At 34.7% G+C, this 72,089-nt stretch overlaps 4 protein-coding genes and 1 long non-coding RNA gene across 6 annotated transcripts in view; all 5 read left to right on the top strand.

Moving 5' to 3' along the window:
- LOC128548788 (sulfotransferase 1C2-like) overlaps positions 1 to 3,352 on the top strand; it is a 14,113-nt gene extending 10,761 nt beyond the window's left edge. Inside the window, exons 4-7 of the mRNA XM_053524251.1 lie at positions 360 to 683; positions 1,008 to 1,111; positions 1,348 to 1,525; positions 2,691 to 3,352. Of these exons, the coding sequence (XP_053380226.1) occupies positions 360 to 683; positions 1,008 to 1,111; positions 1,348 to 1,525; positions 2,691 to 2,797 (713 nt within the window). The 3' untranslated portion in view covers positions 2,798 to 3,352. The remainder of the gene's footprint in view (positions 1 to 359; positions 684 to 1,007; positions 1,112 to 1,347; positions 1,526 to 2,690) is intronic.
- Positions 3,353 to 12,431: 9,079 nt separating this feature from the next.
- On the top strand, positions 12,432 to 18,581 carry LOC123555432 (sulfotransferase 2A8-like). Its single transcript, XM_045346059.2, has 6 exons — positions 12,432 to 12,554; positions 14,098 to 14,296; positions 15,141 to 15,467; positions 15,731 to 15,834; positions 16,937 to 17,114; positions 17,869 to 18,581. Exons 1-6 carry the CDS (start codon positions 12,534 to 12,536, stop codon positions 17,982 to 17,984), a joined length of 945 nt encoding a protein of 314 aa, XP_045201994.2. The 5' UTR covers positions 12,432 to 12,533; the 3' UTR covers positions 17,985 to 18,581.
- Positions 18,582 to 26,759: 8,178 nt separating this feature from the next.
- On the top strand, positions 26,760 to 37,356 carry LOC128549094 (sulfotransferase 2A8-like). Of its 2 annotated transcripts, none has more exons than XM_053525318.1 (6): positions 26,760 to 26,840; positions 33,495 to 33,693; positions 34,148 to 34,474; positions 34,876 to 34,979; positions 35,640 to 35,817; positions 36,655 to 37,356. In XM_053525318.1, exons 1-6 carry the CDS (start codon positions 26,820 to 26,822, stop codon positions 36,768 to 36,770), a joined length of 945 nt encoding a protein of 314 aa, XP_053381293.1. In that variant the 5' UTR covers positions 26,760 to 26,819; the 3' UTR covers positions 36,771 to 37,356. The 2 variants fall into 2 exon arrangements, with proteins under 2 accessions (XP_053381293.1, XP_053381292.1); XM_053525317.1 differs by lacking the exon at positions 26,760 to 26,840 and adding an exon at positions 31,799 to 31,955.
- A 7,952-nt stretch (positions 37,357 to 45,308) lies between these two features.
- On the top strand, positions 45,309 to 51,609 carry LOC123555397 (sulfotransferase 2A8-like). The gene is made up of 6 exons (XM_045346041.2): positions 45,309 to 45,451; positions 46,373 to 46,571; positions 47,711 to 48,037; positions 48,801 to 48,904; positions 49,438 to 49,615; positions 50,517 to 51,609. Exons 1-6 carry the CDS (start codon positions 45,428 to 45,430, stop codon positions 50,630 to 50,632), a joined length of 948 nt encoding a protein of 315 aa, XP_045201976.2. The 5' UTR covers positions 45,309 to 45,427; the 3' UTR covers positions 50,633 to 51,609.
- Positions 51,610 to 64,647: 13,038 nt separating this feature from the next.
- Positions 64,648 to 68,420, top strand: LOC123561945 (uncharacterized). The gene is made up of 2 exons (XR_006688552.2): positions 64,648 to 67,490; positions 67,929 to 68,420. It is a non-coding gene; the product is annotated as an uncharacterized LOC123561945 (long non-coding RNA).
- The last annotated feature ends 3,669 nt before the right edge of the window (positions 68,421 to 72,089 follow it).

The following is a 72,089-nucleotide window of genomic DNA, read 5'->3' as shown; positions in this document are numbered from 1 at the left end:
TTAATTTGAGTGTTCATTTCCAGATGCAAATGATGTTCAAAAACTGAATATTCGTCTCAGAAGGGTTTGTCAAGTTTTCTTACGAGAAACAAATAATCAAAATAATTATGCTGTCAAATATTCAACCTTGAGTGAAGAATATCAGTTAACAATCACTTATACAGTGCACTGAAAACATGAGAAAATCGTGAATTGCAAGCAGAAAACGCTGTTAAATAACTACCGGGAACTGGAGACAAAAATTGTCAAACTAATAGTGCATGTACATATATATTTGTATATTAAGACGAGTCTTGGCCCCTGTGTTTGTTCAAAAAGCTTTTATCTGTTTAATTTTATATTTCATTTCCATTTCAAAGGCACACACTGGACGGCAAATCTTATACATTACCTCATGTACGATGGTCCCCTTGATGCCTTGGTGTCCCATTCACCTTGCTTCATAGACTTGTTTGATATTGAGAGTGCTGGGCAAAGGGAAGGCAGAAGAATTATAACATCCCATTTACCACCAAAACGTCTACCAATTGAACATTTTGCAAAAGGTGGGAAAACTGTTCTAGTGTTCCGTAATCCAAAAGACACGGCTGTGTCACAGTTCCATCAATTTAGAAGACTCAAATTGTTTGGCGATTTTAGATTGTCATGGAACAGTTATATTAATTACTGGATTGACGGAAAGGGTAAGCATGGTATTGAATTTGTGATAACTGGTAACACCTGAATATGTTAATAATCTGAGTATGTTTTCCGAATAGAAAAACTGATATTTTAGGGGAAACAAATATGTTTTAAGGAAGAGTTGCAATGTGATTTTTATGTGTTCTTAATTCGACCTCCCCCTAAAAGTATAAAATTTAATGCTAAACCCTCAATACTTAAAATGTAAGATTTAAGAAATTTATTGCTTTATTCTATAGTGTAATTGTTATATTGTTCCTTCTATTTAAGACTTATAACGAAGCAAGACAGCAAGTGTCATAATATAAACGTTTGTGTAATTGCAGTCCCGATGGGTTCTTATTTTGACTACTACAAAAACTGGCAAAAGGATATACAAGACAATCCTGAGAGAGATGTTTTAGTTGTGCAGTATGAAAATCTGAAAATGGTATGTTCTCTAATCATACCCTATATAGATTTGTGTTTAATGAAATTATTTATTATACAAACAGTTAAAAGCACTTACTTAAATCGAGTAGCGTAATTTAAGTTCGGTTTCTTGTATTTATCGTTGACTAATGAATTCACACATTTTCTTTTAGAGCTACAAATTTTAGTACTGTTTACTGCTTCAATGATTTTTTTTTTATTCATCCTTGAAAATGTAACTCTGTCTTTTAATAGGATAGTTTGAATCAGATACGCCGAATTCAGACTTACCTTGAACTGAATCATTCTGACGAACGGCTTCGAGCTGTGTTAGAAAAATGTTCCCTTGGAAATCTAAAGGCTGATGTAGAAAGCGGGAAAATTAAAACAGCCCTGATTGATGAGGCTGGGAAATCCATTCTTTACAGAAAAGGTAAAAATTAAGACGTTTTAAAGTCAAATTGCTGTGTGATAAGCTAATGTAACGAACAGGTATTAGTTCTATTAAATACAAAAGTCAAACTAGACCAAAAACAATGCCGTTATTTGCACTCAAATTTTAACCTGATTTTTTTTTGAAGCAACATTTTATTTTTGTAAACCAGTAATTTTGTCAGCATGTATTTACATTTTGTGACCTTTCGGCAAAGGTTGTACATTCACAAGAAAAAGATCTATATAAGTCTTAGGCTTTCGATCGTATCCTAAGCGTTTTTGTGAACTTTGTTGATTGTATATATATTTTGTATTGTACATTCACAAGAAAAAGATCTATATCAGCCTTAGGCTTTCGATCCTATCCTAAGCGTTTTTGTGAATTTTGTTGATTGTATATATATTTTGTAATCTATCTCGCTAATAAAATATGTTTAAACCAAAGGTTGTACATTATACACATATTTATAAGGCATTGAACATGTAGACAGCATGTGATTACAGAATTATCGGTTATATTGATACACATAAAGAAACATCACGCACCCCTCAGTTTCATAAAATGTAACTTCATACTCACATGTAAATGACATTTGTGGGAAAGGTCATTTCTCGAGTCAACAAGAGGTTGAATAATTTGACATCATTATATTCGCAATTAAAATGATTTAATTCATCACACATACGCTCAGTGATCAGTATAATTATCGAGATAGTATAAAGTATTTGACCACATCGGAAACATTACGCTTTTCCAAGCCCTTTAAAGCGGCTTTAAAGTACCTTTTTAAGAAAGTTGACTGCAAGCAAGAAAATATTATTTCATGGTTTAGGCTCTATTCTAAATTGTTTTTTTTTTTTCTAATATGTTTACATATCATTTTCAAAAAAAAACTATTTTTGTCGTTTTAAATGGGAATTTATCAGTGTAAATATGTGCATATGACACTTTTATGAAATCGTGTACAGACTAAAGGATTTCTTTAATTGAAAACTGCAAGCAGGGCTCAATACTTAATTGTCTTTTTTTTTTTCGTCAATTTTTCAAAAATTTTCTTGTTGCCTGTGGTCTGTACTTGAGAAACTCGACTCTGATATAAATGTTTTGAAACGTTTAATATTCATATTTAAGAAAAACTTAGTTTTCAATATAAACATTTCAGGCATTATAGGAGACTGGAAGAACCATTTCACTGTCACACAGAATGAGAAAATAGAAGCAGTAATGAAAGAGAAATTCAAGGATAGCATGTTTAATTATAACACATGAAGCTGTTAACATATACTTAGTTGGACGAATTCTTATTATATTCAAGTGTTTAGAACAGCAACATACGTTTTTCCTTGCACACCGGACTGGCGTTTCCGCTGATTTTACCCATGCCGACAAAACCCATCTAGCACCCCTGTTAATGACAACTAGTGGTTCATGCACTGATAATATATTGTTTTTTGTAAAATACGAAAAAAGCAGGTACCTTGATAGTTTCTCTCCGTTCCTTATAGTATATTTTTCTATTCAAAATACGTTAGTTTACCGTAAGAACATAACGTTACGCTAGAAACGATAAAACTAAAGTGGAACTTTGTTATTGTGCGTAACGCAAAACATCATGACGTCACTTCTGCTTACAGACGTTAATTTCCCGCGTTTTGTGTTCATTCTCTACTTTAAGAAAGAGTGCTCCGTAGTTATTTCTACCTGTTATTTGTAAAATACGGTATGCAAGAAAAATAATCTGCCAGAATAAAATGCTAGCATGTATACGATATGCAAGATAAAAGGCAAGCCTCATTACCGCCCAATGCGCAGGTGCCCTCGGGACGGATATTTCTATCCGATTCGTAAACATATGACAGATATTATTAATCTTAAAGAATTTAAAACAATGCTTTTCATATAAGGGTAGTAAATTGATGTGAATAAGTTAAGCCAAAAAAAGAAAGAAAAAACACGGACAGGTATTCAATTATAAAAAGCCACATTCCGTCTCAGACCCCTAAAATTGTAACTCGCTGCAATATATAGATGTGGACAAAAAAACACGGACAAAATCTTGGAACGTTTAGTGGTAAAAGCACCGATGTATATATTTCATTTTAAGACATCCTCGTCCTTATGTCAGACGTGTCCCACTATCACAGGGAAGTGTAAATAAAAGTTATCCCTATCAGAGGAAAAATCGTTACACATCAATATTGCCAAGTGTAATGTTACTAAAAGATACGATGTAAACACACTTATGCTCGTGTAAATAATTATAAAAGCAATACACTCAATGCTACTGGAGAAGGCAGAATAATATGCATTGAACGAGAGGTCCACTGGAGGGGAAGGCAACGTGTTCGATTCCAGGCTATTTGCTCCCATTCCGGTGTGTCCTCGGGCAAGGCACTTTATCGCGATTGCCTCTGTCGGTTCAGCTGCACATGTGTACGTGTCCAGCACATTGCTTAGGGTAAGGTATGGTAGGTTTTAACCGACAAGTTTTCTTTAAAATAAAGTCGCTCGAAAGTTCCAAATAGCTCATGTTCATTGTTTCACAAAGCGACGGGAAGTAGAATTACCATTGCTTTTACATGCGAAACACCATTAGGGCCCAATGATATGTGCATACAGACAAATATCAAATTAGTACAGTACACAACAGAAATTGGGTTATGCCGTGCTGTCTTGCAGCCATGACTATAAACATGAATCGTTTTGTTCATTTTTAAAATATTGTATCAGTTTAAATGGCATTTTATAACTTTTCGATAAACGAGAGATATATTTTTTAAGAAATGTCCTGTTTCCAAAATTCTCCCCGAAACTCAAAGATTTTTTGCAAACGTCCAGACCTGGAGAGTTATGGCGATCCAGTTCCGTTTCGTTGTGTATTTTTCAAAATTAGGTCATGGCGTGATTATGTAGGAACATTCTAGCATAAATTGCTTGCAAAATCACCCCAACGAGAAATGACGATCTTTTGAAGGGTCCACTTCCGGGCAATTTCGGTTCGTATTTTCTAAAGTAGCTCAGTGCATGGTCACTTAGCACCATACTAGCTAGTAAAAGTAGGGTCAAAAAGGACATTTCCTATACATTATTATACACAAATGGGCATAGAAAGCAACGGTTTTTTTACCTTTTACCCGAATTCAGGTCACGTAAGTTTTCTTTGCAATAAACGTTGGGATGGTCCTAGATGACGAGTGAATTACTAGTACTTATAATACCATATAACAATATTTAGCCCAATCTTCGTGCTCTTGAATGTAGAAGCTATAAAAGAATAAATAAAGTGCCGAAAACCGACAATTCTTTTTCATAATTATATACGGAACTTGCGATTGGCAGAATTACAATAGAAAGGTATCATACTGTAGGTAGGTACACCCACTTTGGACAGATACTAAGACTTTTGAAATTACACATTACGACATGAAAATATTAAGCCACTCCCCTGGGTACCCCTTTTATTCTTTTTTAAATTCAATCCATGCCTGTATATTTTTATATACGCATACAATTCTCCTGGGTCTTGTGATTGGCAAATACGCAATAAAAAAGTACATATTGTACCTAGGTACGCACATTTGCACCAATACTAAGACTTTTGAAATTACGTATTGATTGGGGGAGCAGCGATACACTGAACATAGTGCCTAAACGGACATTTCTCATACATTATTATATAAATATGTACAAGGAAAGAAATGGTTACTACCCGAATTAGGGACACGGAATCTTTCTTTGCAATGAACACTAGAACTATCCTAGAAGACTTACTAACATTACGATATAACAATATTAAGCCTTATCCCCGGGGCCTTCTCTCTTTCATTTTTCATTCTGTTAAATTTCACCTGTACAAAAAAAGTTAAGCGTCTTGTAACTGAATCAAGCAAGGGCATAGGAAGTTAAGTAAATCCATGAATAGATTATTTTTGTATCGAAAGAAATATTCTTTGGCAGAATAACATGTTACTGACAAATTACATTGCCTGTATTTTAAACAAAATATTAGGTTACTGTCTTTCTGAACTTAAGTTTATCCGCCTCGCCTCCGAAAACTTTAGCCCCCTCGGCACAAACTCTGGGTGGATAAACCTTTCCCTATGCTCCTTTATCAGCGTTGAGAATCCAACTACCGTTACTTCACATGATATGAAGATGTATTGTAATATTCGACCGATGCTTGTGAGAGTAACTTTTCCCAAACTGGGCGGATAAACTTAATAAAAAAACAGTCGTAGTAACCTAATGTTCTCTGTATATTACGACTACTGCACACTCGTCTAAGTAGGAAAAAAGTAAAACTGTATGTCTGGCAAGTAATGATTGCTGCACTTGGATAGTATGCTGGTCAATGTCGCATTTTAGTCTAGCAGTAGCCCAGCTTCACAAAGAAAAATACCTTGTTCTGCCATACACTTGTATCAAAGAACTGACATAAGAACTGTATCAAACCTTTTCTGATTCTGCTCACTTAACAAAATAAACTATGTGATGTCTTTATGCAAACATTAACATTTACCTTCAAATGTACAGTTTGCTTTTTCATCCCCATTTGGTCTCTATGAAAATAAAATTTCTGGACTGAAGCCAGCGTTAAGGACATTAATCTGATACTGAAAATTCACACTGGGTATTCGGCTACCTACTCGTGTGAGCGATACCGTCCTCGAGAGATTTATATACATGAAGGTTGTTTAGGGTAAATGAAAACAATGCAAACGTATGTCACATATTTAAGGATGCTGAACATTTTATAGACAGATTCGTCCGAGGCAATGCATTAATTCGTACTGGTGAAAATATCAGTCATCAATAACATTGATATGACTATAAAATTTAAAGAAATGTATCGAAATTCATGCATTTTGACGTTTTGAGACGTATTTTTCTTTGTTCAAAGTTCAGATAACTGAATTTGCCAATCTCCTCGGTAAACCTATACATACTCATCTACAAAACGTATGAATCATATACCTGCAATTTATTTTTGTTGACAAAATTTCAATTACAGTGAAACACCGCTCGCTCGAGCATCGATGACTCGAGCACCCGGGCTCGCTCGAGCAATTCATGTGGTCCCGGCCGATTTCCTTCTATTTTCTATGTGAAATTACCATGGCTGGGTCGAGCATCGATAACTCAATCGCTCGAGCATGACACCTGGTCCCTGTGTATTAATTTACTCTTTGTTGCTTATGGCAAACTCGAGCAGAGGTGTCAAACATTTTCACACCTTCGGCGGTCAGAATGTATCGGTTAATTTAAAATTTTCGCACGTCGTGAGAATTGCATGGTCTATTCCCCGACTATCTTAAATGTTTTTTGTCGGTATTGATCTGATAATGAGATTCATTATTGATGTAAAGTGGAAGAAAAATTTTATTGATTAAAATTGTTATTAATTATTAATTTTTTCTACGGATCGATAAGATAATTATGAGATCTTAATATTTTAATCAACAGTTGTTTGCATGCAAATAAAGGAAATAATATAGCCGTTTCATAAAATTGAGACGATAATTATGAGATCTTAATTTGGAGAAGAAAACTGAGAATTCGGTTACAGTATTTCAAATAAAAGAAAAATGTCTTAGCTGTTTCTTTACATGTGCCATTTACGATCTATCATAAATAACGTTTGTAATACGTTTTTTGAAAATGTCACGAGTGTGTTATTATTACGCATCACCGTTTCCTCTGCAAATGGTCTCCATGACAATTGGTAAAACAAACTTCAATTTTTTTCATATGTTGGTCAATGTTTGGGTCGCTCGAAACCATGGATAACTCGAGCATTTTGCCCATCCCCTTGCGACCTCGAGCGAGCGGTGTTTCACTGTATATGCACCCTGTCGCTGTTTTTGATGATACCTCTGACGATGGGTGAAAATAAACAAAGATATCTATCCGTTTGCACATAGATACCCTCCTCGTTATGTAAATGAACATTTATAAGACTCCCCGCAGCGATTACTTTCCCTTACGGTACACTAAATGAACGCATTGGAAGGTAACCTCTGTGTGGAGCTTGGCAATATATAAGAACTAGATGATGGAGTACATCATGTGAAACATTTATATGATTAGAATGTAAACTGTTAACCTGTAAAGAAGTAAGAGTGGATCGTGTTGGTAGTATTTCACAAATATTAAGCCTTCCGTAGCACCTACATTCTACTCCTACACATTCTATCCTCTCGTCTTCTTGAAGTTCTTTTCCTTTTCTCTCCTCCAGTCTCTTTCTAAAAACGACAAAACTTATGAACGCACCGTGCACCTGTGCGTATGGTAAGACCTTTCTTTTCTTCCCGAAAGGGAATTCGGACCCCCTCTCCTGATCTGCGCGTGTATGCGTATAGGGAGAGGCTTCGGCTTCATCAATAGCCTTATATCGTATCGGGTAATATTCGCCTCTGTTTATAGGTGCATCATCCATTGAGGTAGTGCTCATTGCGCGGCTTATTAAGTCCATACAATATAAACAGATCTGTTTGTTCATACTTTTACTTACGCCCTTTAGATTCATAATCAGGCTGAATCCAGGATTTTTATCAAGTCAAGTCAAGTCAATACTTTTATTCAGAGTCACAGTTTACATGGTGTAAATACATGTGAACAAATAAATACACATAACTGATAAAGTTCATACGGGAGTGGTAATTTCTGAAGGGGAAGTGATCAAATCAAGAAGACACTTTAAATAGAAAAAAATGATACTATACGATGAAAAATATCAATAACATAATGTCAGATTTAAATAACAAGTAGGAATAAAAGACAAAAGCAAAAATAGAAGTTGAAAAATAAAACAACAAAAAACAAACATTGCTTTCAAATTATATGGCACGTTATTTTTGTTGTGTAATATAGAAGTAGCTAGGTTTGCATATACTCTGTTTTGATTGGACGAGTTCGCAGGGCGCGCGAAGATCACGGAATCCACGTGTACAGTTTATGAATGGAGGCTACTATCGAGAGTTTATCTTAAATAAGTCCGAAAGTACATTTTCCTTATGCTGATATCAAAATGGATTAAGATTTCGGAATGCGTGGACTTACACGAAGGTACTTTATTTTCTTTCTTGACTGAAATACAAACGAACAAGAATTCGTAATGCATGGACTTACACTGGTTTGTTAAATCTTATTAAATCATTTGGTACATAGTAAACACTGTTTAAGAAAGGTATGTATACAGATAGGAAATTACTTAAATTCTCGCAATACATGTTTAACAAATAAGCATAAATTATGAATAATTGTTTCATTTTTGCACGTCATCAGTTCTTTGTATTTCAGGATATTTGGTCTATGGGAAAATCTATGAGGAATATATTTATTCCTAAGAGCTGTAAAGAAAGGACAAATTAAGAGGTAATGCATTTCATCCCCAATATCGTTAAGTGGGCACCGTGGGCACTTTCTCTCCTCATGTGCAACGTGAGATTGTCGCCAGCGCCCGGTTTCAACCGGAAGTCGATGGTTTCCTGTTCTGAAATGCAGGAGACTTAGTCGGAGCGAGCAAGGCAACGACAACAAATAGCTTTCCATCAGAAGGTTATCTTTAAATAGGCTATAGCCTGTACCTTTTGATGATCCAGTTAGGGAAGTTGACCACTGCTGGTTAAATTGGTCTGTTAGAACCCTTTTAACCAAAATATCGATACCTTTACAATTTAATGTCGCCTGATTAAGCCAGTAACAGGAATAGCCAGTATTGTCTAGAATGCTCTTAATACAAGATGACCATTTAAAAGCGTGTACAGACTGTATCATGTTCTGATAACAAATATAAACAATTTTAGAATGCTTGGATAAGATTATTTTATTCCAAAACTTTATCATTCTAGCTTTAATGATAATTTCAATTGGGTATCGCCCAAATTCTGCATACAGCATATACCTAGGGGTACTGATCCTACATTTTCCTATTTTACGTAAAAAAGTACAATGGACATTTTCTATCATGTCTAGATTACTATAGCCCCACACTTCGCATCCGTAAGTTAGTATTGGTAAGATGGTGTGATCAAACAGCTTTAACTGAAGATCCACGGGAAGATCTAGATTATTTATTCTTGAAAAAAGTGCAAACATTTCCTTATTTGCTTGTGAAACAATATTCTTTTGGCATTTTAAGAAACTACCCGATGATGCGAACAGCACTCCTAGATATTTATATGTTTTTACGACATCAACCACTTGTTCACCTAACAAAAAATTATAAATATGTGGCTTATTAGTTCCGAAAACAATAATTTTGGACTTTGTAAAATTTATATTGAGCTTCCAAGCGCGGCAATACGAAGCAAAATCATTTAGGCTGTTTTGGAAATCTTTTTCGTTATCGCTAATAACAATAGTATCATCTGCGTAAAGTAAAACCAGTAGTTGTAGAAATACGACTGCGTTGTCAATTTCAGCATTTAAATTTATTCCTGCATTTTTCGTGGATAAAAAGTCTTCTAAATCATTTAAATACAATGAAAACATAACTGGAGACAAATTCTCGCCCTGTCGAACCCCGCAATGACTTTCAAATAGATCAGAGTTCTGTCCATTTGCCGAGACACAAGACTTAATATTTTGGTACATGTTGGTTATAACATTGAATATTTTACCACGTATCCCACTTTTAAAAATTTTACTCCATAAACCTGATCTCCAAACTAAATCAAAGGCGGAAGAAAAATCAATAAAACAACAAAATAACTTTTTCTTACTTGATCTTAACTTCTCTATTAAAAAATTTAGTGTAAATATATGGTCTATCGTAGAGTAATCAGCTCTAAAACCAGCCTGATTTTCATGTAACAAGGTGTTATCATTCAAAAATAGTTTAATTCTGTCATCTAGTATCGAAGTAAAAAGTTTACCTAAACAGCTTAAAATAGTTATGGGCCTATAGTTACAGGGTGATAGTGGGCTACCTTTGTTTTTGAATATAGGTTGAATAGAACCGATTAGCCATATATCGGGTAAGATACCTGTGTCAAGGATTTTGTTAAATAACAAACAGTAAATGGGAAGCATTAATTCGGTCGTACTTTTTAAGTATTCGTTCGATATTTTGTCAAAGGGCGACGTCGCTTTATTTCTCTTACATTTTGTAATCATTTTTCTGATTTCGTCCGCTGTAATTGGTCTATTTAGCGAATCTAAATTATGTACGTTTGGAACAAACGAGTCATCATAAGGTTCATTAAAATTTTCGTGCCGGGTTTCATTTACCGTTTTATAATAGTTATAAAAAGACTCGATGTTAGGCATTGTTTCTGTTTTCTTTTTATTAATACTGTTAAGAAGACGCCAGTAATCTCGCGGTCTATGTGAGCTCATGTCGCGTAACTTTTTCTCATGACTATGATTATGCTTACTCAGGTAGGTATTGATTGTTTGTTTATACGCTCGGCTGGTCGCATTTAGTCTGTGTTTATTTAACATCGACCTATTTAACTGATAATCTTTTCTCGCCCTGTTATATTTATTCCTTGCGCGTTTGCAGTGCGGCCCAAACCATAGTTTGTTAGATTTATTTTTAATGGGCCCGCCAAACTGCAAAAGTATAAATAGTTTCACCAAAATTTCTCGTTGTTGTCATTTCTTTTCATTTCCCAAGATTTTAGGTCCGAGTTTCAACATTTTGATACTAAGCACATTTCTTGAGGCTTGAATTTGTTCGATAAACCTGCAAACCTACTAGAGGGGGTAACAATGAAACATGCACGTGTACGCGTTAATTTATAATTTTGTAAAGTATACACGCACTGCGTGCACTTACATAATAAAGTGTGCGCGTATAAAAATATATACGTGGACGTATATATTTACGCGTGCATGCCTATCTTTATACGTGCACGTACATTTTGAAATGTAGGCGCACGTAAAGCAGACTTTCGACCCATATGGTACACCATATAAAACAGTCTTAACAGTTACTCCAGCTGCTACAAGGATTTGCATGTTTATCTTAAAGTTATTACAATGTGTCAGAGTTTGTAATTATTTGTAGCCAGGCATTTTTAAGTATTACTTTGACAATCGGTAAAGAAAATACCAAATGCACAGATAACGACTTAAATGCCTTTTTAATTACATATCGTCTTCTAGATAACAACGCCGAAATCTTTAATTCACCCAAATTAATCAGATTAAATTATAAAATCTTCCTACAGATGGAGTATTTTGGAGAATATCGTACTTGTTTGCTTAAACTGAGCCTCAAATTTGCATTTTGTTGAACTAACGTGCAAGGTTATAACATATTTCTTTTAGAATCGTTTAACGAGCCTAACGTAATTTATTTTCACGTACATGTATATACAATGAACACTCGACCATTACCATTTTTAACCTGGGAAAAGTTTGTTAACTTATTCTTTTACATGGTTTCTACATTCATAAGCTCGACTTTTTTCAAATAGTAGTCTAAGAGCGTTTGATGTCATCCGTTCGTCGGCACGGCGTACAAGTCACAGAAGGGCTGCCTCTGTAGTACATTTTCGGTTTTGATTAAAATTCTCTCAAAAGTATTATGTCAGTAAGTTATAGCACTGGTCAATTTCATAGTACTAGTATCCATATTTTATGGAATTTTAAAAGAAAGAATGTTTGCATGAAACCGAGTCGCTTGAAAGCAGGAACAAACGACCATTTTAAAATTCCCGCTACTAAGCATGCGACAAGGGATAAAGACTTAAAGATAAACATATTTGGTGCTGAATCCCTTTTAGCTGCAATGCCAAGGAGTTTGTTATAAAAATATGTATGTATAAATTTGGTTAGAAGTTATGTGTTCTGAAATTTTGACACCTAGGTTCTGAATTTTGACATTCCAATGAACTTAGACAAGGATGATAATAGGTTATCATTGGGTTAAAAGGTAGAACGGATTTTCCGTGATATATACCACAAGTCAGCGCGGTATACTACATAAATTATTAGATTAACCCGAAGCAAACAGCGTAGAAAATCTGTAAATAGAAGTTATTAAGGGGACACAACTATGGATAAAACAATGCCAGAGGTAATGCTTTATTTTTGTAGGGTTTAATTATCTCATACCGACATAATTCTAGATTTTCAAATGATATTCCAGCTTTGAAGTTGGATGGAGACCCGAGGTCCCCATGCGGCCCCATGAGCATATTTCATGGTATGCACGAAGACTGGGTAGAACACACGATATATCGAAAGCAAGCTTGTTAACTTCCTAACATACATTCTACCTCCCAGAGTAATGTTTCATACCTATAGCGGCGAATGGGGAATGCTTCGAACTACGCCACATACTAAGTGCTTTTATTCACAACAACTACACAAAGGAAATTTACAGTTTACCTATGTGAAAAGATAACATGTTTTTACAATCCATAAGTACAATTAGCTAATATTTATTTGCACAAAACGTCCTTGCAAATTTACAGAATACCAATAAATTAACAGGTTGTGATGAGGTCAGATTTTTATGCAATTTAAAAATTCATTTCCCTTTATATATGTCACGTATCATTGTCTCTACCAATATTCTACGCTTTAGATGCCTTAAAATATTTAATAGCTTTATAATGTAATAATTGAAAAAAAAATATTTGTTGAAGATAAACATGATGTCAACATTACTTTTTGAACCTAAATTGTTTTCAAACACTTACTAATTGCCGTATATAATTTGCACGCTTGATAAAAAATCTGTACGTTTTGGAAATAGTGGTATGTCTTATACAAGATGTCTTACAAAACAGGCACACTTTTATATACAGTTATTATTATTATTATTATCATTATTATCATTATTATTATTATTATTACAGTAACTGTGTTTATAACAGATATTTTAACACTGGATATATTTTACTGTATGAGTACAATTTACGTTCTCAGTTTAACCTTTATTCGTCGATGTGTTGATTCGCCGAAAAATAAAACTAACTCGCAATAAAGTATGAATATTTCATGATTGTTGGCAGTTTAAGAAACATTTTAAAGTAAATGTTTGCTGTTTAACAGAACCTATACATAAAAATGAATGCTAGACTGACCGACTTTCTTTTCTAATGTACATTTGTGTATAAACTGTCATCTGTGAATGTGTTGATCTTAAGCATTTGCGCAAAATGTGATAATTACAATAAACATTTTACAGTCCAGCTGTACGAAACATTTATCTGTAACATGGTTACTCTAGGTTATTTATTGAGACGAGCTACCTTTTACGCCAACAGTCACGCCGCTGTGAAAACACGGTTTAACTAATTATTATTTCTTATTTAAACACCAACTGGGCTCAAATTAAAGACATGTCTTTCCATTTAATGTCCAAATAACTCAAACTCATAAGATTAATCTAAATCTAATTTAAAGATACACATTTAAATGTACTTGTAAGAAAGGACTATAGAAATCATGAATTTCTTGTAAAGGTATTTAAAATAGCTCGTTCGGAACACATTGAAGCCAATCATGTAATAGTTAAATGCAAAAGAAGGAGGCATATTCTTTCCTCATATAAAAAGTATAGAGTGGTAGAAATGAAGGACTTGTAATACTTATGAACTCTCTACTTTCAGAAAAATCATAGCGAGGAAGCAGAAGGCAAGATATCCGTTCTTGAAGATGAAAACGGGGAACAGTATAAAGTTGTAACATTTGAAGAGATGGTAATGCCAGTTTCAATATTGAAAAAAGGGCTCAACACGCGGCTTACCTATGTAAAGAAATTTCCGTATCAAGACGGGGATGTGCTTGTCAGTAGCTATCCGAAAACAGGTATTTGGTTAAACATTAGTTACATTGTATGATCGTGGTTTAGCTTATCTGATGTTACCACGTAATAATTGTAATTTTCCGTTGCCGTAAATGATAGATTTGGTTTTGAAATTTAATTAGAAATTGGTTTGTAAGAACAAAATAAAAAAAATGAAAAATATAACTTGGCTGAATTTCAGCCCTATGTATTCGTGATGAAAGCGTCCACTGTACAAATAAGGGGAAGTGAGAATGTTGGAAATCGATATTTAATGATACCCCAGTGTAGTCAGTATTTAAAGTTATTTCGTCTTATAATTGTCATTCACTGGTTTTAGGAGAAAAACAACAACAACAAAAAATAGAAAAAACAGCAACAACACGAAACTAGTTTGTGTTTACAAACGATTTAATGGAAATGAGATAATGCTTAAAGAGTATATATATATTGTGTGTGTGTGTTCGGGTTTAACGTCTTTTTCAACAATTTTTCAATCATATAAACGACGGTGTCTACTTGTAGCAGTGAGCAAATGCCCAACCTTATAGTGCTGCCTCACTGAATATCACGACCGTAGACACGTGACATGAAACCCCACCAGTCACATTATACTGACACCGGGCTGACCATGTCTACCACTACCCTCTTAATGCTGAGCGCCAAGCGAGGAAGCTACTAGTACCATTTTTTACGTCTTTGATATGACGCGGCCGGGGATCGAACCCACGACCTCCTGCACTCGGAGCGGACGCTCTACCACTAGGCTACCGAGGCGGTAAAAGAGTATTGATACAAAGTATGAATGCAATACAATGTATATGATTTATAAATGTTTTACTTACAACTTCTTTCCAATTCAACCAGGAACACACTGGACAGCGAATCTTTTACACTTCCTCATGTATGATGGTCCACTGGACACACTGGTGTCACATCCACCTTGCCTTCTAGATGCTTTGAACTATGAGGATTGGCCACAAAAACGGGATGGTAACAGAATAATAGTGTCACATTATCCGGCAAAACGATTACCAGCCGAACATTTTGAAAAAGGCGGGAAAACGATTGTTGTGTTCAGAAACCCAAAAGATACAGCAGTGTCAATGTTTCATCAATTACGGAAGTTAAAGTTGTTCGGCGAGTTCAAATTATCTTGGAACAGTTACATTAATTACTGGATGGACGGCAAAAGTAAGAATTACAACATGGTATTGTAATATCTTGAGATGCAATTAATTTATAAGATATTTATTTAAGAAAATTAAAGATAGTTTGTACATAGCTAAGAACTTGCGTAAAAGAGATGAAAAATAATTACTAGAGAAAGATTATCTTTTAAAGAGGACAATTGTCATTTAACAAAAACAAAGGGAAGATCCATTGATGTTAACCGTAACGCATTTATTCGGTTATTAATAAAATTTATTATTCATAAAATGTTATCCTTACTACAGCGCCTCATGGATCATATTTTGATTACTACAACAACTGGCAACAGCAGATCAAACAGAAACCCGAACAAAATGTTTTAGTGGTACAGTATGAAGACTTGAAAAAGGTACGTAGTCCATAACAAAATGACGAGTTCAGTCGTTTTGGTAAAGATTGAATATTATGGTTAATACGAAGGATCGGATTATTGACTTATGTATTTAAAACAAACAGATTTCAGAAGCAAACTTTAAATTATAGAAACAGTGAGAGAATGCAAAAGTATTTATGGATCTGACTGGTCGCTACTGGAAGATTATTTAAACGTTTGAGCATCTCAGGAGATTCAATAATGTGATTAAATCTCGACAATGTCTTTACCTGGACAGTAAATAATTGTCCTTATACGAGAAGTGTTCAAATTCTTTGTTTTTAACAAAATACGAACAAACATTTTCAATGGCATGTATTGCGCCGTAGCAAATGTTCGATTAAAAACCTGATACAGCAGTGCTTCGATCCATGCATTACAGTTGTTGGTCAAGATTATTTTTTCTTTTAACGAGTTTATGACGTGCCTTTGCGTTCGATTCCTTTGGATTTCACATTGGCGATTTGGGTTTCGAAAAGAGATTTCTGAATCCGATCCTCCAGAAGTATATGTCTTAGTTTTCAGTCAATTGTTTGTTTGAATGTTTGGAAAGCCAAGCTGTCTTGACGGAATTTCAAATATTAAGCCAATTCTGTAGGCACATGTTTGTTTAAAAGAAAGACTTTAAACCTTTTCTTTACAAAATTTTCAGTTCACTTTAGTTTGTTGCGTCTAGACTCCAGCGAAAGAAAAGTAACGTAAACAATTTCTTATACAACCCTTCTATTGTTGATTTGTATAGTGTTCAGCTGATAAACCAGGCATTTTTATTTAAACTTGATCCTTGATTTTTAAAAATAACGTTAATAAATGTTCCCAGACAGGTTCATATGGCTTTACATATATGTATACTAGTAGATTAACCATACGAGCTCCATGCTCTCCAATTTGTCATTATTTTCACGCTTCAACTTAGAATTTTTCGAATCAAATAACATGTGTCCATAACATGTTGTAATAGCGGAAACAGCGCATTTCACAGAGATCCAGTTGGACACCTCTCGTATCTGCTTGTTTGATTTGTTTTGAGTGTATAACCCATAACACATACAACAAAAATTATGTCATGTCTTTGTAGGACAGCTTGAATCAACTTCGGAGGATTCAGAATTATCTTGGACTAAATCATTCAGACGAACGACTTCAAGCTGTGCTGGACAAATGTTCACTTGGAAACCTAAAGGCTGAGGTAGAAAATGGTAAAGTAAAGACACCTCTAATTGATGAAAAGGGGAAATCAATTCTCTACAGAAAAGGTAACTGCATAACTAAAATCATTGTTTATATATAAACTGGAAGAGCTGCATTTGAATATGCAAGAAATAGTAATGCGGCGGTCTTGTGGCTACGGTGTTGACCTCTAAACTCGGGGATCATAGGTTCGAGTTCCATTGGGATCAAGATAACACCTGCTCATATGATAACAGTACTTGCGTTCTTCTAGGAAGCGGACTCAAAATTAGTTCAAATAAGTTTTAAGATTTCAACCCAATAGAGATAAGATAAAATAGTATGAACTAACAGAAAATGGTAGTTCAGATATTATGTTGTTTCCGCAAATGTTAAAGAAAAAGTAAGCACAGGCTTACGAGAAAAGAAATTTTCATTCTACAAATATGAGACGTTAGCGTATAAAAATGTATACCTTTCTTAAATTCTTCTCTATGTCAGATCTGATAACTACATCATATTTACGCAAACTTCAGCCCATATTTTATCTTTGACTGCTATCTTCAACAATTGTATTCAACTAGTAATTTAAAAGCTCTCTGAGCCGACATGCGTTTAAGGGAAAATGAAGGTTTGTCATTTAATCATTACGAACGAATATCCGAATTCAGAAGGTAGCCGTACAAAAAACACAGGCGATCTAAGAGAAAATATCACACAAATTCAAGCGGTACGAAAGGGTAACATAAATCAGGAAAGACGAAAATTTCAAAACAGACTTGAAAGCTTTATACGGTAGAAATGCAGTGTACATGTATTAATTTCAAACTATTTTTTCAGGAGTAATCGGAGACTGGAAGAACAATTTCACTGTTGCCCAAAATGAAAAGATGGAAGAACTTGTTGAAGAGAAATTTAAGGACAGTATGTTCAATTATAATGTTTGGAATTGTTAACAAGGCAAAAGCCAGTGCTGATAAACAAAATATGTTCATTAATTAGTCAATGTACTGCTTGTACTAGAGTAAAACATTATGTTGAATTCCAAAGCATGCATATTGCTAGCATGTCGTGAACCTGCAAGTGATAAAGAAGACGGTTGTGATTACGCATTTTTGTCCTGGTACTGCCGGATGTCGTTTAAAACTATACATATAAATTAAAGGAATTAAAGATCTCTTATAAAACAGCATGGACAGAATGTGTGGTGTACATATATATTACATAAATGGATTTAGTGACTGATCGGTATAAATGTCGTCAATATATATTTCGACCTTTTTCGTAAGAAAGTTTGAATTTTGTAGTTCTGCACAGTGTGTTCGGCAAACCATGAATGCTTCTACCTTGGTACATTTGCCGTTAGAGATGTCTGCAAACTGAGATTTGATATATTCCCTTCCGCCAAATTATAGGCATATTCATATTGATTGAACGTTTGGTATCATATTTTAACAGTTACAAACCAGTAATCGAGAATTGATTTGTGTTATTGTACAAAATTTGTGTTATTGTTCAATGTTGTTTTACATTGAAATAAAATTGATGAGGAATTTGTGTGTGAATTATTTTACTTTTAAAAATGTTATCACAACAGTATGGAAGCGTCCAGGTCTTGTTTTAATAAAAGAGCTCTCAATAAGTTAACCTGTTTCGTAATGAGACTTTTAAAACCATTTACAAGAATAATATATTGTATCGTTCTAAGCATATTTAATGTGTACACTGTCAATCTTTGAACGAGGTATTTTTGTATGTGCTCGTATGTCTTGAAAAATGCCTCTATTAAATCTAAGAAATAAAAAGCGTTTGTTGTCGGTTCGACAGCTGCTAGAGAAGAGTTTTTTATCATTTCTCACATATTATTCTACTAGTAATACATCGCAGACTGAAACATGTATCATTTTCCACTACCGTCCATGAACAGGCTCAATCAAACCGAGCCTGCAATATTTTCGTTCTTGTCGTGTTGGGCGACCTGTGTTTTTCCACTTTTTTATTTTTACATATAACATTTAAGGCCAAGTACGTATGATACCAAAGTTTTAATTTTGAAATATTTATAATATCACATGTGACATTGTACACACGACTTTATATCTAAATATAAAAGCTTTGAAAGTGAAATTGAATTTATTTTATGTCTTAATCATTTTCTGATGCCATATAATATGTATGTATTTGATCACAGTCATATCAGTTCTTCCCGCAATAATCTTTTAATAAGATAACATATTTGCATTGGCATAATAGGTTTAGCTAGTTGTACAGGGAACTACATGGGTTTAGTATAAGAAGTTTCAGAAAAGCTTTAACAGCTTGCTTAAAATGATCAAAATTAAGGCTCGGTTTGATTGAGCTTGTTTATGGACGGTAGTGGAAATGCAAGCTACTAGCCCCGTGTTAAGCAGAACTGAACATTTATATGTTGTAAGTACCAGAATACAATTTAGAGACATCCGATGATCTCACAGTTATTCAATTAAAAGGTATATTAGATCCAAATTTCATATTCCAAAACATGAACAGGTGCTTCATATAGTTTATGAAAACATAACACATTAACGAGGTTATTTGATTTAAACATATTTTATTTCAAACATATGTGCATATTACATTTTACAATTTACAATATCAATATTATACATGTTGAAAAAGGATAAGATCCGAAAGCTAAGCTTATAAAGGTCTTCTCCTATATGGGATAACTTACAGTAAATTTGGCGGTATTACATAATTTGTTTGAAATGTATCATCGAACAAACATTTAGCTAATATGCATTGAATAGAAAAAATGACATGAAACAAAATATTAGTATCAAGTTAGGAATTAGCAAATTTTGAAAAGAATCGAGATTAGAAATCGAAGTTTATAGTATATATAACAATAAAAAAATAGAGAAATTTTATGTATAAGAAGATTCCGTCCGTTAATATGAACTCCATAGACAGATAATATTAGTCAAATATAAAGTGTCCTATAGAAATGAGAGGAAAAAGAAATAAATGTATGAGATTTGATTTGATTTGGATTGATGAAGGTTTGGAGCAAACTGGAATGTTAGTTAATGTAGTTTTAAGCTCATGGAAAACGTTTACTTTCCCTGATGTAATTTTGAACTGCTAGGAATATGCTGTTATTGATGTCGTCGCTAAGATTCTGGTCACCATACAGGAGTGTGTACAGAGTGACAGTGCAGAAGCTGGAGGTTGTTTGGAGGAGCCTTCTACGGATATCATTGTAATCTGGACATTCAAAAAAGAAATGATGATTGTTCTCAGTGCTTCCGCACTGACAAAGGGGTGAAGGAGAAATGTTTTTCATGTAAAGATGTTGGTTCAGAGAGCTACACTCGGTACGCAGCCGGGCATGATAAATTTGCCATTTCCGTGCACCAATGTAGAAGTGTTTTGGACATGTGGAGGTGTTTCGCTTTAGCTGTGATTTAAAGGAAGTCAGGGTTGGTGAATTCTGTATTTCTGACGGTAAACTATTCCATTCTCTTAGAGCAGATGGTAGAAAAGAGTTGTAGTAAAGAGAAGTTCGAGTGCGTATACCCTGTATATCATCAACATTGCGTAGGTTGTATCGGGTTGCTTCACCAACAGACGGAGGAACTAGAGCTGAAAGGTAGCCTGGAGAAAGGCCATTTTTCATTTTGTACAGTAGTATGAGTTTATGGTTTCGTCTCCGGGTTTCAAGAGATTCCCAAGGAACTTCTTTATGAAGTTCACGAAAAGAAACTAGCTGTGTAGTTCCAGATACAATTCGAGATGCTTCATTCTGTATTTTGTCGAGTTCTTGTTTCTCATACTGAGTGCAGTTTGAAAAGATAACATCAGCGTATTCAAGAAGTGGTCTGATAAAAGAAAGGTATATTATTTCCAGAGATTTCCTATCAAGTTGAAATTTTAATTTGCGCATAATATGGATGCGTTTCCATGCCTTTTCTGTAATATAGGTGATATGCGTGTGCCAAGAACCATCTTCAGACAAGTGAACGCCAAGGTGTTTATGGGAAGTAACAGAGGCTATTGGTTGATTGTGCATAAGAAGGGGTGGATGGAAAGGTTTTGATGTTTTTCGTGAAATTATCATTGTTTCTGATTTAGATGGGTTAAATGTGACTAGCCATTTGTCAGCCCAATCTGAGATTTTGTTGATATCGGACTGAAGAATACCTGCAGCAGATACCGGGTGATCAACAATTATGTGAAGACTAGTATCATCGGCAAAGAGGTGAATATGAGAACCCATGTCTTCCACTATGTCGTTGATATACACTAAAAACAGGAGAGGACCAAGGATAGAGCCTTGGGGAACTCCTGCCTTTATTGAAGACCAACCAGACATGGTACCTGGTAGAACAACAGCCTGACGTCTATCAGAAAGGTAATCATGAAACCAATTAAGAAGAGGTCCCTGCACACCAGCTTTTTGGAGCTTGAGAATTAAGCCTTGGTGCCAAACTTTATCGAAAGCTTTGCTTATATCAAAAAAGACTGTGCGAACTTCAAGGCCATCATCTAATGCCTTACAAAAGCTATTATATAGATATGTGAGTTGGTTAACTGTTGAGTCTCCAGGTTTGAATCCAGACTGAACAGAAGAGATTAAATTGTATTCATGGAGAAAGTTAAAAAGATATTTGAATATGATACGCTCAAAAACCTTTTCAATACAGCAAAGAAGAGAAATCGGTGTGTAGTTATTAGGCAGAGATGGGTCGCCTTTTTTGAAGATGGCACAGACATGAGCATCTTTCCAGATCTGAGGCACCTTAGCATATTGTAAGGAATAGTTGAACAAGGAACAGAGTGGAAATTTTATTTCTGAAGCTGTTTCTCGCAGGATACGGTTGCTTATTTCATCAGGCCCTGAGGCTTTGTTAATTTTTAATGATTTGAGAGCGTCCTCAACATCTTGGGGTGTAATGGAAATAGATAGAAGCTTATGTAAGGTTCCTGGTAGTAGTTATTTGGCAAGTCTTTATCTGAGTTGTTAAGTGACGACTGACTACTAAAACAATCATTTAAGAGTTCAGATTTTATTTTCTTATCAAAAACGAGTTCTTGGGTGTTAGGTTGTTTTAGTGCAGGTATTGTTTGTTTATCATTAGAGGATAAAAAACTGTTTAATTAGTTTCCACCAGTCCTTTTGTGAAGTAGACTCTGATTTGAGCGACTCTGCCATTTTGTGGAAGTGATCATGTTTTGCAGTGCGAATAAGTGTTATAACTTCATTTCGGATTTGTCGAAATTTTTGCCAGTGAGATGGATTTTGTGTTCGCTTTGCTCTGTGATATAATTTCTTACGTTTACGAATTAGTTTCTTTATATGTGTTGTTATCCATGGATTGTCATTTGGTTTCACAGTGATGGTTCTTGTGGGAATACATTCTTTTGAGAGTTGAAGAAGTTTGTTAGTGAATGACATTGTGTAGATATTAATGTTATCATCCTTTAGAAGATCCCAATTAGTGTTCCTGATTTCACGTCTTAAAGAGTTGTAATCACCTCGATCGTATAACCATACATGCCGTCTGAAGGTATTGGCTGGAGGTTTGGAGAAAGCAAAAAGGGCATAGATAGGGCAATGAAATCGTTGATTCTGGTCAAGTATTGGCTCTCCGACCCCAGAAGTTACAACACGGTGACTACACGTAATGAGAAAAAGATCAAGTAGAGAGGAAGAGAACTCTGTGAAGTGGGTTGGCTCAGTAATGAGTTGATCAAGGTTGAACTGTTGGCAGATAGAAAGAAGTTTGCGATACAAGTTCGGATTGGAGGGATTGAAATTAAAATCGCCAGTTACAATGATGTCTGGTATATTTGTGTCGAGTGCCAATCTAAGAGATTCTTCAATCATGGTAGTGTAATGTATATCTGCATTTGGAGGACGATAGAAGACTCCGAAGAGAATTCGTTTGGAGTGGGAAGGCATTACTTCTACCCAAATGCACTCTAGACCTCTGAGCTCGAGGTCAGGCCGACGCTTGTGATACAGAGTATTTTTTAGATATACGATTACTCCCCCGTGACTGTCTCCGGTTCTGTCTTTTCTTTCTGGAAAGTGAAAGTTTGGAATCTTTATGTCGTCATTAGAGGTGTTTGAGTTTAGCCATGTTTCAGAGAATGCTAAGATGTCAAAAGAGTTAAATTCAGTCCCCAAGATATCGATTTTGTTTAATAAACTTTGTACATTGTAATGTAACACAGACAGACTGTTACCTCTTGTCATGAGCTCGGATAATGTATGAGACATGGACGATGTAGAAGAGCATGTAGAGCTGGTAGAATGTGATGAAGACGGACCGGGATTTGGATGGATATCTCCAGCCGTAGCAAGTAGGAAAATAAGCCATGTACTGCACACTATTACTGCCAAACATATAAGAATCGATTTGGTTAGAAGAATGTTTTGAGTACATTTGATCCCTGGAATGGCACGTTTGTGTGGGTAGCTGATTCTATGTCGAACTTGAATCTGTACTTCAGTGTATAAGGAGTAAGTAAAGAAACTGTTTGAAACCGTAAAGATTAGTATTGAGACATGTAAGAGTAATGTGAATTTCCACGGGCATATATGAGACTGCATGATCGATGTGGAAGAAGTGATTTTCATTATGTTACTGATGTTAAGAACATCAAGAACCATGTAACCAAGATCATGCAATCACGCACATTGTACATTGTCCAGTTCCTACCGTTCATACAAATCCAAACCAAAAAATCGAAACAAATGGTAGAGGGAAATCGAGAAACTAGAGAATTCAGGAAGTACAAAACAAAAAGAGATTGGAAATGCATAGTGCAAGTTGAGTGCAATAATAGAAAATGAAGAAGCGAAATATGAAGTTAACTAACGTGTGAAGCATTATTTAGCTAAAAACTATAAAGAGCATTCAAACCAAGTATATGTATATGATTCCGTATTGTTTTGAAGAATTTTCCAAGAATATATACAAATTATTAATTTTCGTAAAGGTTTTGCTACAGTAAACATCGTTACTAAAAAGACCTGAATCGTGATAATAGTACCTCTTATTCAGATAAACAAAGTATATGATTCCATATTGTTTTGAAGAATATTTCCAAGAAGATGTACAAATTATTAATTTTCGTAAAGTCGTTGCTAAAAACCCTGAAACATGATAATAGTACCTTAGTTAAAGTCTGTTAAACAAATCATAAACCACATAATCAATGGTAATACAAATAGTTTTGAAAGGAATTGTATACATGTAGGGTTTAACAACGAATAGTTTAAACAAGTAATGTTAAACATTGCATAGAGCATGTTTAAATAAATCGATTGTTGTATTGTATGTTAGAGATCTGAATTTTTTTAACAAAGTGCAAATCTACTTTTCAGTTACTACCTGGACCATAATTACACGCACGCACGCACGCACACACATGCACGCACACACACAAACACACACACGCACGTTCACACATACGTACGCACGCACGCACGCACGCATATACGTACGTACACACTCACACACATACATAAATATATACATACTTACACACACATATATATATATACGTACGTAAATAAACGTTTTTTTATACTTACAACTGTAGGTTGAAAGACATGATAACTTATCAAAATCCTAAGTCACAGTTCAAAATGTTACAAAATTTAAACTGTATGCATGATATGCGACAATATATTTACCAATGTCAAAGATAAAACATGGACTCATATTTACACAGTCTTAACATACATATGTACATGTGCGTCTTTAAGCTAACAACTAAAGACAAACAACTACTAGTAACTGTTTAAAAACTTGAGAGTACATAAAGAACTCTGAGAAAGGTTTCAGGTTAGAATTATGCAGGTGCGCAAGGGACTGCACATGACAAATTAATGCGAATCGTGGTTGTTTCCCTTGCGACTTCACAATCTGACAATACTGTGCTCATTCTAAAGTAACAACACGGTCATTTTATACCGATCAAACGTGTGTGGTTATGTAATAGCATGAAAAATAATTCACGCTAATCAAGTTATAACCGTTCCACTGATAATTGATAAAAACTTGATCATTATATAGTTTCCAATATCAGCCTGGGCCAAGTACACATATTTATGTTAAAATAATACATCAGTAAATAAATTTCGCTCTAACGAGGTTATTTGTATTAACAGTACTATACACTAGGTTTAAGATAGCGCACACTGTAAACATATATAGATAAACACAGCTACCACGAAACAAACTGGTTGTTTTTAAATAATCAACTGATACTGGATGACATTGAAATATGAATGTAGTTCTATATATAGACTAGCCACTAGACTGGTAATAAATATATTTCTTCAATTTTCCCTTTTTTGACGAATTCAATTTCATAGAGACAAAAGCCTGTCTATTTTAGAGATTTTCATAGAGGAGTGATGTTGAAATTATCATGATATTGGACATAGGATATTAGACTGGCTCAGTTCACTACATTCAATCATGTAAAAATGTAATCATAGTCTAGGAGTTAGTCTATTCTATATACTAACTTTATTTATATATTTAGTAATGTTAAATACATTTAATGAGTATTTTATACATTTGATGTAAATATCTAAAGATAGAATATTTTATTGAAATATGGCTATTGGATATCTTTAAGTGAATTAATTTATTACCAAGATGTTAACTATAGTTTGTACTGGTATCGCACAAGTGCATGCATAGATGCATAGATAAATACCAGATAAGATTATTAGTTGTGTCATTGAATGATTTATGTAAAGGAAAACAAATCTACAAGACAATTGATGCTATTAAGAAAGTACAGCTAGATCTAGCTTACATTTAACTTATATGAAGTACTATTTGCGCCAGGAAGCCAACTATGGAAGAAAGCTTCATATATAATTATATTCCTTTAAACGAACATGCCACTGATTATTTATTTGCATATTGCAAAAAAATAAAAACACCATAATACTGTGCGGTACCTATATTTGAAAAAAGGAGCTGCGTTCAATAAACGCTTGATGCCCCCAGTGGCATCCTTGTCGATAGACGAGGTAAACGAGGTCAAGGTCAAGGTCAAACTGAGGTCAGGTGATGTTTGAAGATGAGGAATGGTCACAGTTTACATCTGTATTAGTATCAATTCATTCTTGTAAGGAGTATTGATACTAGACGAAACGGTCCCATTTGGTTAACCAAGAGATGACCCATATAAATCAACCTAAGTCCAAAATGAGGTCAAGGTCAAGGTCAAACTGAGGTCAGGTGATGTCTGAAGATGAGGAATGGTCACAGGTTACATCTTCAATAGTATCAAGTCATTCTAGTAAGGGGTATTGATTCTAGACGAAACGGTCCCATTCGGACGGACGAACGGACAGGACAATCACTATATGGATCCCGCATTAGTAGATGCTGGGGGCATAATAAGATATATTACAGTACAATACACATCTATGTTATTTCACTTACATCTATGTTATTTCACTTTATCTATCATAAGAAGTTGTGGATTCATATAAAGTTGTGTTAAATATGAAAGATTGCGACTCTGTCGGTTAAAACAATCGCACTTAACTCTATTACCACATCTACTAACTTAACTGATGTTATGTTATCCACGTTAATTATTGGGTTTTGATAGGTAGTACGCATTATACGTAATTTCTGCGCGAATTGCGAATATTAGTGATGGGTTAAAAGGTAGGACGACTTTTACGTATACATATATGCCAGGCAGTGAGCGTGGTACTACATTGTATAGATTTTTCAGTAGAAATAATATAAGAGGATACAACTATAATGGATAACACAAGTGCAGAGGTAATGCTTTATTTTCGTTAGGTTTAACATCATAGCATCACTTTGATAGTTATTATGTCGACGTTCCAACTATTGATAGTGGAAAAAGACCCTTGGTTCCGCCGAGCTATTTTCAGGCACGTGCGCAGACATTCGGTCCGGCTCCTGGATAGATTCCTCACAGGCATAAGCGAAGCGAGGTTTCAAAACCAACAGTGGCGAGGGACCAGTGATTCTAAGTTTGTGCAATTAGCTATAAGCCTTAGCTTCTCGACTTTTCTTAAAATGTGCGTAAGAAAATATAAAAAAAAATGATGTACATTTCAAATTTAAACAAACATGATTTGCCCGATCCAATTTTTGAATAAATATTTCTTGTGATGCAGTGGTTTGCTACAATATATCATAAAAATAGAACCAAAATCTGCATTGTAACATAAATTATAGCATTTTTAGTATGTTACACACTTTCTAGATGAAAAAATGCCTTAAAACACATTGTTCATAAACTTGCATTTTCAATTTTCAAATTCTATGAGTTGAAGGAAGATCGATTCCTGATTTAGGCAGTGCCCCTAATTTCATACTGTTAACATTTTTTTTGCTTGCTGATATTTTAGGAAACGTATTATTTCAATTCTCTATGAGTAAAATAGATTTTTAAATAAAATTTTACTTACGGAGATCAGCAAGACAAAAGTTAGTAACGCCATGTTTTGTTGGCGACTTTTGTACTGAAAAGAAATGCGCGTTAAATATTGATTTGCCGGAAGCAAAGTCATGACCTTAACATTTATCGCGGCAATCATTGTGTACACATAACAATTTTGTGTTTGAATCGTAATTTGATACAAAACGCTCAGTTCGTTTTAGTATATGTATATATTAATAAATAATGTTAAAGGTTAAACAAAGCATAGAAAACAGGACTAAGTAAGAGTACAAGTAGTTTGAAAAACCGTACGAAAGAGGCGCAGTGATATATTTTCTATCCGAAAGGCAAGCATTGACTGATATCCAACGGTAATATAGTGTTTAAATGCTGCTGTCTGTAGATGTATCTAATTTATCCAGGAATGAATCATTTACATAGTTAATGCTGATTAAACACTCTCTGACTCTTGCGACGGGTATATTCATACTGCAAATTTAGTGAAATATTTAAATCAAGGAAAAACTACAGTTACACATGTATTAAAGACTACTTCCGACTTGAGAACACTAAGACGAACCTACTTGTAAAGGATCCTTTTTTATTTTCCCGTTTAATCATAAAAAGTAAAAATTTATCTGTGTTCAACAAAGACAGCAATTTGTTTTCATGTACTAACTTAAAGGGTGATCTTTAAAGACAGGTTCTACTGTAAGTATGGACTGATAATCGTACATTAAACTCATTCTCTAAAACATCGCCTGAACACAATAATGCGCTGTCAGTTGGACTGCGCGCTTTCGCTTGACACTCGAAAATGCTTTCCATGATGTTATTGATGTAATTATATATTTATTTATATAATATACATATTGCGCGCGAGTATGAGGAATACTGAAAATTTATGTAAGTTATAAGTGAATCTAAGAGATGATAAAAATAATACATTTGGAAGTACTGGTTGTGTAAGGATGAGCGATACTTAAACAACATATACATGAATGAGATATAAGATATGATTAACTGCAAGAATAATGATGGACAGAAAGGCTCGTTCATTTCTTCGACGGAGAGGTAGAAATGTGGAGGTGTTCAGGGGAGATCGTACCAGTTGGGCGTGTCTTGTAGTTAGTTATGAATTTTAAAATTCCTTTTGTCCAGATAAGTTTACCAATAACTGCCACTTTATTTTATCATTGTATTTTCCGATAAGATCTATTAAAACTTTAACGCAAAACAATTTTACAGATGACTTCAAATACGCAAGTCTTTCTTTGCGTCAGCTAATGTTTTATCTTACAGACATACAACAATGATACGAACCGAAGGCTAACAAAATTAATCAAGTCAAGCCGATTTCGTTCCTGGACACGATGAAAGCATAAGCTGATATAACACGCGTATATTTATGTGTAAAGCTATACAAATATGTGTGCATGCGTAAAAATAAACGTCTACCTATATATGTTTATACATGCAAGCGTAAATATGTAGATGCACGCTTTCAGATACGTGCATGTGTTTAAATATATGTGCACTTGTATAAATTTACACGAGCAAGTCCATATATGTGTACACGCGTATATATACGTGCAGTTATAATTACGCGTGTACCTCTAAATTTACGCGTGCACGCCCATATATTCGTGCACTTGTATAAATACGAGCACCCAAAACTACGCGTGCACGCGTAGCATTATACGTCCATGTAGATATTAACGTGTAAACTTGTAAATATATAGGTGCACGCTTATATATAAGTGCGACTAGAATGTGCGTGCACGCGTAAATATATACGTCCGAGTATATATTTTCATACGTGAACGCGTAAAATGTAGGTGCACGCATATATAGACGTACACGCGTAAATTTATAAGGGCACGCGTAATAACATGTGCACGGATATATACACGCACACGTCTAACACATAATAAAGCGTGCGCGTATATATTTACGCGTGCATGCCTATTTTTATAAGTGCACGTATATTTTTAAATGTGCGCGCACGTAAAGCAGACTTTCGGCCTAAATGGTACACCATATAAAACAGTCTTAAAAGGTACTCCAGCTGCTACAAGGATTTGCATGTTTATCTTAAAGTTATTACAATGTGTCAGAGTTTGCAATTATTTGTAGCCAGGTATTTTTAAGTATTACTTTGACAACCGGTAAAGAAACTGCCAAGTGCACAGATAACGACTTAAATGCTTTTTACATTACATATCGTCTTCTACATAACAACGCAGAAATCTTAAATTCACCCAGATTAATCAGGTTAAATTATATGTTCCTACAAATGGAGTTTTTTGGAGAATAGCGTACTTGTATGCTTAAAATACAAACAGACAAATTCCTACCTGATGTACTAACGTGCAAGATTGTAACATATTTATTTTAGAATCGTTTAACTAGCCTTACGTAATTTATTTTCACGCACATGTATAAACAATGAAAACTCGACCATTACCATTTTTAACCTAGGAAAAATTTTGTCAACTTATTTTCTTACATGGTGCCTACATTTATAAGCTGGACTATTGAGCAATTGAAATCATCCGCTTGTCGGCGCCGGCGTACAGGTCACAAAAGGGCTGCTTTTTTAGTACATTTTCGGTATTTATTAAAATTCTCTCAAAAGAATTATGTCGATAAGCTTTACCACTGGTTCATTTCATAATATGTACATTTTATGTAGAGGGACAAGAATGTTTGCCTAAAACGTGTGACCGAGTCGCTTGAAACAGAGCAAAATAACCATTTTAAAATTGCCGCTACTAAGCATACGGCTAGGGTTAAGAAAATTTTAAAAAATACAAAAAGGAGCCCAAACAAACCGCAAATTAGCTGTTAATTACACATTGTTCAATTTATCTAAAAGCATCACATTTTCCCATAAAGCAATTGCAACACTATAGGCTGGTTACATTACTAGAAATAATGTCAGAACCTAAAACTAATTCCAACATAAAGTTTTATTGATAATTCAAAATCTGTAGTTACTTACGCAATACGGGAGAAAAGTCTTCAAAAGAAATCCAAGCCAAACTCTGAAAATGTGGCGATATTTAACTTCAGCGGCCTTGATATTTTAATTAAACAAAGTTGCAAATTTATCTAAAACGATATCAATGAAACAATAAATCATATATATCATTTCTTTATTCACATGCATGCATTACATAATTAAGCGGTTCCTGAAGTATTTCATAAACAATTGGTTTGACAGCTTATGAATTTCGAGCAATTACTGATGTTTTCATGTACCCACCCACCTGCATTACCATAGTGAATACACTTTTGTTTTATGAATCCCTTCTTGTTTCTGACTTTAAGATAAACGTATTTGTGCTAAACCCTTTTAAACTGCAATGCCAAGGAGCTTGTAATAGAAATATATATGTATAAATTTGGTTCTGAATTTTGATACCTATGTTCTGAATTTTGAAACATATCGTCTGTATTTTGACACCTATGTTCTGAATTTTGACACTGCAATGCACTTTGACAAAGATGATTAAATACTAAACTAGCGTACAAGTACTTGCTTGAAATCTTAAAATATGTTTGTTTTTGGTATTCAAAGCAAATATGTATATGCTATAGTACATCAGTAGTAGAACAATACTGAATATGGTCCTCAGTATGGCCCTCAGAAACAGCCACAATACGCATTAGTCTTCATGATAGTTTTGAGGACCTTTTTCTGTGTTTTATTCTCTGACATACTACCTATTCCACACCAAAAAGCTAATGCTGGATTCCGAATTAGTTCAGCCCCGAAAGTTAAAATGACCAGCCTACTAGGCGAAAGTGATAAATGTGTTAATTTACATTAGATAACGTATGGCTATTATTGATGTTATTTCAATTTCGTATTAGGTAAATACATTGTGAGTTATTCATTGTTGTTATATTTTCCAGTTCTTTGGGATCGTGGTGTCCATTCATAATCTGATTAATAGAAGTCTGCTCAAGCCAGTGCTGGGTGGGGGGGGGCGGGGGCGTGAGAGGTGTTGCACTTTCGATGATTACCTTTCATTTACAGACTCAAATAATCCGAGTCTCTATTATTTTACTTAAATACATTCTATATGCGTCTATAGAATAATATATTCTAAACGTTTTTATGTGTATAAATTTAACTCCTAACTTCATACGCATATCTTACATCTAATTTTATCTAGACACAGATGAAATTGTTCTGTTAAACGTTAAATTAAATAAAATATAATTGCTTCCTGGGGTTAAAATGATTCTTTGTGTGCGTTAGGCGCGGGAACATATGCTAATGCATCGCGGTTTATCTTTATGTAAATAGGTTATCACTGGGTTAAAAGGTAGGACGGATTTTCTGCAATATAATCCACCAGTCAGCACGGTATACTACATTTCATTATAGATAAATCTGTAGCTAACAGTTTAGAAAAATCTGTAAACAGAAAGTACATAAAGAGGATACAACAATGGATAAAACAATGTCAGAGGTAAAGCTTTATTTTTTGTAGGGTCTGATTACCGTCATAGCGACATAATTATAGGTTTTCAAATGATCTACCAGCTTAAGAATAGGATGGAGACCCCAGCTCGCCATGTGGCCACATAAGCATATTTTACGCTATGCATAAAGCCTTGGTAGAACAAAAGATATTCCGAAAGCCAGCTTGTTAACTTCCCAACATGCATTTTACATTCCCGAGCAAGGTTTCATACTCACAAAAGGATAAGCTGGCCACATGAGTGCCTTTATTTGCAACAACTAACTATTTGTGTCAATGGGAAGGTATGTGCAAAATTATACATTTTCTGATAATTCTTCCTATGCCAAATAGGAACTGCACAGTTTACCTAATGTATGTAAAAAATAGCATGTTTTGGCGATCCATAAATACCATTAACGTATATAAAAGCCCCTGTATTTTTTCAGAATACCAATAAATCAACAGGCGGTGTTGATGTCAGATTTGTATGTGTTTTCTAAAATCATCTCCCATTTTACATATGGTGTATCTATCCATATTCTACTCTTTACATGCATTATAGTATTTAATAGCTTTTTACTAAAAGGTTTATAATGAAATTTTGAATAAAATAAATGTTGAAGATAAACATGATGTAAACATTACTTTTAGAACCCAAATTGTTTCCTAACACTTACTATAATTGGCGTATATAATTTGCACGCTTGTTAAAAATGTGTGCGTTTTTATTCTTTTTTTGTTGTTGTTATTTTGTTTTGAAATAGTAGGAACTCTAAAACAACATTTCTTAAAACAGACATGCATCTATAGAAATACTTTCATTTACAGTTATTCCTACATGATTGTGTTTATAACTGATATTTTAACACTTCAATTGCTAACCTCAGTTAAACCTCTTCAATTCGCCAAAAATCGCCACTCGTTATAAAACTTGCATATTTCATGATTGTTTGCAGTTTAACAAATATTTTAAAGTAAATGTTTGCTGTTGAACGAAACCTATACATGCAAAGTAAATAAACTGACCGACTTTCATTTCGAATGTACATTTGTGTATAAACTGTCATCTGTGAAAGTGTTGACCTTTAAGCATTTGCGCAAATGGTGGTAGTTAAATGTTTTATAGTCTTGCTGTACGAAACATTTGTTTGTAACGAGGTTACTCTAGGTTATTTATTGAGACGAGCTACCTTTTACGATAACAGTCACGCCGCTTTGAAAACCCGGTTTAAATGATTTTTATTTTTTATTTAAATCTGAGATTAAACATTAACTGCGCTCAAATTCAAGACCTGTCTTTCCATTGAATGTCCAAATAACTCAAAATCATCAGATTGATTTAAAACTCATTCAAAATACTTTTAAAAAAGGATTATAATAATCATGAACTTCGTGTAAAGTATCTGAAATAGCTCGTTCGGAACACATTGAAACCATTCATGTAATAGTTAAATGCAAAAGAAGGACATGATGCTTTCCTTATATAAACGAATTAGAGTGGTAGAAATGAAAGACTTGTAATACTTATGAACTCGCTACTTTAAGGAAAATCATAACGAGGCAGCGGAAGGCAAGGTATCCGTTCTTGAAGATGAAAACGGGGAACAGTTTAAAGTTGTTACATTAGAAGAGATTGTAATGCCAGTTACAATACTGCATAAAGGGCTTAACACGCGACTTTCCTATGTAAAGAATTTTCCGTATCAAGACGGGGATGTGCTTGTCAGTAGCTATCCGAAAACAGGTATTTGGTTAAGAACTATTTGCATTGTATGTTTGTAATTAAGCTTAGCTTTATATTTTTAACAAATGTTACAACGAATTTTTTTTTTAGTTTTCCAGTGCCGTAAAGGATTTGTTATGAAATTAGAATTAATTTTGTAGCAACAAAATTCAAAAATGAAGAAAATATAACTCGGCTGAAATTCAGCCTAATTTATTCGTGATGAATGTTGGAGTTAGATGTTTAATGATACTCCAGGGTAGCAACTACCTAAACTTCTTTCATCTTAAAAATGGCTTTTCCTGGTTTTGTGGAAAAAAAACAACAACTTACAACAAAAAACAAAAGCGAAATTTGTATATGATTTCATAAAAATGAGATAATGCTTTAAGAATATTAATACAATGTATGAATGCTATACAATGTATATGATGTATAATTTTTTACTCATAAATTAGCTTTCCAATTCAATCAGGAACACATTGGACAGCAAATCTTTTACATTACCTTATGTATGATGGCCCACTGGACACACTGGTGTCACATCCACCTTGCCTTCTAGATGCCTTCAGTTATGGGGATTGGCCACAGAAACGGGATGGAAATAGAATAATAGTGTCACATTTTCCGCCAAAACGATTACCAGCCGAACATTTTGAAAAAGGCGGGAAAACAATTGTTGTGTTCAGAAACCCAAAAGATACAGCGGTGTCAATGTTTCATCAATTACAGAGGTTCAAGAAGTTCGGCGAGTTCAAGTTATCTTGGAACAGTTACATTAATTATTGGATGGATGGCAAAAGTAAGAATTACAATATGGTATTGTAAGATCTTGAGATGCAATTAATTTATAAGATATTTATTTAAGCAAATTATGGATAGTTTGTACATAACTAACAATTTGCATAAAATACATAAAAAATATTTACTAAAGAAAGATTAACTTTCAAAGAGGACAAAACAAAAAAGAAAAAGAAAATCCATGTTTGATATCATCTTATATTGTGTCATTTTTTGACACAAATTGTGGTAAATTGTCAGCATCGGAATGAAGACATGTTTCTTTGTGTATCTCAAATGCGCACTGACTTCTTCAAACATACGCAATGTAGTGCGATGCTAATTAATGTTATCTGTTATAATAATTAATAAAAAAATGTCATTTGGAATTGATTGCATTCTAAAATGTTATCCTTGTTGCAGTGCCGTATGGGTCATATTTTGACTACTACAACAACTGGCAACAGCAGATCAAGGAGAAACCTGAACAAAATGTTTTAGTTGTACAATATGAAGACTTAAAAAGGGTACGTACTCAATGTAGCTCTAAAGACAGAATGTTTATTTTTTTACAAAATGACGAGTTCAGTCACTGTGGTATGAAGGCTGAAATATCATGGGTAAGACTCAGGATCGGATGAATGACTTAGATATTACAAACTGATTTCAGAAATAAATTTTAGATCATAGAAACAGTGACAGAATAGACATGTATTTATGGTTCTGGCTGGTCGCTACTGCAAGCCAATTTAAAAGTTTGAGCATCTCGTGTGATTTTGAATGTCATTAAAACTCTACAATGCCTTATTCAATACCTGTCCTTATACGAGAGGTGTTCAAGTTATTTTTAACAAAATCTTATCAAACAAATACTTTTAATTATATTTATTGCATTATAATAAATGTTCGATTTAAGACCTGATACAGTAATCAATGATGCTGCAATGCTTCTAATCTAAATTGTTACCTAATTTCATGCGTAATACTTAAATTATTTTTCGAATCAAATTACATATATCTATAATATATTGTAATAACGAAAACAGCGCACTTTATTTTTGAAATCCTCGTTTTAATTTTACAGTGTTAAGTTATAAGTTGAGCGCATATTACCTAAAGACCAGATTGATTAGTTTTGAGGGTATAGAACATGACACATAAAACAAAAATATGTCTTGTCTTTGTAGGACAGCTTGAATCAGCTTCGGAGGATTCAGAATTATCTTGGACTAAATCATTCGGACGAACGACTTCAAGCTGTGCTGGACAAATGTTCACTTGGAAACCTAAGGGCAGAAGTAGAAAATGGTAAAGTCAAAACACCACTGATTGATGAAAAAGGAAAGTCAATTCTCTACAGAAAAGGTATAAGCTGAATTGAAATTACTATTTGTTTAATGAACATTGTATAGGAGCATTTGAATACGCTAGAAATAGGGTAGCGACGGACGGTCTAGTGGTTAATGTGTTCACCGCCCCTCTCGAAGATCAAATGTTCGAGTCCCATTGGTGTCACGACAAAAAAATTTCATACGATACTAGTACTGACTTTTTCCAGGAAGTGGACTTGGGAATGGTTAAAACAATCTTGAAAATTTCATCATAGTCGAGATAAAATAAATTAGATTTAACTAAGAAACAAATGGTAGTTCAGTTACTATGTTCTTTCGTCAGCGTTAAAGAAATAGTTCGCACAGGCTTAGGAGACAATAAATTCTAATTTCACAAATATGAAATCTTAGGGTTTCTATGAAAGAGTCTCCCTTTCTTCCCTTTGATTGATCAGTTACATACCGGTATATACCATATTCAACGCAAAATTCAGTTCATATTTAGTTTTTTACTGTTGTCTCCAAATATAAGAACAATCCATATCAGTGAGAATGTTATTGTATTCAACGTAGCTACAAACTCTCATACAAGCCGAAATTTAAAGGCTATCATTTGTCATGTTATCGTTATGAAAGATTGTCCAAATTCTGACTTCAAGCCATTTAAAAATTGTTTCGAAAACCACGACATGTACATATGGTGCAATTTTATAAAAGTGATATACAAGAGAACATATCTCGTATCACAATAACAAGCGCTACAAGAGGGTACATAAATCAAATACAGACACAAATTTAAAAAAATGATTTTTAAACTTTATCCGGTAGAAATTAGGTGTACATGTATTAACGTCAAACTACTTTTTTTCAGGAGTAATCGGAGACTGGAAGAACAATTTCACTGTTGCACAAAACGAAAAGATAGAGGAACTTGTTGAAGAGAAGTTTAAGGACAGTATGTTCAGTTATAATGTTTGGAACTGCTAACAAGGCAAAAGCCTGTGCTGAAAACCAAGTATGTTCATTAATAAGTCAGTGGACTGCTTTTACTAGAGTAAAGCATTTGTTACAAGTATGTATGTTGAATTTCAAAGCATGCAAATTGCTAGCATGTCGTGAACTTGAAAGTGATAAAGAAGACGGTGGTGATTAAGCATTCTTGTCCTGGCATTGCCGGATGTCGTTTAAAACTTTACATTAAAATCAAAGGAATAAAAAGTATAGATAGAATGTGGGGTGTACATATTAAATAGTTCATATTAAATGGTTTTAGTGTCTGCTCGGTATAAATGTCGTCAATATTTCTCGTAAGAAAGTTTGAATTTTGTAGTTCTGCACAGTATGTTCGCAAATCATGAATGTTCATAGTACCTTGGTACTTTGGCCGTTAGAGATCTGATGATATAATGCAGTTCCGCCAAATTATATACACATTTATATCGGCTGAGAGTTTGGTATCATATTTTAACAGTTACAAACCAGTAGTCGAGGATATTGATTTGTGTTATTGTGAAACAAAATGTGTTATTGTACAAGGTTGTTTTACATTGAAATAAAATTGATGAGGAATTGGTGTGTGAATTATTTTATTTATCAAAATGTTATCACAGCAGTATGGAAGCGTTCAGGTCTTGTTTTAATAAAAGAGCTCTCAATAAACCTGTTTCGTAATGAGATTTTAAAAACCATTAACAAGAAAAAATATGTTGTATCGTTTTAAGCATATTTAATGTGTACACAGTCAATCTTTAAACGAAGTATATCTGCATTTCTGTATGTGCTCGTATGTCTTGAAAAAATGCCTCTATTAAATCGACAGTTGCTAGAGAAGAGTTTTTCGTCATTTCTCACATATGGCATTTACTAGTAATTCGTCGCAGACTGAAAAATATTTTCTCCTCGCTATATTTAATTTATCTTATTTATTAATGACCACTTTCCGTCTGTAAGGTGTTTCTAACATTTCTATTTCTTTGCTATATTTTTAGATATGATTATATGTCCATGCTGTGATCTCCCTTCACGTTATTTTTGTTAACAAATACTTTAGGTAAATTCTTGACTACTACAATGTACCTCATAGTTCCTAGTGGTTTTATATTCCTTGTCAAAAAACGCCGTTTCTTTTTTTTTTCGCATGTGATATTTGCTCTTCATATCACCTGTTATCATAATCACAAGTTAACTAATACCTCATAGGCAACAGCGCTATTTGGTTATCTGTGCACATGTTTTTATTTTCATATATCGCCGCCCCGTTTGAATGCGATAATTGATTGATGACATCCTGTAATGATGAAAGTTGACGAGAGACTCGATTATTTCTGCATTTAAAACGTTCGTCTTATGACAGGCGAGATTATCGATTATCAAAATAGAAACAAAGATAAGCTGTATATTACCCTGTAGATATGAACCTGCGATATCTTTTATATAATACATATCTATCTGATGTAAAAATGGTACCTACCCAAGAAGATCTAAGGGGAACAACTCTTATTGTCAAAGATGGTAGTATTGCAGCTTTGATTTTGTTAATGAGTGAATAAACAACTTTCTTGTTACAGCAGATTTAGTCGGAATATTGAGCAATGTATATGTAAAGTAGAGGCTGTACCTTAATATTTGAATTATGGAAAACAATTTAAAACTAACTGTGAGATCTTCGAATGTTTGTCAATTGTATTCTGGTACTTACAACATGTGTAAACGTTGAGTTCTTCTCTACTCGGGGCTACAGGGCGTGGACTGTAGCTTGCATTTCCTCTACCTCCATTAAAAGGCTCAATCAAACCGAGCCTGCAATATTTTCGTTTAGGTTTCACTGAATTACGGTCAATCCCAAAGTAGTCATGTGCATCCCTTCAGATCTTTTTCTATACAGAGAGCTATTTTTCACATGTAATAAAGTAGTAAAATATCTCGGGATCGATCTGAAATTTTCTGAGAAGATGACATTCAGAATATATTTCAACGAAAACAATAGAGGGCAGGTCAAGGTCTGTGCACCCTGAAAAACGAGAACAATGAAGGGTAGGTCAATAATCCTATACAATGGCACAGATGACGGACTCGTTTAGGTATGATTTGATCAGTAGCAGACGATGTTTTAAACCATGTTTAGTTTATAATTTTTATCAACAGTAAATCCAAAATCATAGTATACATAAATATGCTCCCAGCGCTCCCAAACTGCGCTCATCATTTAAGAAAATATATCAAACAGAAGGCCCATTATGGTCCTACTGCTCATCAAGGTATCAGACGCTATTATCCAAGTGACCAGAACTCCAAAAGTTCAACTCCAATATCATTTATGTTTGCAATGTGTCAGTATTTGTTCTACAATTGTAAACAGAAGCATATTACCAAGATTTGCTAACTTGTGGTGATAAATCTGTAAATAAAAAGGATTTTCAAGCGAAATTTGAAGGATTTGAAAATAATATCGTAGAATCAGACGACCACAAGCAATGCACTCTGTACAGTAACAGAATGCACTTACTGCACCCAGAAAAAGGTTAACTCCAAGAATTCAACACCTCGAAAGTTCAACTCCAAGTTAATTCTCCAAGTAATCAGATCTCAGAAAGTTCAAATCCAATATTATAAATTTACTCAACTCCAATATTATCAATGTTTGCCAGGTTTCAGGGGTTTTTTTGTGTGTGTGTATGTACAAGGCTTAATCGGTAAATTAAACGAGGATTAACAACTGTTCTAGCAAGGTTGGCATATAAGTGGGAAATATTCGTATTTCCCAGGACTGATCTAGAAGGGCTCAGTATTCAAAAGTTATATACCATCTAGGATGTACCTCTGCGTGTCTGGATAACAGTATGTTAAAACGTTTCACAAACTCACGAAAAATCTACAATTGGCAGCGGGCCTGACGTAATTAATACTACCAAATGTTTACATTTTAAATGCCCACCGGTCTACTGTACATATTACGGTGAATGTTGTTTTGAAAAAAAAAACGTTATGTATTAAGTAAACAAGGCTACCTATTAAGAATAACCCATATGTTGGCGACTTCCAAAAAAAAAAAGAAAATAAAAGTTTTCAGATAAAAACAATAATGTTTTTACAAATATTGGTCCCTTCCCTTATCCTTAACTAGAAGATATAGTATTAAAATTATTTCTATCTAGCTAGCTTAAAAGTATGGAGTAAGATAGAAAAATCTAATTATTTTTCAAAATTCAACAAAATGCCACATATACACCCACTTTCACGATTCTTGAGGCATGGGTTATAGAATCTAGTTTAGCCGAGTCTACATTTCTTTAATCTATGGTCTGTTGCCTATAAACTTCGCTACCTTGTAAAACCATTTGCTACAAACGATCGACCCTGCTGAAACAACAGCAGAAATCAGTGGGGTCCATCAAGCTAGAAACAAGATCTGTCTACCCCAAAATCCTGTTGTTTCGACTTCTGCACAGTTAGCATATAAGCAAAGAACTGTGCCCATGAAAATTTTGTTACTGTAGAGCTAAATATATAATGTTTGGACAATTAAGGAACACGGATCTCTTCTCCTTTTTTCAAAAGACATATTGTACTTATATAGCTGGAAGTCACTAAGCAAAGAGCTGGCAGGGCTTTCATCGAGAAAGTGTACGCCATCATTTCTTCTTCTTGTCGTTCGCGACTACACTGTCAGACCAGTAGCCTCGATGAAACTTGTGGTTTGCCACAGATCCTCAGTGCCTCCATACAGTTTCTGGTGGATTGAGGTATCTGTCGGCCAAGTCTCAGCTCGCTCCTGGTCATGCCTTTTACATCTCTGAAGTATATGCTCCGCAGTCTGATCTTCTGCACCACATGGACAAGCTGGCGATGATGCCAGTCTGTATTTCTTGTACATGTGAGCACTGAGCTTGTTGTGCCCTGAGCGGAGCCTGACCATCATCACTTGTTCAGACCGATCAAGGAGATGAAAAGCATCTTCCTCCATCCTTGGTCTCGTTAGTGCCTTGATGATGGTGACTTTCTCCTTGTAACTCACAGGTTCTGTTGGTTGCTCTGACTGAGTTCCTAGCTTAGCCAGTTTGTCTGCCTCTTCATTGCCTGCAAGTCCACAATGGGATGGAATCCACTGAAGTGCTAATTTGCAGGTTATACTTAGGCTCTGCATTCTCCTGGCTAGCTGCGGAGCTTTATTGTTGATCAGAGCTTCCGTGACAGACAGTGCACCTGTGAGAATGACGACTGATGAGCTTTCTTCTGTCGAGTCTTCAGCCATTGAGACTGCCTTCATGAATGCTTCAATCTCTGCCTTGTAATTGCTGCAGTGTTTTCCTGTGGCTGCATGTAGTGTTTCTCTCTTGCCAGATGGGTATTGAATGAAAACTCCTGCTCCTCCATCTTTCACGGCGCATGTGGCTGATCCGTCTGTATAAACACGAGTCCATGATTCCGGAGGATAGTCTTCATTGATCATAGCAAGTGTGAGGCTCTTCCGAATGCCTTCATCCTCTTGCTTCCCGCGGTCAAGACGAGGAACAGCAAGTCTCACAGTCACTGAGGACAGATCATTCGCTAGTGGGTTTAAATTGTCTTCACTACCTAGGGGAGTCGTTGGTATGCTCAGCTCAGTTTTGAACTCTCGGTTGAGTTTCTGTACGAAGCTACTACGTTTGAGCCGATTCTTTGTGTAGTCATTTAGCTTGGCTTTCATGGAATGGTCTTGCAAGACCTGAACTTCTCTGCTTGAAGCAGAACCTTTGCATGTCTTCTGTCTTGTAACGGCTGTGTGCCTGTTAGCTTCTCAATGAAGGAGATTGGTGTAGACTTTGTAGCACCTGTCATGATCCGCAATGCTTGGTTCTGAACCTTGTCTAAAGTCTGTTGGTTAGTTTTGGCAGTAGTGGATCAGGCAGTTGAGCTATACTCTAAATGGGGTCTCACTGTTCCCTGATATACTGTCTTGAGTAATTGCTCATTTGCTCCCCCACGTTGTACCAGCAAGTTTGCGCATCATGACAAGCTTCCTACGGACCTTCCTTCTGCTTGACTATTGCGGGGCTTCCAGGTTAGCCGTTTGTCAAAGGTCACTCCGAGGTATTTTGCCTCGTCTGCTTCAATCAGCGAAGTATTTCCTATTTTAATTTTACCCGCCCTCTGCTTTGACGACAGGGAGAATAGTGTGGTGGACGATTTCTCTGTATTGACCGATACACACCAATCTTCAGCCCAAGCTGAAAGCCTGTTGATGGCTGCTTGCATCCTGTATGTGGCTGACGTGGCATGTTTTTCCTTACACCATAACACCAGATCGTCAACGTAGAGATCAGCCTTAACTCCTTTCGGTAGTTCAGACACCAGATCATTGATGAAAAGCAAGAAGAGTGTAGGGGATAAGACTCCGCCTTGTGGGACACCATGACGCAACAGGAACTTCCTACTGTTGGCATGTTCTAAACTGACTCTTGCTCTCCTGTTGTGGAGGTATGACTTAATCCACCTCAGCATGTGACCTCCTACTCCAGTCCTCATCTCATCAGCTTGACGAGGAGTCCATCAGTCCAGACTTTGTCAAACGCCCTCTGCAGATCAATCCATGCTGTAAGCACGACTTTCTGCTCTTGGAAGGCGTCCTCTATCTCTTGCGATAGATAAGTGACTGGTCCTCGGTGGAGCGGAATTGTCTGAAGCCAGCTTGTTGCGTTGCGGTCTCCATGTACCACTTCAGACGTGCATTCCCAATCCTCTCTATGGTCTTTCCAACACAGCTGGTAAGGCTGATTGGGCGATAGCTTGCAGCCTTCTTTGGATCCTTCCCTTTCTTGTGGATGGGGATCATGGCTGCCTTTTACCATATCTGTTGAAGCAGTCCTTGTGTCCAGCTGTAGTTGTAAATTTCCAGGAGTTTGCAAATTGCTGCAGTGCCTAGATGGGTCAGCATTTCATTTGTGACTCCATATGGTCCAGAAGACTTCTTTGTCTTCAACTGCCTAAGAGCTGTCTGTAGCTCATGCAGTTTAAGACTCTGCTTCATGCATTCTGGTGTAACTTGGCTTGTCTGCCTTTCCCTTTTTTCTCTTCGGGCTTCCCTCTGCCGTTCCCTGTTGATGGGGATGTTGGAAACATCTTTGTAGTTAGAGGCAAAAGTGTTTGCCGCTTGTTTACCCGTCAACAGTACGCTACCATGTGATATTCTACATAACTAATCGCTCGTTACTGCTTTGATTCGATTTTGCTTAACAATTTATTTTTAAAGACTAACGTTTTCACTCTGTTTTATTAACGTTTTGGCCTTATAGCCTTTATTAAAATGACAAACTTTGAATAGATTTCTACATCATGGCGTTCTTTCAATACAACAACTATTAAAATACAAATCCGGAAATTACGTATTTGCCGTCAAGTTCCAATAAAAAATCCAAACACATTTACGATTTACAGGGATCTTGTAAGTATTTAAATAGTTTTATTTAATTTTGCATATTGAAGGTAATTATTGGCAACAAATATGTAACATACACGACGATTGCATTTAGATTCTAAATCATCCCATCTTCTGTGCAAAAGTTGGATAAGATAATTATACGTCAGTATACAAAGGGTAATGTAGCAATATATACTACAATAATTGTATTTACAAAAAAAGAAAAAAGAAATACTATTAGATAAACTGAAACAAAAGCTTTGACTCAATTATAATTTAATCGCTAAAAATTATTAAAAAATAATATTAAATATAGGAAATAAATAATAATGAGATCTATCATTATAAAATCTCTAAAATATAAGAAACGTTAAAGAATAGAGGAAATAGTTCAAAAAACGATTGCATCTGTCTAATCAAATCAATGCATATCATTCTTACTTCGATATGAAAGTTCTATTAAAAATGGTTATATATCTTTTTCAATTATATTTCACCATATTAAAGGCATTATTTCGCAGTTATGATTGAATAATAACCGCGAAATATATTTCTAAAAATAGACTGCGGATTCCGTACTTTTCCGCCATTCTCCGCACAAAACCGATTGTCCCCGAATATAGTTGTACGGTACGGGATTAGGAACAACCTCAAAAAACTTATTTTTAACTAATCAGTTTTTAGACGAAATCATAGACGGAGACAGGTAGAGAGAATCGCATGTGTATACAAGTACAAAATAATTCAGCTCTTATACTCTCTTATTACTGATGACGAGTGCAATATGTAATATTAAGGATAAGTAAGAGAAATCATTTTAATACGTTTCGAACTATATCCATCGGCAATTTTTTATGGGTTTCAGTCACATCTGGGGTTTTCTGAAATGTTTAAAGGAATACACCTTCACTTTTCTAATTAGCCATGATGGGTCAACAGACATATAAACATATTTTCTCATGATAAAATGACGTATTCTTTAACCATATTGTACTTACATGTGTATGAAATACCAACAGACTGTAGAACAAGGTTCAGAGAACAGTTTATATCAATAACAAATATCTGTCGATTAACCTGAAAAACGGGTAAAAGCCTTTATGTTTCTCGGACGGCGGATTAATCTGCCTTCAGTGAAAACTGTGCGGTTGATATTCTTGCAAGCTGCGAAATACAGTAGTTATTGGTCACAACTGCCTTGCGGTTTCAACCTAAAAATGCCTGATTTTACATGTTAAACGATCAACTGATACTGTGTAACATAGAAATATGAGTGTAGTTCTACATACTAACTTTATTTATAAGTTTAGTAACGTTAAATACATTTAATGAGGATTATAAATATACATTTGACGTAAATATCTAAAGACAGAATATTGAAAGATGGCTATTGGATATCTTTAAATGAACGAATTTATTTCCCAGGATTTTAGCTATTATAGTTAATATTCTATTGGTGTCACACAAGTGCAGAGATGCAAATATAAATACCCCACATGATTATTAGTTGTGTCATTGAATGATTTACGTAAGAGAAAATAAATCTACAAGATAATTGATGCTACTAAGAAAATACATCTAGAGCTGGCTTAAAGTATGTTTGAAGGAATAGCAGAAAGCCAACTATGTAGCAAACTTCATATATATCTATTTTATTTTAATTAAAAATGCTACTGATTGTTTATTTGCACATTCCTAAAATAGAAATACGATAATACTGTGCGGTACTTATATTGGAAAAAAAAAGAGATACAATACACCACATTTCCATGTTGTTTCAGTTTATCTTTCATAAGAATTTATGGATTCACAAAACGTTGTGTTAAAGATGAAAAGATTGCAACTCTGTCGGATATCGATCATATAACCGCAAAATACAAACATAATTAACTGTACTATCACAGCTACTATCTTAAAGGCGGATAGTGCAATACCGCATATTTCGTTATCAATCTCACCGAATTTTAAAAATTACCTTAAATAAGGACCGTTCCATTAAGAAAAGTACAACAAAACAACCGTATGTTATCTACTTAATCATATGGTTAAAAGGTAGGACGGATTAATCGGGGTTAAAAGGTAGGACGCATTATACGTAGTGTTTGCGCGTATTGCGAATATTAGTGATGGGTTAAAAGGTAGGATGACTTTACATTTACATATATATACCAGGCTGTGAGCGTAGAACTACATTCGATAGATTGTTCAGTAGCTAACAGAAGTAGAAATAATATAAGAGGATAAAACTATGGATAAAACAAGTGCAGAGGAGGTAATGCTTTATTTTTGTTAGGTTTAACATCATAGCATCACATTGATAGTTATTATGTCGACGTTCCAACTATTGATAGTGCCAGCCGAGCTATTTTATGGCAGATATCTAGTCCGCCTACTGGATAGGTTCCTCACATGCATAAGTTCTTCAAGCGGGACGAGGATTCGAAACAAACAGTGGCGAGGGACCAGTGATTCTAAGTCGGCCGCATAAGGCCGTTATTTGAACAACTACAAAAGAAAATCTTCACATTTTCTAAAAATTCTACTAAGTAGATAGCTTTAAATAAGTTTTTATCGTGATGTGCCTGGTGGATTTTCATTAAATTTGGACTGTAGCATCCTTCTCAGGATCTCTCAGATTTGTTAAAATAGGGGAATTTGAACAGGTTTTATAGATATTTCATACAAAACAATTGTTACCATTCGTAACTCAGTGTGACATTTATATATTAGTATCTAACTTAAAGGTCAAATAGTCAAGTGTGCGACATAGGGCCACTAAGGTCCTCGTGTTTTTATTTATTTATTTGTAAATTGAAATCTTAGATTAATCACCAATTCAAATTAAAGGCTTTTTTATACACTGAAAGAAATATGCTTATGTCTACAAACCACAATCGAAACACCGAACTTGAATGAGTAATAAAAGTAGCACTGGCAAGTTTAGGCAAGTTGAAACATTAGAAGGAATTTCATGTTTTTTTTTTATATTTTCATAATAAAATGAGACTATTTAAATTCACTTTTGATAAAGGACTAAAGAAATCACAACTTATATCAACTCGTTTAGAATACACTGAAATCATTCATGTAACATGTAAAACATAACGATTTTCTAACATTTCTATGATAAAATTAAAGACCTATGGCGATAGAAATGGCCAACTTATGGTAATTATGAACTCTACACTTTCAGGAAAATCACAACGAGGGGGCGGAAGGCAAGGTATCCGTTCTTGAAGATGAAAACGGGGAACAGTTAAAAGTTGTTACATTTGAAGAGATTGTGATGCCAGTTTCAGCAATGCAAAAAGGAATTAAAGCACGGCTTTCCTATGTTAAGAAGTTACCGTATCAAGACGGGGATGTGCTTGTCAGTAGCTATCCGAAAACAGGTAATTGGTTAAATCCTGATACACTCGATATTTTGGCTGTGATTAAGGTGATCTTTATACCTAACATGGCTCGATTTGATTTCCAGTTAAACAAAGAAGAAAACCAAGCTCTATATATTCTGCGATAAACAACGATTGACGCGCGAGAGCATTATGACGTCAAATTGCCGCATGACGTCCGATACATTACTCCTCGCGTAAATGAAGCCCAGCATAATATTTATTAAAATATATCAATGACCATGTCAGAATGAAAACAATCAAGGCCTTCTTGTGATTTATCGTCTAATTTACCACGGTTCATCGTTCAGATGCTTCAGTATTTAACCACTCGGGCTAACGCCCTCGTGGTTCAATTCCTACACATCTGAACTCTGAACCGTGGTAAATCAGACGATACATCACTCGAAGGCCTTGATTATTTGTTAATTTTAATGATATAACTACTGTCAAAGAAAGAAAATTCGATCATGCAATCATATACTTTTTCTTGTTTTTATGAATACGACAATGTTGAAAAAATCATAAAGATAAATCTTAATACAAAATGTATATAAAAGTTATAAAGAACGAAAAACCTTAATATGGAAGGAAATTGATAAAAAAAATAACGTTGCTATCGCGGATCATCTGAGAAGGGTATTATGTAAATGTAATTTCTCAACCTCCGCGCAAGAATTTTTTCTAGAAAGCATCACTGTAAAGTATTCAATATATTTATGTTTTACTGTGAGCGATTCGTCAAAGGTTTTGACTGTGCGAACTTTGTACAACACAATTAAAAAATGGAACAAATATAAGTCGGCTGAAATTCAGCCCTATTTACACGTGATGGCAGTGATGACAGTGTCCACTGTACAGATAAGTAAGAGGAAGTAACACTGTTAGCGTTGGGTAATGTTTGTTAGATCTTTAATCATATTCAAGTGAAGTAAATATTCAAACTTATTTCGTCTAAGAAATGACACTAACTGATTTTGAAGGGACGAAACTGTATAATGAATTTGTGTATTCTAATAATACCATAAATTAACCTGAGAAAATGTAAACTTATTATAAACATTTACTCCACATTCTATGCTTACATGCTATACAATGTATAAATGCTTTGTTCATAACATCTGTTTTTCATTCGATAGGAACACACTGGACGGCGAATCTTTTACACTTCCTTATGTATCATGGCCCACTGGACACACTGGTGTCACATCCACCTTGCCTTATAGATTTGTTCAATTATGAGGACTGGCCACAGAAACGGGATGGCAATAGAATCATAGTGTCACATTATCAGCCAAAACGACTACCAGCCGAACATTTTGAAAAAGGCGGGAAAACTATTGTTGTGTTCAGAAACCCGAAAGATACAAGCGTCTCACTATTTCATCACTTACGGAAGTTCACGAAGATCGGCGGATTAAAGTTATCTTGGAACAGTTACATTAATTATTGGATGGATGGCAAAAGTAAGAATACCAATATGGCTGCATATAAAAATATATATAACATACATATGTCATTTAATACAGATCGACCAATTGTCCGAAAGGACAGTTGCCATCTAACAAAAACAAACGGAAATAATAACATTTCGATCTCATCTGTATTTTTTTCCATTTTGACATTTTTTGGTAAAACGTTTGCATCGGAATGAAGATAGGTTTCTTTGTGGATCTGAAATACGCACTGCCTTCTTCAAACACATGCAATATGGTACGATGTTAATTGATTTTGCTGTTACGCAATTCCCCTGAATGAATAAAAAATATTCTATATCTATTGTATTTATCCAATCGTGAACGCTTATTTGCAACACGTGACCGCACGTGCGTCAAAAAACTGTATTTTTTCCGTATTTGGACAGTTCAACAAACCCATGTTAAACATACGATAAAGCCCGAAACGCATGAAAATGTTTTGAATGTAAATCGGGTGAAGTAGGCGCTCTGTATGAAATGTTTGATTATGCCTCTTGAAAATACAGAAAAGGCAGAAATATAATATTCAGTGAATCATTTTATATTTAAATTAAAATAAAATAGATATAGAATAAAAAAGGTTATATAACATTGTGATATATCTGGACACGTAACCAGCATAGCGGCTCGTCCAATATGGTTTTCTCAGCTGGGTACTCATCCAACAATGTATCCGTATTGCACAAAACAATGTTAAATAAGCTATAATATTCATAATTTATTACATTCTAAAATGTTATCTTTGCTGCAGTGCCGTTTGGATCATATTTTGACTACTACAATAACTGGCAACAGCAGATCAAAGAGAAACCTGAACAAAATGTTTTAGTTGTACAATATGAAGACTTAAAAAAGGTACGTACTCCATATAGCACCGCTGGTATTATGTTTATTTTACAAAATGACAAGTTCAGTCATTTTTGAAAGGGCTGAAATATTATGGTTAAGACTAAGAATCGGATTAATAACTTATGTATTTAAAACAAACGGATTTCAGAAGCAAATTTCAAATTATAGAAAAAGTGAGAGAATGTAAGTGTATTTATGGTTCTGGCTGGTCGCTACTGGAAGCTTATTTAAACGTTTGAGCATCTTATGTTGGTAGATTGACCATACGAGCTCCATGCTCTCGAAACTTGTTACTTATTTTCACGCTTCAACTTAGAACTTTGCGAATCAAATAACATGTGTCCATAACATATTGTAATAATGAAAACAGCACAATTTACTAATTACGAAATTCCCGTGTATGCCTCACAGAGATTTAAATTTCTGTGTCCAGTTGAATACCTTTCGTATCTCCTATAAATAGGCATACTATCAGGTTGATGAGTTTTGAGTGTATAACACATAACACATGCAACAAAAAATATGTCTTGTCTTTGTAGGACAGCTTGAATCAGCTTCGGAGGATTCAGAATTATCTTGGACTAAATCATTCAGACGAACGACTTCAAGCTGTGCTGGACAAATGTTCACTTGGAACCCTTAAAGCTGAAGTAGAAAATGGTAAAGTCAAGACACCTTTAATTGATGAAAAGGGGAAGTCAATTCTCTACAGAAAAGGTAACTACATCATTGAAATCACCGTTTATGTTTAATGAAAATTGAACAGATGCATTCGAAAATAAACAAAATAATGGAGGAAAGGTAATAAAAGATTTGAAATAATTTAATCTTTAATGAAACCTTCAGAGCTGTATTTAATTATGCAAGAATCATGTAAGCGGCATTGTAGTGGTAACGTTGTTGAACGCTTAACCCGGGAGTTGATGGTTCGATCCCCACTGGGGTAAAGACAACAATTTCTCATATGACACCAGAACTTACCAGGCAGTGCACTCAACAGTGGTTCATATATTAAGCTTGAAGCTTTCATTATATTAGAGATTTAATGAATTAGTATGAAGTAAGACACAAATGATAATTCATATATCATGTTGATTCTGTCAGTGTTAAAGAAATAATTTGTACAAAAAAACGTCCTTTTACAAATATTAGACATTATGATTTTTATGAAAGAGTCTGAGTGTCCTTTTTTGATCTAATAACTTTGTGCCATATCTTATCAAAGTTCATCCGAATATTCACTTTATATTTTGTTTTTGAATGTTATCTACGGCTGACATGGGAACAATCCAAATTATACGGAAAGATATAATAAACATATGTACAAGCTCTTTGAGCCGTCATGCCTTAAAAACCACTTGGAATATATCGTTTATCATAGCTAGTTTGAAGTATTATCCCTATTTAGTAATTTAGCGATACGCATTACGTAGTACATATTGCATCTTGTAACCCTATGAATTCGATCCTTGAAAAAATCTCATCTCATAAAATCAAGCACGACCAAAGGGGTATATAAATCAAGAAAAACGAATATTTCAGAACGGGTATGTAAGCTTTAAACGGTAGGGATTAAGTTTACCATGTTTACATGCATCAATGTTAAAACTTTTTTCAGGAGTTATTGGAGACTGGAAGAACCTTTTCACTGTTGCACAAAATGAGAAGATAGAGGAACTTATTGAAGAGAAATTTAGGAACAGTATGTTCAGTTATGATGTATGGAATTGCTAGAGCCGATTTCAGACAGACAAAATGTGTTCAGTAACAAGTCATGGATTTGCTTTAAATTACTGGATTAAATCTTTGTAACACGCAGTCTCTAGCTTACCATGAAGACTGGAAGTATTAACGAAGACGATGATGATTAAACATTATTTTAATGATAAACATGTCAATATATTTGATTATTGAATGTATAAAAACACATGAATTTTGTATTTAGGAATGTGCCATATACTAAACTCGGTCCTTTGGAGTTCATTCAGTAGATATGTAATAGAATTCCGCTTAAGCCGGTGCTAGGGGGCGTGAGAGGTGTTGCACATTTTATTACCTCTCATGAACACACTCAATCAAATAGAAAAAGCGGAAACCAAGCCTGCTATTATTCTTTTTGGGTTACATTTCATGCTTCCATGGGATCTTTTCACAGATGTTATCGATTAAAGTTAATTATCTATTACAAAAGGTACGGATCAAACGTGTGACATACATAAAAAAGTTCTTAAACAGTTTCAGTTTACCATTTCAAGTTCTGATCGGTATATATTCAGCTCGTAAATGTACAGATCCTTGTCATTAACTTCGACATACGTGATTTATTACTTTTTTGAACATGTACACAAATCATACCTTCATACCTTTGTCGCTAGATATTTCTGCAAACTGACTTCTGTCTAAGTTTTGGCATAACTGTATCAACCAAGAGTTTGGTATCAGTATATTAACTATCCCTAGTTTGTAAAACTGAATAGATGATTACAAAACTGCAGTTGAGACGAACTATTACTGTATAAAATGTTTATTGTAGACTTTTTCAACTGAAATATAACCGACGAGTAATCTTTGTTTGACTAATTTTAATTTTCAAAATAATTATTATACAAAATATGGTAGCATTTTGGTGCCAGCAGAGAGACTTGAAGGAAACCCTACCAACGACATAATCTCCTGAGTACGACTTACTAACTGCTACGCAGGACTTCGTTTAAACGCATTTAAACCCCCCCCCCCCCCCCACCCCTAGTTTCCTTTATATGGGTTACTGACCGTTCCAAGTTCCAAGGCGGTGCTCCTATTTTCAACTGGTTTTCTGTCTGTTTTGTATTTTTTGTTGCTTGTTTGTTGTTAGCGTTTTATTCTCCTTCTCCTCACTCCCACTTTCGCCTTATCTTTTCCTCTTGCAACTGCGCTCCCTTGTTTTGGCATCCCCTCCCCCTTTACTATAAGTAAGCTTTCGTGACCTCCTTTATTTTGGCTGCCAGAATCCTAAGGCGGTACACGATTTTTTCCCTTCTTATATGTGTGTGCTTGTGTGTCTTGGGCGGTGCCCTATAGTGGTGTTGTATCTTACTTGTCTGTTTGTCTATGTTAGTTAGTTAGTTGGGTGTGTCTGTGTGTGTTTTTCTTTGGTACATGAATGTCTGCGCTATTGTGGTATACGTTGTAGTGTGACTGTGATTAAGGAATGTAGTATTCTCTTTGTATATTCATCCTTGTTATACTTTCCCCTTCAACCTCGCCCTCCCCCCAACCCCCAACACACTAGCCTCTTTCTACCCCTTACCCCTTCGTCCCCCTCTATCTTTATTTTGCATAAAAATTTAAATGTACTTGTTGGATTTTTGAAGCAACCCGTCTGTAATATTTTTCCGTTAATATAGCTTCTTTTTGTTGTGGGCCTACTTTGCAAATGCGTGGCTCTAACACTGTGTTTGTAGTGCTCTGTGCTTCCGAGAAATCTACCCTTACCTGTTATCTTTAGTAACTTATACGTATGACTTATTCACTCATGCATACGGCTGATCTTCTTTAGATCGCAAAAAACGAGTAGATCGGATTGGGATACAGGACTCGAACCTTTTTATAAACAAGACGTATCTTGAGGCAGGCCTAAGTCTTGAAAAAAAAATGTAAGTTTAATTTCCAAAGAAAATGGAATGAACAAGGGTCAAGTTTTTGAGCAGCATCGGTTTAATCAGTTTCACAGCAGTCTGGTCCAACTGCATTATGACTGCTACTATTGTATAATGCCCTGAATTTAGCGAAACCGTTTTAATACAATTTCTTTCGAACTGAAAGACAACGTTACATTTTGTTAAAAAGGAGACTCGCTCTTGATTCATTATATCATATCAAATGGTTTAACGTTAAATCCAGTTGATAGTATAGATCTCAGTCTCGTATATATCTATTAGACAGTTTTCATCTGACTGCCTACTTCGTAAACTTGTATGTAACCTTCAGTGTCGTTATTGATGTGAATAAAACTGTAAGTACTTTAAAAGAGAATCTCAAATTCAAAATGTTGTTTTCCCCCTAAAATTCCTTTTAACCTAAATGTAAATAAACTTATTCGGTGCTTTGTTGTGTTCGATTTTATTTCAAACTGTGTTTTTTTTAATTTTTGAACATATACTAAGTCAAGAAGGGGTTTTGATGCGTATATGTGTGCGAATACGTGAACGAACTATAGATGGCGGTCTTACGGAAATAAATGTAAATCATGATAGTTGCATTTTCATATTGGCCGTAGAATATTGGCTTTAAGTAAAAGTTAGGCCTGTTTTAAATTCGACTGCTCTATCGTTAGTAAATATATAATATTACTTCAGGTGAGTACTTTCAAATTGGTAAAATTTTCTGTCGCTCAACACAGAGATTCTGAGTAAGAACGATACTAGGGTCATGACAACAGTTTTGCAGATGACAGAAGTAGAGTATTTCCAGGAAATGAACTAGAAAGTGATTCAAATAACTTAAAGTTATAAACAAAAGTAAAGTAAATGTACAGTTAAAATTTCCCTATTATAGTTACATATGAAGAAAAATATATATCCCAGACAGTGATTTTATATTTGAATAAAATAAAATAAATATGTAGGCAAAGGAGAAGCTTTTGGACTTCTATATAGGATCACGGTCTCAGTTAGGACAAAAATTAAAATTTCACTAAACAAAAGTTAATATACATGGCCTGTGAAATATATTTAACGCTAGTTGAATTGTTTCCGTCTATCACAGAACTTCTTGATATACGACTCAACACGATTTAGGATCGCGCATGATATTACAAGCCTTAGAAATATCGGGCCACCCTGACATTAGTTTTCGTTGCTCTATTGCAATAAAAGTACATGTGTATATTAATCTTGTGAAGTACAATTAAGTGTTCTATTGCTGAATCCGTTCAGTCTTTAGGGAAGGATGACGATTTCATTTTGGTGAAAAAAAATGTAATTTTGCATAGCAAAAGTTAATATAAAAGGCTTATGAAGTAAATTTCCTCTTTCTGAAATGTTGTAGACTGTCACAAAGCCCATATGCTTATACTGGACGACCATGCAATGATATTTACGAAGTATGCATTCTTTATTCTTTCTCCTTACCAATAAATGCGTTCGCTTTGGACTCTGCAGATGTTGTTACACGAAAAGGCATACAGTAACCCTATAACAAGACACAATAAGCTTTATTCCATTTTGTGACATTAATTGCGTAAAGATGTTATTTAGTGTACACATGCATATAATCCATGACGATGTAATCATGAATTATTTTAACATCATTTTGTAAACATTTAATTTTTGACAAACGTCTGTATTATTTTTTTTTATATTAATTGGCTCACGATGTAGGATCAACATTTTCAGGTAATCTGTTTAATTTATTTCATGCCAACCATCCTTAAATTTGTGACTTTGGGATCATGATGTCCGTCCAACATATGTGTAGTAGAGTCTCGCTTAAGCCGGTGCTAGGGGCGTATGAGGTGTTGCACATTTCATTACCTCTCATTAACAGACTCAATCAAACCGAGTCTGCTATTTTTATTCTTGGTTGCATTCTATGCTTCCAAAAGACCTTTTTACAGATTTTATTATTAAGTGTTGCTATAATTTTCCAGTCAGTTTTAAAGAATTACGCTTAAGCTGTTTAGTGGTGTTGCCATGTTTCTTCTCATTAACAGGCTCAATAAAAATAAATCGAGTCTGCTATTAGTTTACTTAATTACATTCTATATTCGTCAGTAGGTAGGCTGTGGAACAGAGAATACGCACTTCAAGTATAGGCACTGCCTGTTTTAGCATGTTGTTTAGATATATGTGAAGTTAACTGCACCATGGAACAATATGGTATATTAATTAAACGATAAATTAAATAAAATATAATTGCTTTCGGCAGGAAAAAACCAGATGTAGATCACAATGATAAAATATTCTTGTGTACAGTTATGGGATTTTGAAAGACTCTGCAGTATTAACGCATCGCTCTATGAAAAATTAATCATCCCAGTTATCAAATAAAAATGTGTTAAAATTAGAAAAATAAGTATAATCATCCCGTTTATATTTATAGAAAGCTACACTTTCAAAGTCTTTACAAGGTGACTAATAGGGTCTTAGCACTTGGTTTTGCTGTAACTCTGTGATTCCAGCAGGTATGCAAATTTTGATTCCATACCTCATGTTTTTATTTCGATGTAAATGAGATGTGAAACCAAAATTTGTAGTCCTGTTTGGCGCCATATAACCTATACTGTGTTGTTGCGCCGTACAACCCAAATAAATAAATAAATAAATAAATAAATACAAGAGGACATACATTCAAAGTAGTTATAAAGCTGTTCAATATCAATGTCATACGCTATCAAACACAAGAACATTTCTCTTAGACAAAATGATTTGTGTTCGTTAAACGCGTAAAACACTGTCTGGAACATATTATAATATACTGTGTTTCATCTATATGTAATTGTGTTATCATTGGGTTAACACTAGTCAGTCAGCATAATACTACATTCAATATAGATAAACATATAGCTAACAGTTTAGAAATATGTAAATAAAAAGGATATTGTATATAAGGACGATACAACTATGGATAAAACAATGCCAGAGGTAATGCTTATTTTTGGTAGAGTTTAACGTAATATCAACATGATCATAGGTTGTATGTTGATCTTCCAACTTTAGCGTTGGATGCATGAAGACCCAAGGACCCGACGAGCATATTTTCAGACATGTACGAAGCCTAGGTAGAACAAACGATATTCCTTAAGCCAGCTGGTTAGCTCCCTTGCATGTATTCTACATCCCAAGCGAGATTTCATACCCATAGCGGAGAGCGCCGTTTATATGACTGAAAAATTGTTGAAGAAGACGTTAAACCCGAACACACACACACATATGGCGGAGAAGGACGACCGGTTCGAAGTAAGCAACATAAGTGCCTTGCAACAACTACCCATTTTATTAACGTAAAGGTCTGATAATATACATTTTCCGATAACGTCCGATACCGATGCCAAGTAAGGAAATGTACAGTTCACCTATGTAAGAACATAAACCGAGGAACCATAAATAACATAAACTCATGTTAGCACTGAAAGTCCTTGCTTTTGTGCAGAATAGCAATAAATCTACAGGGGCTGATGAGGTCAGACTTGTATACATGTAATTATAAATAAAATAAACTATTGAAAATAAACATGATTGCAACATTAGTTTTTGATCCCAAACTGTTTCCCAACTCTTACTTATTGTTGAATATAATTTGCACGCTTGATAAAAAATCTATAGTTTTCGTTCTGGAAATAGTTTTGTTTGTTTGTTTGTTTTGGGTTTAACGCCGTTTTTCAACAGTATTTCAGTCATGTAACGGCGGGCAGTTAACCTAACCAGTGTTCCTGGGTTCTGTACCAGTACAAACCTGTTCTCCGCAAGTAACTGCCAACTTCCCCACATGAATCAGAGGTGGAGGACGAATGATTGCAGACACAATGTCTTTTATCAAATCTTCACGGAAAACATAAGCCCCGCCCGGGGATCGGACTCACGACCCCGCGATCCGTAGACCAACGTTCTCCCTACTGAGCTAAGCGGGTGGGCATAGTAGTATGTCTTATACAACAAGTCTCACAAAACAGACAGGCGACAGCAGAAATACCCATTTTAAATGTCATACATTCATTGCGATATTACTGTATTTACAACTGATATATAAACTAAATTATTACAACTTACATTCTTAGTTCTCATTATTGCCGAAAAATCCAGCTCACCCGCTATAAAGCTTGAATATTTCATGATTGTTTGGCTGTTTAACAAAACCTTAGTCTGGCTTCCGACTAGGTAATCATTTTTTCTTTATGATCGTTTCTCTAATGTATTCTGATTATTTAACAAACCTATACATATAAAGAAAACGTTTGCAGTTTAACGAAACCGTTACATGAAAAGTATGTAGACTGACCGACTTTCTTTTTTTCAAAGGTATAAACTGTTTTCTGTTAAAGAGTTGACCTTTAAGCAGTTAAATAGGCTATAGCCCATATGTATAATAAACTTGATAAATTATAAATATATGTCTGTTACATGGTCACTCATGGTTAATGACAGAGACAAGCTACCTTTTACTTTAACAGCCACACCTATACTAAATCCAGTGGTCTGTGCAGCACAAATAAAGGAACGCAGTGGAACACCGTATTGTAACGGTCGGTGGCAAAAATACCGCTGGGAAGTTTAAACTGAAACTTGATAAGGGATTTCATACCTCTTGACATTTTTCGTGATAAGATGGAAGACTATTTAAAGTAAACATGTAAATGTACCTTTATAATAAAGGACTAATTTAAAAGAAATGACAACACACAACAGCTCGCTCAGAATACGTTAAAATTATTCATGAAAAATGTAAACCACAAAGACGGCATTTTGTTTCCCTTACATCTCCATGATAAAATAAAAGACTTATGGTTGTAGAAATGACCAACATATAAATATTATTAACTTTCTACTTTCAGGAAAATCACACCGAGGAAGCGGAATGCAAAATAACCGTTCTTGAAGATGAAAACGGGGAAAAGTTTAGTTGCAACATTTGAAGAGATTGTATTGCCAGTTATAGTGTTGAAAAACGGGATCAATACACGGTTTTCATATGTTAAGAACTTTTCGTATCAAGTCGGGGATGTGCTTGTTAGTAGCATTCCTAAAACTTGGTTAAGTACTGGGACACTCTCGACATTCTTATAGTATTTAATCTTTTCTTTACACTCAAAACAAATGCTAAAACGTAACAGTTTAAAATTACAGTGTAGTAAAGACTATTAAATGACTTTATTCTTTTTTATTTGACATTCCTCCACAAAACATGTTTACTGAAAAACATACAAAATACAACCATACAATCAATCATTTCTTCTTTTTATATACTGGACCATTTTATAAGCTCACAAGGGAACATATCTATAATGAGGAATGTTCCTTTATAAGGACAGAAAACGGAAACGAAATCAACAGAACATATACTTCCTCTCAGATATCTAAATATGAATATTTCAGTGTACTCGTAGTCAATATTTAAGCTTTTTTATTCCAATAAATGACATTCACTCATTTCCTTAAAAAAGCGAAATTGTATATTCGCATGATTCAATGAAAATGAGATTACGGCTATGAAATGAATTTCTTTCAACATTTTCTTAGTATAATAAATTTCTGCTTAACTCTTTCTCTTTCCAGTTCTATCAGGAACACACTGGACGGCGAATCTTTTACATTTCCGTATGCACGATGACCAACTGGACGCCTTAATATCATATCAACCTTGCCTTATGAGGACTGGCCACAGAATCGGGATGGCAATAGAATCACAGCCGAAAAGATTACCATCCGAACATTTTGCAAATGGCGGGAAAACGATTGTTGTCTTCAGAAACCCAAACGATGCAACAGTATGACTGTTTCATCATTTTCAGAGGTTCAAGATGTTTGGAGAGTTCAAATTATCTTGTAGTAGTTACATTAACTATTGGATGGATGGCGAAAGTAAATATTATAAGATTTAATTAAGCAAACTATAAATAATGCTTAACTTTCAATTTTCAAATTTGCACAAAACAAACAAAAAATCATTGTTTAAAGAAAGATAACTGTCGGGGGACATTTGCCATTTAATAAAAAGCAAAGGGTTATATCAATTTTATCTTTTTATTGCTTTTGACAATATTATACTGTAAAATGTAAGAATCGAATTTAATAAGTGAATCTTATCTGCGTATCTGCAAACATATGCAGTATAGTGCCTCTTTTATTGATTTTTATCGTTACGCATTGTTAAACGATATTATTCAGAATTAGTTTCAGTCTATTAATATTACAGTCTATTAAGTAAAATCTTATCTTTGCTGCAGTGCTGATTGGATCGTATTTTGATTACTACACCAGCTGGCAACAGCTACGGTGGCACAGAGGTGACATCCGCAACACTTTATTTATATTGTGGCCACAACTTAGTAAATTGTGGCCACAATTTAGTAACTTGTGGCCACAACTTAGTTACTTGTGGCCACAACTTAGTAAATCGTGGTCACAAGTTAGTAAATTGTGGCCACAACTTAGAAAATCGTGGCCTCAACTTAGTAAATTGTGGCCACAATTTGATAAGTTGTGGCCACAATATAGTAACTCGTGACCACGACTTATATCAGCCAATCGAAACTATAAATAGATGGCTAGACAGACGGACGGATGAATAGATTGGATGGTACCTATCTATCTATCTATCTATCTTCCATTCCTGTCTCACCTCTCTCACGTAGACATTTTGTGCGTCCATTTCGTATGGTTGCTGAATTCTGCCATTTTGCGTCGAGCGAAAACAGGAGATTTAACAAGTTAAAATGCGAAGAAGCAGGTTAAAATCTCTCTATTTTTACAGGGACGTGGAGCGAAAACACGATAATTACCGGGGTCGCGGGGCGAGAATTAGTAACTGGTTTGTTTGGGGCGGGTAGCTAAAACACGATAATTAGCGCTGCTTAAAACGTAGTGTTCTCGAACCGCGCCCGACGTTCCATTTACTAGATATCACTCCGCGATCTTGCTTATTATCATGTTTTAGCTCCTCACCCCCGTTAAATAGCGAGTTATCACCCCTAACCCCTGCCATTGTAAGTGTTAATTTCACGCCTTTTCACTCGGCGGGCTCACCAGGCGAAAACTCGCTATTAAACGTTTAAGCAGCGCTGATTATCGTGTTTTCGCCCCGCGCCCCAGATACCCCAGTTACTAAATGTCAATGGCGGGGTTTCGGCCTGCTTTCTCGACATTTGAACTTGATAATTCTCGTGTTTTCTCTCGACGGGGCCGTGGGACGAAAATATAATTTAATAGGGCTAAAACGCGGAATGACAGAATTAGCCAATCGAAACGACTGTTTTTTTTTCTTCGCTGCTGTATAGGAGTACAAAATAGGAGTGCATAGAAGTGTCTACGTACCAGCAAATGTTAAATAGGAATAAAAGATAGATAGATGGATGGATCGACGGAGGGACGGACCGATGGACGGATGGATTGGATGGTACTTACCTATCTACCTATTTATTTGTCTTTCTGTCCGTCTATCTATCTTCCATTTCTGTCTAACCCGTTGCAGGGACGTAGACACTTCTATGCACGTCCATTTTGTAAGGATGCTAAATTCTGCCAATTCGCGTTTTAGCCCAATTAAATTATATTTTCAGTCCGCGGCCCCGTCGAGCGAAAACACGAGAATTAGCAAGTTAAAATGTCTAAAACGCAGGCCGAAACTCCGCCAAGGCGATTTAGTAACTGGTATTTCTGGGGCGCGGTGCAAAAATACGATAATTAGCACTGCTTAAACGTTTAATAACGAGTTTTCGCCTGGTGACCGCGCCCAGCGAAAACACGTGAAATTTACAAGTTAAAATGGTGGGTGTTCGGGGTGATAACTCGCTATTTAGTGGGGGCAAGGAGCGGAAACATGATGATTAACAAGATCGCGGGGTGAAATTTGGTAACTGTATGTCGGGGCGCGGTTCGGAAATACTACGTTTAAGCAGCGCTAATTATCGTATTTTCGCTCCCCACCCCTGACATACCAGCTACTAATTCTCACCCCGTGACCCCGGTAATTATCGTGTTTTCGCTCCGCTTCCCCACTCAATAGAGAGTTTTCAGCCTGCGTCCCCGCATTTTAACTCGTTAAATCTCGTGTTTTCGCTCAAAAGGGTCGCAGGGAGATAACGCAAAATGGCAGAATTCAGCAACCATACGAAATGGACGCATAAAAATGTTTACGTCACTACAAAGGGTAAGACAGGAATGGAAGATAGATAGACGGCCGGAAGTGCTGACAAATAAATAAGTAGGTACGTACGTACGTACCACCCAGTCTATTCATCTGTCCGTCCGTCTATCAGTCTATTTATAGTTTCGATTGGCTGATATAAGTCGTGGTTACGAGTTATTATATTGTGGCCACAATTTGTCAAATTGTGGCCACAATTTACTAAGTTGTGGCCACGATTTATTAAGTTGTGGCCACAATTTACTAAGTTGTGGCCACTAAGTTGTGGCCACAAGTTACTAAATTGTGGCCACAATTTACTAAGTTGTGGCCACAATATAAAAAAAAGTGTTGCGGATGTCACCTCTGTGCCACCGTAAACAGCAGATCAAACGGAAACCCGAACAAAATGTTCTAATTGTACAGTACGAGGATTTAAAAAGGGTATGTAGTCTCTAACACACCTAAAAATATATTTATTTGGCATATATTGTTGGGATAACACACGTTTTTGAGAATTATCTGCAGACGCCCGTGGGAAGTTTTGTGACCGGTACACAAAACAAACGTGTATTGTCGCTATGTTTGCATACAAAAAATACACGATGATTAAATGTATTGTTTTTATATTTTGATGGCTGCAATTTTCGGTACATTTTCAATTACCATTCTTTGTTCATGGAAACGGTAAACATGTTTTAAATATCCATAACCAGGGTCCAGAAATCAAACACTACCAAAAGCACATACAAGGTTTTTAAACGATTTAATTATCTCTCGTTATTACAAACATGACATAACCAATTGATATTTTTTCATATTATTTACAAATTTGGTAAATAGGAGCACAGATTCAAGAATAATAACTATACATTCGAGTTATTTGAGTACAAACACATTTCCAGTACGGACAAGTACGAACGTAGTGACAAGCTTTCAAAATGCTTATATATAACTTTGAGAAATGAGATAAACTCATACCGACTAGTACCAAAATTATTAAATTGAATATGATTCCTAAAATCAAACAAACGCATGATTTACACGCGATCTATAAAAACTGAATCGACGCTGATTTCTAAAAGGGGAAACAAGGGGAGAAGCGAGTACGAACATTTTTGGGGACAGTGCATTTGGTGTTGGTAACTGATACAGCTAAACATTCTGTGGTGTTTGCATGTTTTATGTTAGAAGAAGAAGTTATTATAAAACAAACAAGGTGCAGATACAAGATGTCAATCTGCGCAGAAATACATGTCCCCGGGAAAGCATTTAACAAATAAAAATCATGTACAAGTATTAACACCACGTTAATTGCCTTGTTTGCACACGGTGACTTATACCAGATGTATTCAACCTATGTTTGAACAATACGAATATGGATGTATATTGCATTGTTCCAGTGACAAATGCTCCATGTGAGATAGTAGTTAATTGCACTGCAACCATGCACCAAAGTTGTATAAATAGTTTTGGTCAAGTCTATTTCACTTTGCCATTAACATAAATTTACGAATGTTGTAGTACGCTGCTGCAATGACCGCCTTTATGTCTACAATTGATCCGAAACTGACTTTTAACCTTATTCTATATAGAAATTTGAGTTCACTTTAGTTTATTGCCTCAGTATTGCTTTGAAACTGGACTCCGGCACAAACAAATAAAAAAACACAAAAAACACCATACAGCAAATGAATCGCGCCAATCTGGTATCATTTTTCTTACTGTCATTACCACCTTTTTCTATTACAGATCATCCAACATCACACGCCCATACTTTCCACATACGTAAAACATAGTCTTATCAGAAAAAGTGAGACTTCAAACTTCGATCGCGCAATTTCTTACGCGGACTTAACAAGTTAATCTAGTAAATCTTGCATTTAATTTAAATTTGCACATTTATCTTCGGATATAATATCCTTAAAAGTTAGGACAGACACTCCAGGTTTAGCTGACATTTGGCTGTATTTTGGATTACCGTACGAGCAACGGACATGATAATGGTAGATATTAACACTGTAGGCCGATATTTAAATAATTTCTAAATTCTAAAATCATTATTTTCCTGCATTGTAACTCGATTTTAAGGTAATTATTTCAATGTCAGCTTAAGCGAAACATATATCCGGGATCATTTACCACCTGTTTTATATTCCTATATAATATATACATGTTCATTCCCGTGATGTTAATTTCACATTGTTCAGACATAGGTTGAGCACTCTTGTATCTTTCATAAACACACAAAGAGATTAGGTAATTCCTTTCTGCGTGTATAACACATGACACATAAAACAAAAATATGTCTTGTCTTTGAAGGACATGGTCTGTGGGCCAGTTTCTGTAAGTCCTCTAGATTTTCGATTTCGTAACCCAGAAATTAGGCAAAGGTTCATTCACTTCAGCCATTAATACATTCATTCCGGGATTGTTTAAGACCGGATGTCGCTTTCTACCGTATGTCAAACAAATATTATACTCATTTAAGTAAACCTTGTATATGAAAAATGCGGAATTCCCTCTCTTTGAAAGTAAAATTGGCCACGCACGAATTTTTCGTAGATTGTTTCAATACTGACTTTCAGATATTAGCGTTTTGCTTATGTAACCGTTCTAAATCAATTAAAGGCTCGCTGTAACAATATATTCCAAATTTTGACGATTTCTACCAAAATTTAGGGGTTAAAATACCCCACCCACCCAAGCTACATTTTCGCAATTTTTAATAAGTGGTAAAATTATCAAAATTACTATATTTTTTAATAAGACATCATCAAATAATTGTGTTAAGATTCACAATTTTATATATTTTCATGAGATAATATAATATTTTGAAATCAGGTTAGGTTATAGACAACGTGCATACAAATGTAATACATATAAACCATATGCTGCTTCTCGATAAATCAAGCTTATTTCTGGTTCATTCAGAAAGGTTTGGGGTACCAATAGTTTCCTCCTATTTTAGATGTCAAAGTAAGCTTACCTGTATAATTTTGACTTTTAGTTGATAAAGATACTTTAAAATGTAACATACGTAACAGTCGCCACTCAATTTTCCACCTTTAAGAATTAGCAACATTGGAAACACTTCAACAATTGCATTTGTATGCATTTAATTTGAATAAACCATGTTTACCGTACATGCACACATGACCGTTATAATTTTGTTGGACTTAACCCTGTTTCTAATCTCAATAATAGGATGTCGACAAACTACAGTAAAACAATGATGCCTCTTTCAGCATCACTGTAAAAATAGCATAGATTAGCACTTTGTATGGCTTCTGCTTCAAACATAGATAGCATATTGATAATTAACAGTAGACTTGGTTACTATATTACTAATATTTTTGACTTTCATTCAAAAGAAATACAGAACATGAGGGCATCTAAAAATAAAATATACGTTACCTAGGTTTTAAAGTTCACCTATTCAATTTCATATTTCGTATATTATTTTTCCAGGCTAATGCATAAATCATGCTTATTGGCATTGCAAAGCACCTACACAGTTAGTTTTTACACCATTACAAAGATGAAATGAAACATACGTTACAAAGATTACATTAAGTAACATTAAAGCTAGGATAGCTTTTTGGTTTCGATGGACTGTGATAGTTTCAAGACAGAGGTTATTATATTTTCAATGCCTTGTTTTGATATTTATGGAAGGTAAGATTGTATTCATTACTGAAATTATCGGTTTATATGCATTATGTGTTCAAAGTTGCTGATGTAAATAAACACGGCACATTTTGAACTTATAGAACATCATACATATACAGTATAACATGGGTATTGAAACAAATGTCACTTCTGGTAAAACATGTTTCTTCAAATAGTTCTTTTTCTTTGACCATAGTGATTTTCAAATATCACTAATACTGTGGGACGGAATTATTGAACTACGCAATCATATTACATTTCCGTAACGAAAACATAGATGAGACTCCTTGTCCATATTGTGGTTGTGGTATCATTGTTGTCAATTCTGAGTTCTTGCTAAAATTAAATATTCTACTTTTAAAACTATTAACAAAAACAAACAAACTAGATCATTCAAAAGATGATTTTATTCAACTGTTACATATAGATTATCTCGGTATGGAACTGTGTTTAAAACATTAAGTCTAGTAACTACCTTTATCTAAATTCGGTAACGTATGTTTCAGAACTACATAAGAGGACACATTATAACACCAATGTACACCATACGACAAATATATACTCTAAAATTTGATGTGAGAGGTTGCGAGAAGTCACTTTTTGGTATCAGTATCAGAATAAATTCATCATACATGCATAGATGCATATTATACATAATTACAGAGTCTGCACCATTTGTTTGGAACACGCCAGTGGTGCATTGATGTCTTTTTGACATATTTGTAAAACCCCTTTTTAGTTAAGTGCTTTATTTCGTAGTAATATCATTAAGCTACATCCTAAAATGGATTGAAACATACGTTACTTTAAATATTAATTACAACAATACCAATTAGTATTGCTCATATGACCAAACAACAAACAGATACGTTACACGATTTCTTGATTCCAGGACGCTCAATTTAAAGCTGTGAAGCTCTGTACTACATGTTCATAATGTCAAGCAAATGCATGACTATAGATGTATTCATAACAGTTTGGCACAATTTCAGAGGCATACGTATTGAAAGGTTTTTGTTGAGGGATATTGAAGGGATTGTGATATATCTGAAAATTTCTATTTCAAACAAAACAAATAAAACGTTCAAGCACCACCAAAAGGTTAATCAATATAATTATATGTATCATAAATTGCTTTGATAGGTGCTCATTTCCGTTTGTGTAATCAGGGTTTTGTCCTTTAAAAAAGGTCGTAAATACTTAACTGAATTGTGACAGAAAAATGCAATTTGCATGTGAACATAAACTTTATAAATCCTTTCAAATGTTTTTAAAAACATAAATGTTTGTACAATGATCTTTTTTCACTTGACTTTTAAAAGAAAATGACAATTTCATTATATGTTCGATTCTCCATTTCTCGTTATTTTACTAGGATACACTATATATGTAACATCTGTCAGGCAGCCATTCTGATACAATATATATAATATTACATTGTAGCTACATTCAAAAGCCATTGAATGAAAATTGAGAGTAACATGTTTAGTTTTAAAAGAAACAAAAGCAGCCTTTAAATTATTGTAATGTCTTTTACGGTATGCATTTTGAAAATGGCGCCATCGTAATTAAAAAAAGAGAAATAGCTCATATTTGTAACGTAGTTTTCAGTTGAAATTATTTCTAACAAAATCAGATGACTTCTATTACAGCAGATTACTTAGATCTTATCCATATGTATGTTTGCAAACTTATTTCTAGCGGCCAGTTTGAAAATGACAGGACAGTATCTTTACTGGATTTATCTGAATAACATAACTTCAATCTGTTGAAAACTTTTTTGATTTTTTTTATTATACTAAATATTTGAACAGTATTAGCTCATCAATATTTGTACGTGTAACCGATTTCAGGTGGTCATTTTGTGAGCGGTAAAATCCTTTGTACAATGTTTAAAACAATATCAGGTGATTTCTGTTATAGCTTTGGCTTTTGAAGAGCTATACCGCTTTCATATACACGTTTGATCGAATTTAAGGCAGTTATTTGAAAATTTGGGAAATGGTGGCCATCTTAATTTGAATAGTCTGTGTAACTAAATAACCTATTTTGTTGGTAGTTTAACAAACTTAAATTTTGGGTGATTTAACTACTACGTACATAATGACTACTAAAAAGATCCAAGCTACCATAGAAGAGAATTAAAATCATCAAAATATGAGAACTTTGGAGGTATTAGCTCATATGTATAATAATTTCGGATTAATTTGAAATAACTTTCATCTTGAATAAAAACTTATATTGCTGGATCTGCTTCCCTTTTGATGTTCCTCATAGGGAACTTCCTTGAAAATGTTGCGGTCGTATCAGCTTTTGCATTACTTTTATCATTTCTACTCCACTAGCAAAGATTAGGTCTGTCAGTATGCAAATCGCCCAACATGAACCATAGCCTAGGCTAACTGACATTACAGTGCAAAGGTATCTGATTTTTTAGTTAAATATTCATTCATTTTGTTTTCTTTATTGTTAACATGAGGGTTCTGTTCCATTTTAAAGGATTAGAAGTTCTTAAGTTTTCCAACGTAAGTATACATGTGTATGTACTAATGTGGTGGGTGGGGTACATCAACCCCTACTTTTTACATTTTATTCGGTATATAATATATAACGTAGCATTATTTGACAACCAAAGTAAATTATTGATTATTTCAGGCATTAAAAGATAAGATTTATTATAAGAAATGTCACATAAATTTCTTTTTCACCATCCAAATCAGCGTTATCCCTATGCAATGCTAAATTCTATTCATTAGACACCAACGTTTTTAAAATCGTCATTAAATTTTACTGACATGTTGCTCAGACCGACATCCACCCTTAAATGTTTCCTGAATGATAGTATAACATCATGGTATAGCTCAACCTTTGCCTAATTTCTGGGTTACGACTTTCAGTTTTTTCGGCCTTGGCCCACGGACCAACAGCTTGAATCAGCTTCGGAGGATTCAGAATTATCTTGGACTAAATCATTCAGACGAACGACTTCAAGCTGTGTTGGGCAAATGTTCACTTGGAAACCTTAAGGCTGAAGTAGAAAATGGTAAAGTCAAGACACCTCTTATTGATGAAAAGGGGAAGTCAGTTCTCTGTAGGAAAGGTAATTGCAAAATCAAAATCATTACTTCTGCTAAACGAAACTTGGTGAAGGTTGTGACCACTCAACCTTATACTAGTAGTTGTAGGTTCGAGCCCCACTGGAATCTAGACCACACTTTTTCAAACGACACTATGCTTAATTTTTCGAGGAAGTGGAATTTACTGTAGTTCGAATCCGAGCTTTTATGCATTTGAAAAAGCAAAATGGAAGTTCATCGTTTGTCATGTAATCATTATTAGATCAGAATAACATACACATGGGACACGCATTTTGCAATTCTATTCATCATATCTTAGGATAACAAAACTAATATAACAACATCAAGAGGTAAAATGAGGTACATAAATCAATCGTGGAGAAAAACATTGCAGAACAGACTTGTAAGCTTCATGCGGTAGAAATTAAATGCACATGCATCAATGTTAAACTTTTTTTCAGGAGTTATTGGAGACTGGAAGAACAATTTCACTGTTGCCCAAAATGAGAAGATAGAGGAACTTATTGAAGATAAATTTAGGAACAGTATGTTCAGTTATAATGTATAGAATTGCTAGAGCCGATTTCTGACGAACAAAATATGTTCAATGACAAGTCATGGATCATAAATTACTTCAATTGTGACATGAAATGGTAACCCGGAATCGCAATCTAGAATACCATGAAGACTGAAGTGTTAACGAAGATGGCGATGATTAAACATTATTCTCATGGTGATGCCGGATGAATATGTCAATTCATGAGAATATTATATGTTTAAAATCATTAATTGACAAATTTCAAGGATGAACATGTCAATTTATGAGATTATTGTATTTTTAAAATCAAGAATTTTACGTAGGAATGTGCTATATTCTAACCTCGTATGAAGTTAATGATCTCTTACAAAAGTTACGGATAAAATGTGCGATATACATAAAATCGTTCTTAGACTGTTTCAGGTTAACTTTTCAAGTTCTTCTCGGTACACCCCCTTTGTCGTTAACTTAGAAATGTGTACATTATTTTTAGTTTTTTTAGCATATACGCAAATCATGAGTGTTACAATACTGCATTTTAGTCAGTTGAACTGATACTGTATAAAACTGAAAACTGAGAGATGAGTAATCGTTCTTAGATGTGTAATAGAGTTCCGCTTAAGTCGGTGCTAGGGGCTGTGAGAGGGGTTGCACATTTTATTACCTCTCATGAACAAACTCAAACAAGCCGAGTTTGCTATTGCTCTTTTATGGTTGCATTCTATGCTTCCAATGGATCTTTTTACAGATTGTATTAACTATCACAACAGCAATCTTTAAGTGCCGTATTGCGGCTGCAAAAAGTCTCCCCGTACTTGGATTCAGTGTTTTTATATTTTCTGGTCATTTGGGATCATAGAGTCCATTCAATAGATGTGTAATAGAGTTCCGCTTACGCCGTTGCTAGGGGCTGTGAGAGGGGTTACACATTTTATTACCTCTCATGAACAGACTATCATTCTTTCTTGGTTGCATTCTATGCTTCCAAAGGATCTTTTTACAGATTTAATTCATTATTTTTTTTTCAAAATATTATAACAAATATGGTAGCACTCTGGTGGCATCGAAGAGATTTGAAGTAATTCCTACTAAAGACTTATAATCTACTGAATAGGACCTACTTACTGCTACTTAGGACTTGGTAACTTAACGTAGGACTCACTAACTAACACATACTACTTAATAACTCCTGTGCGTGATTTGCATACTACTACGTATGACTTATTCACTCATGTATATGATTGATTTTCCTGAAAACACACACACACACAAAACCAGCAGATCAGATTGGAATACAGGATTCGAACTCCTCTGTAAACAAAATGCAGCCCGAAAGCCAAGTCTCGAAAACAAGCAAGTCAATTTCCCAGAAAAATTGGAATGATAAAGGGTTAGGTTTATGGGCAACATGAAGGCAACAACCTGGCAGATGAGAGGGATGCTAGACCGATGAAACGACAGTTTTGAAGCTATTAGAATTTAAAAAGTTACAGAAAACCATCAAAAAAGTATGAAGACGGATAAATTATTGGTAGTGACAGGCCCATTCAGAGACATTGCCAAAAAAGACATATATAGCCGCAGAGCAAATTTTGTTTGTTGGGCAACTTGCTAGAAATGTACCTACCGTTACAGGTCTCATATTATTGGGGTCAATACTATAGATAAAGCCGTTTCTCCTGAATCTGTAAAGCTTTAGCATCCTAATTCATGGACTAATGTGGGAATACTGCATACCTGTTAATGATTATACCGGGACGCATACGTATTTCATGATTACGCAAAGAGAAAGCCAAACTTCAGATAACAGAAAACACAAACGTCACATTAGATAAAAAAAAGCTCATACTGACATGCTGTAATAGCTTGTGTTCGTATTTAATGAAATTAGATGTAGCTCACAAGTACGATGGAAAACCAGTCTTAATTTTCCACATTTTGCTAATTACTGTTTTCAAAAATAAAACTGTTAATTCTTTTAAGTAATTCGGTATTATAATGGAACATCATTAATGTTGAAAACTACTCAATGCATACAGATGAAAAAAAAAGAAAAGAAATGTAATAATACCAACTAATATTTAAAAGATATCATGTCATTAGTTTAACTGTAAAAAAGGTAAATTGATTGGTCAGTAAGTGGCAGCATCTTAGTGGCTCAAGCATTACTGCTCTTCAGGTTATTGTTTAGTAAAAGGAAGTGCCTGAGAAGACTTAAACTGTGTCAATTGATAAACTATAATAGTTTAAATAGAATATTAACTTAAAGATCCTTTTGAAAGTCAGAATATTAAGAATTTGCAATTTTTACCCTTCTTGAGAAATCAGTCTTGAATAAACATATTCTGCTTCTAATTTGTACTTCGGGGAATCCACAATTAAATATGCTTATTATTAAATATTCTAACACGACCAGCAAATAACCTATATACATGTAGAGCAAAATCTATCTCGGGTTATTCTGCAATAAACCACTCGCGTGCAATAACGTCATCCGATTCAGGTGCATTGCACGGTCGTAAAAAGTAGTTACCATATTTTCTAACACTGTTGATACTTGTATGTCGTGTTAGAATCGAAATAATAAGTTCCCAAGTGTGATATATCGTAAAATAACCCGAGTTTCTACGGCCTTCGTGATATATTCTTACGCATAAGAACTCGAAACTCGGGTTATTCTACGATAAACCACGTTTGGGAACTTATTATTTCTTAATTAACAGTTTGAAAAAGAAATGCCTGCATAATACCTCTCCCCTGCAACCTCAAGCTTCGGCACCAAACTTCTTACAAAATAATTTGATTATGCAGGAAAGACATGCTATCTTGATTCACTGTTTAAAGTCCATTTTTTCATGTTTCTACAGAAAACTTGAAATTTCCTGTTCTTTTGTAAACAAGGCACTAAATACATGTACATAGCGCATTGCAACAGACTGTAACTATCTTTCAGTCACTTTTTTGCTATTGTGTACATGCCATTTGTTTCAGTCATTTTTATTTCCAGTAACTTTTAAAAAAAATCTTTGATGTTTCGCGGACATCCAGTTTTAAATGCGTTCTTAAAGAGGCCATATCTTGTTTGAATTTCGAATCTTAGAATTGTTGATCAAGTCTGTTACGAAGAACGAACGTTTCATTCTAGCAGTTGCAGCACAGTCTCTTTCAGTTTTGTAGCTGTTGGTGTGGCATGTAGCAACCTGGCTAAAATTTTGTCTTCCACGGGTTTTCACTACATTTTATGTAGCTATGTTTCTATCTTCTGAATCTATGAATCTAAATTTCCCGCATTTCATTTTTTTTTGCTGAAGTTGTAACAAAAGAAATCCTGTTTATTTTATCACAACCACGTTTTTACAATCCCTACACTGACTTATGGCTTTAATTGTTTCTAAGAATCCCTAACACACGGGATTTCTTAACACGTCCCCTATATACCTCCTATACACATCCACCTCACTCTAGTCTATATCTCCCATATTTTCAGAGATTCCCTCACATACCCGTTGCTTCTCGCACATTTATCCCTACCTTCTACATTTCTCTCATCCCCCATTGCTCGTCCGCCCCCCTCCCCATCCCCTACAAAAAAGAGAAAGAAAGTTTAACCCTTTTCACACTTATCAAGTAATATTTATATCATATTGATGGATATTTTAAAAAAAAAAAGAAATGAGAGCAATATCTTACCGGCAGAATTTGCTCAGTCGGAAATGCATGATGCCCAAAGTATTGGACTATGATTGCTCTGAAACCCCGGTTAAAACATGAGACAACTTTCTTTCTTAATATAAGCGGATCTCTATTGATCTTGTTATTTCTTGTAAAGGTAGAATGACTGTTTTATTACAAAAATAATATATGATTTCTTTCAATATTCCCTCTTTACTCACATTTACGTCAATCTGGTACATTGGACAGTTTAATGGCCGGTACCGTTGTATAGGGTCCGCTTTTCAGGTCATAGATAACCCGGATGAAAAAATGCATTTCTCTTATGTTATGGTAATTATTGTTTGGAACTGGTATCACATTATGTAATATGTTTAAAATCTGGTTTGTCTATGTTTTATTCCAGTCCTGT

This window comes from Mercenaria mercenaria, chromosome 15 (assembly GCF_021730395.1).
Source record: "Mercenaria mercenaria strain notata chromosome 15, MADL_Memer_1, whole genome shotgun sequence".
In the NCBI taxonomy this organism is placed as follows: Eukaryota; Metazoa; Mollusca; class Bivalvia; order Venerida; family Veneridae; genus Mercenaria; species Mercenaria mercenaria.
This window is presented reverse-complemented; position numbering and strand designations above follow the sequence as displayed.

Coding starts and splice junctions, on each gene's coding strand:
- LOC128549094 (XM_053525318.1), top strand. CDS start 26,820: ATGGATAACACAAGTGCAGAG. Junction 26,841..33,494: donor TGGATAACACAAGTGCAGAG/GTAATGCTTTAT, acceptor CGCTACTTTAAG/GAAAATCATAACGAGGCAGC. Junction 33,694..34,147: donor CAGTAGCTATCCGAAAACAG/GTATTTGGTTAA, acceptor CAATTCAATCAG/GAACACATTGGACAGCAAAT.
- LOC123555432 (XM_045346059.2), top strand. CDS start 12,534: ATGGATAAAACAATGCCAGAG. Junction 12,555..14,097: donor TGGATAAAACAATGCCAGAG/GTAATGCTTTAT, acceptor CTCTACTTTCAG/AAAAATCATAGCGAGGAAGC. Junction 17,115..17,868: donor ATCAATTCTCTACAGAAAAG/GTAACTGCATAA, acceptor CTATTTTTTCAG/GAGTAATCGGAGACTGGAAG.
- LOC123555397 (XM_045346041.2), top strand. CDS start 45,428: ATGGATAAAACAAGTGCAGAGGAG. Junction 46,572..47,710: donor CAGTAGCTATCCGAAAACAG/GTAATTGGTTAA, acceptor TTCATTCGATAG/GAACACACTGGACGGCGAAT. Junction 48,038..48,800: donor TTATTGGATGGATGGCAAAA/GTAAGAATACCA, acceptor TCTTTGCTGCAG/TGCCGTTTGGATCATATTTT.